At 45.0% G+C, this 72,089-nt stretch overlaps 2 long non-coding RNA genes across 2 annotated transcripts; both read left to right on the top strand.

Moving 5' to 3' along the window:
• Positions 1-36,807: 36,807 nt before the first annotated feature.
• LOC125540909 lies at positions 36,808-38,783 on the top strand. The gene is made up of 5 exons (XR_007297407.1): positions 36,808-37,393; positions 37,745-37,799; positions 38,321-38,421; positions 38,516-38,571; positions 38,724-38,783. It is a non-coding gene; the product is annotated as an uncharacterized LOC125540909 (long non-coding RNA).
• A 413-nt stretch (positions 38,784-39,196) lies between these two features.
• LOC125540908 lies at positions 39,197-40,704 on the top strand. The gene is made up of 3 exons (XR_007297406.1): positions 39,197-39,566; positions 39,675-40,107; positions 40,478-40,704. It is a non-coding gene; the product is annotated as an uncharacterized LOC125540908 (long non-coding RNA).
• The last annotated feature ends 31,385 nt before the right edge of the window (positions 40,705-72,089 follow it).

Genomic DNA, 72,089 nt, shown 5'->3' with positions numbered 1-72,089 from the left:
TTCAACTCCATTCGTGAAAATGTTCAAGATGGAGACATAGATATTTGTAAAGTACATACGGACCTGAATATAGCAGATCCGTTGACTAAACCTCTCCCTAGGGCAAAACATGATCAACACCAAAATTCCATGGGTGTTCGATTCATCACAATGTAACTAGATTATTGACTCTAGTGCAAGTTTGGAAATATGCCCTAGAGGCAATAATAAAAGTATTATTATTATATTTCTTTGTTCATGATAATTGTCTTTATTCATGCTATAACTGTATTATCCGGAAATCGTAATACACGTGTGAATACATAGACCATAATATGTCCCTAGTAAGCCTCCAGTTGACTAGCTCGTTGATCAACAGATAGTCATGGTTTCCTGGCTATGGACATTGGATGTCATTGATAACGGGATCACATCATTAGGAGAATGATGTGATGGACAAGACCTAATCCTAAGCATAGCACAAGATCGTGTAGTTCGTTTGCTAGAGCTTTTCCAATATCAAGTATCTTTTCCTTTGACCATGAGATCGTGTAACTCCCGGATACCGTAAGAGTGCTTTGGGTGTATCAAACGTCACAACGTAACTGGGTGACTATAAAGGTGCACTACAGGTATTTCCGAAAGTGTCTGTTGGGTTGACACGGATCGAGACTGGGATTTGTCACTCCATATAACGGAGAGGTATCACTGGGCCCACTCGGTAATGCATCATCATTATGAGCTCAAGGTGACCAAGTGGTTGATCACGGGATCATGCATTACGGTACGAGTAAAGTGACTTGCCGGTAACGAGACTGAACAAGGTATTGGGATACCGACGATCGAGTCTCGGGCAAGTAACATACCGATTGACAAAGGGAATTGTATACGGGATTGATTTAATCCTCGACATCGTGGTTCATCCGATGAGATCATCGTGGATAATGTGGGAGCCAACATGGGTATCTAGATCCCGCTGTTGGTTATTGACCGGAGAGGCATCTCGGTCATGTCTTCATGTCTCCCGAACCCGTAGGGTCTACACACTTATGGTTCGGTGACGCTAGGGTTGTAGAGATATTAGTATGTAGTAACCCGAAAGTTGTTCGGAGTCCCGGATGAGATCCCGGACGTCACGAGGAGTTCCGGAATGGTCCGGAGGTAAGAATTATATATAGGAAGTGCAGTTTCGGCCATCGGGACAAGTTTCGGGGTCATCGGTATTGTACCGGGACCACCGGAAGGGTCCCGGGGGCCCCGGGTGGGGCCACCTGCCCGGGGGGGGGGCGCACATGGGCTATAGGGGGTGCGCCTTGGCCTATATGGGCCAAGGGCACCAGCCCCTATAGGCCCATGCGCCTAGGGTTCCATAGGGGAGGAGTCCCAACTAGGTGGAAGGCACCCCTAGGTGCCTTGGGGGGGAGGGAAACCTCCCCTTGGCCGCCGCCCCTAGGAGATTGGATCTCCTAGGCTGGCGCACCCCCCCTTGGCCCTCCTATATATAGTGGGGGAGAGGAGAGGACTTCATACCACAGCCTTTGGCACCTCCCTCTCCCCGTTACATCTCTCCTCTCGCAGTATAGCGCGAAGCCCTGCTACTGTGACGCCCTGCATCCACCACCACGCCGTCGTGCTGCTGGATCTTCATCAACCTCTCCTTCCCCCCTTTGCTGGATCAAGAAGGAGGAGACGTCTCCCGTCCCGTACGTGTGTTGAACGCGGAGGTGCCGTCCGTTCAGGTCATCGGTGATTTGGATCACGTCGTGTTCGACTACTTCATCCCCGTTCTTTGAACGCTTCCGCTCGCGATCTACAAAGGTATGTAGATGCATCCGATGACTCGTTGCTAGATGAATTCATAGATGGATCTTGGTGAAACCGTAGGAAAATTTTTGTTTTCTGCAACGTTCCCCAACATGACATATGGAATGGGGATATTAGGAAGATCAAATACCCTGAGCTTCACTCTTTCAATCTAAAGGAAAGCATATCAATCAAAGAAGCCAAGGAACTGGATAATATTTATAGTCTGTTCCAACTTCCACTCTCCATTCAAGCTCATCAGCAACTCCACTCTCTATCAGGGGAATTAAACAATATCAGAAATACAGATGACAAAGACATATGGACTTTAATTTGGGGTAACAATAAGAATATTACAAAAAAGATCTATGGATACCTTATGAATGGTGAAGATGCTGCTGACACATTTAAATGGATATGGAAATCATGTTGTCTTCCAAGACATAAATTTTTCTGTTGGCTCATGCTAAATGACAGGATAAATACATGTGACCTTTTGACCAGAAAAGTCATGCACCTAGATTCCAATGTATGTGTTCTATGCAACAGTCAAGACAATGAAGACAGGACCCATCTACTATTCTCTTGTCCATTTAGTCAAGGATTCTGGTGGAACATTGGATTTGAATGAAATTCAGATATGCAGATCAACAATATGATTATTGATGCTAAACACAGATATAAAATTGATCACTTCATGGAAATCATGATACTTGGTTGTTGGAGCATATGGAACCAAAGGAATGGGATGATCTTTGAAGGGATTCCTTGCTCAATAAATGACTGCAAGATTGACTTTGTCAGATATTTCAAAATGACCATGCTGAGGGCTAAAGCCACTCTAAAAGAGGGCATGTCCTCTTGGATAGATAATATTTAATTTTCCAATAATCTTTTTGTCCCCTAGAGTGTATTCTCTTGGTTGTCCCCTCAACAACCTTTTTGATTATGTAATTTGGACAATTTCTTTATAAATGAAAATGACTCACGGTAGGGGATTTACCCTACTATTCTTTGGTCAAAAAAAAGAATCTTTGAAAAAACTATTTGAAGCCGATGTTTCCTCCATGCAACTGCGTATCGGACGCCGCGTGGAGGAGGAGTTGGTGTCGCCACTGCGCCGCATCTAGCGTGGCAAGGTAGAAGGACTAGGTGCCCCTGGCGATCTGTGGAGGAGAAAGCAGCCAGGGAGGTAGCGTGTAGGGAGTGGTGCACCGAGCAGCATTCACGAAGTCCGTTGTCATGCTGGCCTCGGTCCTCACGGAGGCCTGGGTCCACGATTAATCAGGACCACCACGGAGCCGTCTCCGCGGTGACAGTGCCGCCTGGACAGAGAGCTCGCCGGGATCGAAGGAGTTGTCGCTCAACGACACCTCTGCTGACACCGGCAGGGGCAAGGGCATGGCTCCCTGGCCAGAGTCGGCGTTGACCGAGGCAGCCCTCCGCACGGTGCAAAACGTAGCAAAGCGGCTCCTCCACGAGCGTCTCGCAGCGGCTGGGACCACTCCGATGACAACAACGACGACACGGCCGACGACGGAGGTGCCACCGGCCATCCCAGCCAGACGTACAAGGCCACCGTCCGCTACACGTTAATTTAGCCTCTTTTAGGTTTTATAATTGAAAGGACGAAATATTGTCTGATTTGTATGAAATATATCAGACTTTTGTCGTGTTTGCATGAATTATGTTTGAATATATTTTTATTGTAGATGGATGTTTACTGTAAGTGTTGAATAGCTGGACGTGTCAGACAGAAGTGTTGAAATGTCTCAACAACAAAAAAAGCAGAAGTGTTGAATAGCCGGACGTGTCAGCAGACAAATATTATTATGTCCGTTTTGGGGCCGTGACTAAGGATGACAATTTTAACCATGGACATGGATATCCATGGATACCCGACCCGAATGGATAGGGTTTGGATATACTTTTGTGTCCATGGTCGTCGCCCAAACCCGATCCGATTGCTTGTGGGTAGGCCATGGATATAATCTTATACCCGTGGGTATACCCAAACCCGGCCCAATAGTAAGACTTAATGGGCAAAAATCTGCTATCCCTACCCCACAGTCACATGTCCGATTGCAAATTTACACTTTGTTATCTAAAACATGCAAAAGAAATTACACAATCCCCATCATAACTTTTATTAGTTGACATTTATTTCCTTGTTAATGACTCGTCATTCTCATTTGTTAGAAAAATACTAAATGATCTTAGGTCGTTAGTGGACGTTGATTTACCATAAGTAAAGCCAAGCCTGCCACGAGGTGAAGAATGGAAGAGCTTTTGTTAACATTGTGTTATTTCTTATTTATATGTCTTGAGAGGACCCAATGAATATCCAGTGGGTATGGATATCCATCGGGTTTGGATATAGATACAAGTTTTCACCCACGGATATTTTCATGGGCGGGCAAAGATTGTCTTCATGGATATGGATGTGGATTTGATATTGTTCAACCCGATCCAAACCCGACCCATTGCCATCCTTAGCCGTGACTGAGTAGGGGCCGCGACCCACGATGTAGCAATTGGAGTCTATATATCCAATTCTACCCAGAGGCGGAGCCATACATACAACCCGGTTCCGATTCTACCTAGAGGCAGGGTCGATCATACCCCAGAGGTCTCAGCGCATATTTAAATCTTCCAAACCCAGAGCCTCCTCGCACCGATCGCACAGAAGATACATTCGCCGCCGTCGAGTGCGTCTCCATCATCAATCTAGCCGGAGAGATGACGTCGTGTCCGCCCTACTACGCGCCCATGTCCTCTGATGAACCTGAGGAGTCCTCCGTGTCCACCGTCGTCGCCACGGCGGTCGGCACCGGGCACCACACGCTCAGGATCCAGGGCTACTCGCGACTCGAGACCATGCACGGCGGCAACGGCAGCTACGTGGAGTCCAACGCGTTCAAGGCAGCGGGCCACACCTGGAGGATCCGTTGCTACCTCGACGGGGAGCGCCCGGAGGACGCCGGCTTCGTCTCGCTGTTCCTCAGGCGCGACCCCGCCACCGGCAATGCCGCCGGCGCCGCTGAGAGCGTCGTCCACGCCGAGTGCGAATTCGCCCTGGTGCACCACCAAGGGACGCTGGTGAAGTGGCCGTCGCACTGCCAACGCTTGAGCGCCTCGGCCTTTTCCTCCAGCCACATGTGGGGCATCCCGCAGTTCATCAGCAAGGAGGACCTGGAGGGCTCCAGGTTCCTCAAGGACGACTGCTTCGCCGTCCGGTGCAAGGTCACCGTCATCAAGCAGCTCTCCGCCAAAGAGGAAGAGGACGCGAGCCCCCCGGCCCTGGGAAGGCGTTTGCTAGGTTTCTGCAGTTCCATCTGTGGATAGATGCGCTTGTCGCAATAGTTTTTGGCTCTTGCATGTTGGGACAAAATTGTTACGCGTTTACTGGAGTATTGTACCTGTTTATGTATATATATAATGTATTACTTGTTTCATGTGTACCAGTGTTCCGGAGAAAAATATTACAGTATGCTTTTACTTTAAATTATGGCTTCCAGAAATATCTAGATTAAATAGAGTAAGGAAACAAACCCAGCCTCTGAGTCACTTGGTCCGACCAGTGGTTTACAAGAAAAAGGACCCTTCTTGTTGTGGCCAGGCGCGCGGATCCGGCACCCCTACAAAGTTCTGTACCATCTTTTATATGGTGTATCTTTTTAAAAAATCTGCCGCCTAGCGAGTCGTTGATCTGGTGATTGAGCAGCCCGGGGTCACCTTCCACCATTGCTACACATGTCGCGTTGCGAAAATTTTCTGTAACATGGGTTATGTTGCGGAAATTTTTGTAACATATGTGAAGTTGCAAATTATTTTTGTAATGGATGTTTTGTTGTGGTTTTTTTGTAATAGAGGTCTTGTTGTAATTTTTTGCAGCAGGGGTCTATTACAGTTTTTCTGCGACAGGGACCTTGTTGCAGAAACTCGCTGAGCAACGACCACGTCGACCGAAATAAAGGCCGGTGCTCCCTCGGGGTGGTGGGCGACGGTGTATGCAGCTCCTCGCGGTGGACACGGATGCCGGTGCTCCCCCGGGACGGCGGGGTGCAGCATGAGTTTAGGCACACCGCGGCGGCCGGCGCTCATGGTGAAGGTGGGCTGCAGCGGCGGCGCCCATGCCCACGACCTTGTCGGCATGCTGCCGGTGGCCGCTGTCGAAGTAGTGCGAGAAGGAGTTGGTTTGACGGGGAGCTTGGGAGGAGCACGAGTGGTGGCTGCCCTCGTGGGGGTCTAGATCCAGATCCCGCAACATACCAGTTGTCATGGTGGGAGAGATTGCAACAACGATTCAGTTGCGAAAACTAGTCTAGATAATATGTTGCTTCTAGCCATTTGATTAAAATTTGATCTAACGGTCACGAAGACGGCGGACGCACGTGTGATCATCCGTTGGGTGATCTCAATCATTTCCCAAAAGATATTATCAAAAGTACAAAGCACCTTAAATATACTCCCTCTGTTCCGAAATAATTGTCGTTGGGCAACCCCAGTGCAAATTCCGTCACGTTATATATATTTTTTCACTTTCCTATTTTGCCCTCCCACTCGCTCCCACTAGCTTGCTCGCTCGCCGCTTTCCCAATCCTCCCCGTCGCTGCTCTCCCAATCCCTCTCCCCTCTATCGCCGGCCTCTCCCTCTCCTCGTCGCCGCCCTCTTCCTCTCCTCGTCGCCGGCCTCTCCCTCTCCCCATCGCCGGCCTGTTCCATCACCCCTTTCTCCCCACCACCCCGCCTCCACTCATACCCCGAAGGTCAACAAAAAAGTGAATCTTTTTGTGCCGGCGACAAGCTTCTAGGTGACGGATGTGTGGATGTGTAGCGGCGCCAGAGCGGGATTTGGGCAACGGAGGCGTGGACGTGGAGCCGCGGCCGAGCGGCGGATCTGGAGAGGCGCCGGAGCAGCGGAGCGGCAGGCCTGGAGCGGGGCCAGAGCAGCGGTGGGAGATGGAGTTCCCTCTCGACCCAGTCGACAGGTACGGATGCGATGGAGGACCAGCTAACTGGCGGCGGCGATGGGACGAGCAGCTGGAGCATTTGTTGGCGGGATGAGCAGTTGGAGTCAGTGGCGGGGCAAGCAGCTGGAGTAGGAGGGCGACGCCGAGCTCAACGGCGACTCCTACGACAACTGCAGCAAGAGAGCGCCTACAACCGTTGTGGCAGGAGTACCTCGGTGAGCCCGTCACTCAGTCTGCAACTCTGATTCAGTAGAGTAGTTCTTGCAATAGTCAGATTCAGAAACAAATCAAAATCGTGAGCGAGGTGGGACTAATCAGGCAACAAGTCCTTCCTTGTTTCCCCAAAATCCGTTGGCATGGAGTACTTGTTTGATTTAGCCAGGGCGTCTATTTTGTTTCTGTTACATTGCGACTGTGGTATGTTTACTTATCAAGTTGCACCCATTGGTGCTCTGCTATGGACTTGTGAGAAAGAAGATTTTCCTATGTGGAGTAGCCATTGAACAACGAGTAGGAGTAGTTCTTTGATTCAGTATTTGCACATTCAAATACAGAAGCTCATATTCTTGCAATACTGTACAAGTAGTTTGTCAATGTTAACCTCGACGTATCTGCAGTTTCAGTCACTTCTTGCTACTCCTCATTACTTTGACGTGTCTGGGGTATTTTGAGTAGTTAAATAAGTGCAGTTCAGTTGCTTCAGTCGCTGCTTATTTCTTCAGTAGCTAAATAAGTTTAGTTTAGTTTAGTTGAAGTGAGCTACGTTCTCGTTGCGGCCTTGCGTATTTCAGAGATCGAGAGTGTAGATCAAAACATAGTTGAGCATTACGCAAATCAAAATCTACTTCGGCCCCGCTCGCTGCGGCCCGGTTTCAGAGATCGAGAGTAAGAGTTTGTACTGGTAAACTCCATTTTCTAAATCAAGCATGGCAAGTTTTGTACTCATGGAGTACTTGTTGGGGATCGTAGCAGAAATTTAAAATTTTCTATGCATCACCAAGATCAATCTATGGAGTAATCTAGCAATGAGGGGAAGGGGAGTGCATCTACATACCCTTGTAGATCGCTAAGCGGAAGCATTGCAAGAACGCAGATGAGGTAGTCGTACTCGTGGTGATTCAGATCGCGGTCGATTCCGATCTAAGCGCCGAACAACGGCGCCTCCGCGTTCAACACACGTGCAGTCCGGTGACGTCTCCCATGCCTTGATCCAGCAAGGAGAGAGGGAGAGTGTCGGTGTCAAAACCGGCGGATCTCGGGTAGGGGGTCCCGAACTGTGTGTCTAGGCCGGATGGTAACAGGAGGCAAGGGACACGAAGTTTTACCCAGGTTCGGGCCCTCTTGATGGAGGTAAAACCCTACGTCCTGCTTGATTAATATTGATGATATGGGTAGTGCAAGAGTAGATCTACCGCAAGATCGGAGAGGCTAAACCCTAGAAGCTAGCCTATGGTATGATTGTTGTTCTATATGTTGTCCTACGGACCTAAACCCTCCGGTTTATATAGACACCGGAGAGGGTTAGGGTTACACAAAGTCGGTTACAATGGTAGGAGATCTACATATCTGTATCGCCAAGCTTGCCTTCCACGCCAAGGAAAGTCCCTTCCGGACACGGGACGAAGTCTTCAATCTTGTATCTTCATAGTCCAGGAGTCCTGCTGAAGGTATAGTCGAGCCATCCGGACACCCCCTAATCCAGGACTCCCTCAGTAGCCCCTGAACCAGGCTTCAATGACGACGAGTCCGGCGCGCAGATTGTCTTCGGTGTTGCAAGGCGGGTTCCTCCTCCAAGTACTTCATAGAAGATTTTGAACACAAAGATAGTGTCCGGCTCTGCAAAATAAGTTTCCACATATTGCCATAGAGAGAATAATATTTACACAAATCTAATCTGCTGACATATTTCGTAGTGTGACGCACCATGGCCAAGCCTTTATTCGAATCGTTTTATTATCCCACCTCAGCGTGTCATGCAAGGCGGTTTCCTTGGCACGTCTTGTTAAAGCAGAGATCGTGTCCCCTTATTCCAGGATTCTCATCAATACGGGCGTGGGTAACCCAACCGCTTCTAGGACTCCTATACTATAGGAAAGTCCAAACGGCCACGGAGAGGACGCTTGATATTCACCCTCTTTATAAAGGGACAAGGCTTTTATTTTTTCCCTCCCGTGCTCAATCGAATCCTTCCCCCACCTCAAGCTCAAACACCCAAAGTTCAGGTCAGGTGCTCCGTACCTTCAATCATGTCCGGATCTAGCCTTCAAGGCCGATGGGTGCCTTCCTCCGTCACGGAAGAAGACATCAAAAAGTTGAGGGAGGCCAGATATCTGACCGCCGAGGTTTTGCATCGGCTGCCTGCCCGAGGGCAGGCCGTCCCCTCCCCCGAACCCAACGAGAACATCGTGTTCGTGTCCCACTTCCTCCGAGGTCTAGGCCTTGCTCTGGATCCTTTCATCAGGGGTTTGATGTTTTATTACGGGCTAGATTTCCATGATCTAGCTCCGGACTCCTTTCTTCATATTACGACATTTATTGTCGTGTGTGAGGCCTTCCTCCGGGTTACCCCTCACTTTGGCCTGTGGCTCAAGACCTTTAAAGTAAAGCCGAAGATGATCGAGGGGCAACATGCAGCGTGTGGAGGTGCCTCAATATGCAAGATGACGGGAGCTCCATGGCCCAAAGGTTCCATTCCAGAGGTGTCTGAATTGTGGCAACAGGAGTGGTTCTACATCACGGCTCCTAGAAGTGCCAAGTGGGCGGCCGCCCCTGTTTTCCGCTCGGGCCCTCCAGCACAACGGATGTCATGGATCAGCAGAGGTCTGAGCTGGGGTCCAGCCAAGGACGTTCCTATACTGCAAAGCCACATTCGAGATCTCTTCAATGGAGATTTTAGTTTGGTTGCGGTAATACAAGTTATGCTGGTTCGTCAAGTCCAGCCTTGCAAACGCCGGCCCCTTCGCTTGTGGGAGTTCAATCCCGAGGGACCGCGTGTCACTCAAAATTTCCTCGGCCTGACGCATGAGGAGATGTACAAGTCATTCTTCAGACCTCAGGTAGAGTGTCCGGAAATCACCGAGGACGTGGGCCTGAGCAGTAACCGCGCCGCCGAACAGGTAAGGAATCTTCCGGCCGAACATACTATCTCTCATTTGTTACGAAGTTATTTCTGAGAGTTTGCTTTTTGACCAGGACTGGCTAACAAAGGATAAGTTGATTCGGTGTTCGGCCCCCCTCCCTGAGGGTTTGGACAATCTGGTATTGGAAAAGATGCTCCAGGTCGCACCTTGCCCAGAGCCCTTGAAGGAAGATACCGGGGAGGATAATACGGGCGGACGCGGGCCCCCAACGCTGCCCATTCTAACCGAGCGAGCGAGCGTCCCCATGAAGGAAGACGATCGGGGGAGGAAAAGGACTGCGCCCGGGGATTCGGAAGCCGAAGCTTCCAAACAGGAGAAGAAGTCTCCCACGGAGGGTCCTACCTTGGGTGGTGCTTTTTCCGCACAAAGTCCGCAGGGGGATCAATTCTCCAGCGAGTCGTAATTGACCCGAAATACTTTAATAGTACAGGTATACCATCTTTTTCTTTTGAGAAAATAACCACCGCATATATCTTTGCAGTCCGGGCCTTAGCCCCTCTCAAATGAGCTCGTCTTCGTGGGATCTTCTTCCAGAGATGATGGAGAGCGAAAAGCCTCCTCCGGACTCCTCCGCTCCGGAAGCGGGCGACCCCGAAGTGTCGTCGCGGAGGGCCTCTCCGAGTCCGGTGAGGCCAGAAGATAATCCCATTGACCCCCGAAGCTCCCAATGTCCGGCTCCCGAAGAGAGCGGACGAAAGAGTCCGGCACCGTCTGGTCTGCGAACGGATGTTCTGAGGGAGTTGGTGGGGCGAGCGGCCATCTCAGATGAACACCATGTGCTGATGAATACGGTGATGGAGAGAATCTCGTCCGCCGAAAGCGGATTGCATGAAGCTTTTATGAGTCTACTGACAGGCTTTGAGGTACGTAAAATAATGTATGATAGTCCTGCACATGCTAGGTGTGCCCTGTGTAGATAGTAGCCCCTGAGACTCTGGTTGTCGTCAGAAACGATGACGAACAGAGGATCATATTCCCAGGTAAGAACCATATTGCCTCTATGTGCAGGTGATGGAAGCTCCGGTGGCTAGCCGGACTAGAGAGTTTGCCCATTTAAAACGGCAGTTGGATGCGGCAAACGCCGACATCGAGCTTGTTAACAAAAGGCTTGATGAGGCACAGGTTAAGTGTCATTATCTAGTAAACGCCACATAGTAAGAGCAGCATGATGCCAGCATCTTTAATATGTTGTGACTTCAGATGGAGCTGCCGGTATTGAAGCCTTGCGGGCAGAACTTGCCTGAGCCAAGGAACAAGCGAGGTTTAGTAATGCGGCTGCTTTGAAGGCGGCTGAAGAGTTGAAGGCCGAGAAGGCCGCGCATGGCGAGAGCCAAGATAAGATGGCCAAGATGGCCATAGAATTAAAAGCCGCCGCCGACCGTTGCCGGGTTCTTGAAAAGGAAAACCTAGCGAAGGCATCGGACCTTGAGAAGGCTGCTGCGACGAGAAAAGACATCTGCTCTGCTATGAGGGCGAAGAAGGAGGAGCTGCGGGAAGCCGGGGATATTGTAGCTGGGAAATCCTTTATGTTGCGGAGAAAGTTCGGAGATCCACGGTATGCCTCTCTGAATCGGCTGTGGAGTTCGGAGGATGTGTATATGGATTTGGCAGCGAGCGCTGCCGATGCGGCCAAGTACTTCCAGGGTCAGACGGACCGTGAAGTGGACCAGCTGTTTTGGGCACAATTCCATTCTCCCGAGCGTCCGCTTTCATTGATGGGCCAATTAGCCGAATGGGCCGAACTGAATAGGTTGTCCGGACTCGCCATGAGGTCTGTTGTGGATCAGCTATGGCCGGAAAGGCCAAAACCGAACAGCTATTTCAGCTTGGTGTAGCAGTTCCTTGATGCGGTGCCGCGCATTAATGCGGTGAAGAGGTCGGCGTGGATAGAGGGCTCACGGATGGCCTTTGCCTGTGTTAAAGCATACTGGGCGGAGATGGATGCTACCACTGTTGCAGCGTGGGATTCGGCCATAGGCCGAATGGCTGCTGAGCACTATTTTGAAGAAGTTCTTGAGGGTGCTCTTTTGATAGAGACTCAGTGCTCAAAAAATATTATGTTTGAGTGACATGTAATCTCATTGTAAGCGAAATGCTTTTATAAATTTTTATAAGGCTATTTTTATACTTTTGCCTGAAAGTAATATGATGCCTCCTGGGCGGCCGTTTTATGTATACATGTGTATAACCTGAAAGATTGCAGCCATCGGCTTCAACCCCCACGCATACAATGCGGAGGTGCTCGCAAAAAACACGCGTTCACACTTAACCCAACGTCTTGGTCCTATTAAGGAGGTGATAGAGGAGCGAGCGAGGCAACCGGACTATAATGCTTTAGCACTTTCACTTAGCCATAGGAGTTTGACAGTGGGGCTACTAGATAGCCCCTGGTGGCTCCGCACTCTCCCGATCCCGGGGTGCGTACATGCCTGGCCGGAAAACGGCCCTTCATTAAGGCGGAGGAATTCTAACATTCCAACAGGTCATCGAGTGGTTGACCAGTCTCACACTATATCATGACAGTCAGTTTTCGGCTTTCTCTACTGAGGTGCTCGTCCGGATGAACCAGGGCACAATCGCAGTAGTTCTCCTGGTGCTACCTTAGCCGGTAAAGCGGAACATAAGGTACCAAAACACAGGAGCTGGGAAAACCCAACATTTGACCAAAGACAATGATTCGGAGCTGATGCATATAGGGCCAAACTCGCAACGCCGAACACTCCCTAAGGTATTCGGTCTTTGTGGTATAAACCGGGCCTAAATAATGGCCTTTGTAAGAAGCCCCTTGTGTCCAGGTACGTGCATTGTTCTGGCGTGGCCACATGCCAAGACGTCAGCATCCTTCTCAACGGTGGATATGTATCAACAAGAGACAGTAAAAAAGGTTTACGCAGGGTCTTAATCTAAAAAGAATCCTTGGAGCGGGTCCCTGTTGCACGTCTGCGCCTGTGTCTCCGTTGTGCCGTATCCTGGACGGGTGTAGCACGATGATCGTCTGTAAAAGAGAGGAATTTAGGTGAAAAAGTTGTCGTGCCAAAAAGAAACTGTGTATAATTCAAGATGAGAAAAAATTGCCACTTGTCTGTGCGCGTTGAGCCCCTTGTATGGACAAATAGGGGTGTGACCATTTGTTCGGTATAAATAGCGGCGCCGGACTCGATTAGTTGTGTCTGAGGTCTTGACGACCTATTGGATGCTTACGCTGGTCCGGGCGCCTTTAGTGTGCGGCTGCCAAGGCAGCCGCACTCTCTTCGGCGCGCAGAGATCGCTTGTTATTTCCGTTCACTGAAATGATGCCACGTGGACCGGGCATCTTGAGTGTGAGGGAGGCTTAGTGTGGTATTGCATTAAAGCGAGCGAAAGCTTCGCGTCCGAGCAGTGCTTGATAGCCACTTTGGAACGGAGCGATGTGGAAGGTTAAATGCTCGCGACGGAAGTTATCGGGGGAGCCGAATATAACTTGTAGTAGGAGGGAGCCCATACAATGAGCCCCTGGGCCTGGCGTTACTCCTTTAAAGGTAGTATTGCTATGGCGAATGTTTGTTGGGTCTAACCCCATCCCGCGGATTGTATCCTGATATATTAGGTTTAGATTGCTGCCACCGTCCATCAAGACTCGTGTGAAGTGATATCCGCCAATTACTGGGTCTAATACCAGGGCAGCCCATCCCTGCGTGTCGGATACTTGTTGAGTAATCGCGATGGTCGAAAGTGATCGGTTGAGACGACCAGTGGCAGGACTTCGCGGTGACTGGCACTTGGGTATATTTTCCTGGGAGTGCCGCGTTGTTTTTTCCCTTGATCACGTGTAACACGTTTACTGTCTTGACTTCTGGTGGAAATTTCTTTTGTTCCCCAGTGTCTTGCTTGGGAGGCTCGTCCTCGTCTTCACTTGGTGTATCCTCCCCCTTGTGTACGGCGTTGAGCTTGCCGGACTGCTTGAAGACCCAACATTCTCTGTGGGTATGATTAGCAGGTTTACCAGTGGTACTATGGATCTGACATACTTGGTCCAGAATTTTGTTAAGGCTGGACAGTTCATTCCTGGTGCCTTTAGAGGGCGGCTTTTGCTGACCTGGCTGAGAGCTTTTGAATCCGGCGTTTACTACCGTGCCCTTCATGCTGTCTTCTTTATTCCGGCGTTTGTTATTGCTGTTGCACCGTGATTTCCCGTTTCCATCTCTAACTTTAGATGTACTGGGGTCGCTAGTGCTGCATCTGGCTAGCCAGCTATCCTCACCCGCGCAAAAGTGGGTCATGAGGCTTGTTAATGCGGCCATCGTTCTCGGCTTATTTTGGCCGAGGTGGCTGGCGAGCCATTCGTCACGGACGCTATGCTTAAAAGCTGCCAAGGCTTCGGCGTCCGGACAGTCGACAATCTGGTTATTTTTAGTAAGAAACCTGTTCCAAAGCTTTCGGGCTGACTCTCCGGGCTGTTGAGTTATATGACTCAAATCGTTCGCATCCGGAGGTCGGACATAAGTCCCTTGAATATTTGCCCGAAAGGCATCTTCGAGCTCTTCCCAACTTCCAATGGAGCTTTCGAGGAGGCCTTTAAGCCAGTGATGAGCTGGCCCTTTGAGCTTGAGGGGTAAGTACTTGATGGCGTGGAGATCATCTCCTCGAGCCATATGGATATGAAGGATGTAGTCCTCAATCCAGACCCCAGGGTCTGTTGTTCCGTCGTATGTCTCTATGTTTACGGGTTTGAATCCGTTCATGGTCCAGCACCTCATCGGTGAAACATAAGGGGTGTGCGGCACCCCTGTAGCTGGGTGTACCGCGTTGTTCGGATGTTTGTTGTGTTGCATTGTATGCTGGGGCGCGCTTGCGTGGTCCATAGATGGATCTTGCTGCACCGTCTTTTGGGTGCGAGCCCTCGCATGGGTCGCGTGTTGTACTGTGAGTGGCGTTGTATTCCGCTCTGTGTTGGTAGAGGGGTCGTTTATCCGGACAGGTGGCTGCTTTGATATTTGGTTGTGGGGGGTCTGAGGCCTTCTCATCGAATTCAGGTAGCAGCTTCCGCTTTGGGTAGCTCTTGGAGGGGCGATTGTCGCCGTACCTCGCTGCTGTGTTGAGTATTTTACTCCATCTGATTTGGAGTGTGTCTTGCGCAGCCTTGAGCCTTTGCTTCTGCTTTTTAAGACTCCTTGCGGTAGCAACAAGCCTTTTACGGGCATTCTGCTGCTCCGGGTGCCTGTCCGGCGTTATGTCATCCGGACCATTATCCTTGATAGAATTTGTTTGTTCGGTTTGATTATCCGGATTGCCGATGTCCGGCAGCGGTTCGCCCTGCTCTAGCGCTGGGTCTGTGTGATCGTTATTTCTGTCGAGGCGGGATTTGGGCGGCGCTTGCGTCGCCGCTTTGACTGCTTCTCAAGGGAACAAGCCTTCGGTGCGTCCTTCCGCTCCTCGTCGTCATCTTTTGGTGCGTCCACCATGTATACGTCATATGATGAGGTGGCTTTCCAGGGACCAATAGGCGTTGGTTCTTCATCGGCGTCCATACCGTCGATGTCTTCAGAGTCGAAGTCGAGCATGTCGGTTAAATCGTCGACAGTGGCTACAAAGTGGGTGGTGGGTGGGCTTTGAATTTCTTCATCGTTCGTATCCCAACCTTGCTGACCGTAGTCCGGCCAGGGCTCTCCTGATAAAGAGAGAGACTTTAGTGTCTTCAGAATATCGCCGAAAGGCGAGTGCTGAAAGATATCCGCGGCAGTAAACTCCATGATCGGCGCCCAATCGGATTCGATCGGCAGGGGCGTGGAGGGTTTGGAGTCCGAAGAGGAGTCCGGCTCCTTGGAGTCACGAGTCCCGTGGAGTGCGGGGCTGGTGTTCGGCTCGATCGCCATTGGGATCGCAGCCCCCAACGCGGCGTCCAACCACCCATCCTCGATCGGCGTAGTTGGCTCTGAATTAAGGGTCGAAGCCGATGCGGGTGCGGCCTCCAGGGCACTGTTCGGCGGCAGAGCTAGATCATGCTTGTCGTGACAGTGCCAGGCGCTCGGCAGTGGCTCGAATCCATCGAGGATCAAGTCCCCGCGGATGTCAGCCATGTAGTTTAAACTTCCAAATCTGACCTGACGGCCAGGGGCATAGCTTTCGATCTGCTCCAGATGGCCAAGTGAATTGGCCCGCAGTGCGAAGCCGCCGAAGACGAAGATCTGTCCGGGGAGGAAGGTCTCACCCTGGACTGCATCGCTATTGATGATCGTAGGAGTCATCAAGCCTAACGGAGACGACACGGAGGAACTCTCAATGAAAGCACCAATGTCGGTGTCAAAACCGGCGGATCTCGGGTAGGGGCTCCCAAACTGTGCGTCTAGGCCGGATGGTAACAGGAGGCAAGGGACACGAAGTTTTACCCAGGTTCAGGCCCTCTTGATGGAGGTAAAACCCTACGTCCTGCTTGATTAATATTTATGATATGGGTAGTACAAGAGTAGATCTACCGCGAGATCGGAGAGGCTAAACCCTAGAAGCTAGCCTATGGTATGATTGTTGTTCTGTATGTTGTCCTACGGACCTAAACCCTCCGGTTTATATAGACACCGGAGAGGGTTAGGGTTACACAAAGTCGGTTACAATGGTAGGAGATCTACATATCTGTATCTCCAAGCTTGCCTTCCACGCCAAGGAAAGTCCCTTCCGGACACGGGACGAAGTCTTCAATCTTGTATCTTCATAGTCCAGGAGTCCGGCTGAAGGTATAGTCCGGCCATCCGGACACCCCCTAATCCAGGACTCCCTCAGAGAGGTTGGGGAAGACTCCATCCAGCAGCAGCACAACGGCGTGGTGGTGGTGGAGGAGCGCGGGACTCTAGCAAGGCTTCGCCAAGCACTACGAGAGACGAGGAGGGAAAGAGGTAGGGCTGTGCCAAGAGGGAGATGATCTCCTATGTCTGGCAGCCCCAAAAACCCCCAATATACATAGGGGAAGGGGAGGGGCTGTGCCTCCATCTAGGGTTCCATCCCTAGGGGTGGCGGCAGCCCCCAAAACCCATCTAGGGTGCGGCCAAGGGGGGAGAGAGGGGGGCGCCCTAGGGTGGGCCTTAAGGCCCATCTGGACCTAGGGTTTGCCCCCTTCCCACTCTCCACGCGCCTTGGGCCTTGGTGGGGGGTGCACCAGCCTACCTGGGGCTGGTCCCCTCCCACACTTGGCCCACGCAGCCTTCTGGGGCTGGTGGCCCCACCTGGTGGACCCCCGGGACCCTCCCGGTGGTCCCGTTATGTTACCGATAGCACCCGAAACCTTTCCGGTGACCAAAACAGGACTTCCCATATATAAATCTTTACCTCTGGACCATTTTGGAACTCCTCGTGACGTCTGGGATCTCATCTGGGACTCTGAACAACATTCAGTAACCGCGTACATACTTTCCCTATAACCCTAGCGTCATCGAACCTTAAGTGTGTAGACCCTACGGGCTTGGGAACCATGCAGACATAACCGAGACAACTCTCCGGCCAATAACCAACAGCGGGATCTGGATACCCATGTTGGCTTCCACATGTTCCACGGTGATCTCATCAGATGAACCACAATATCGGGGATTCAATCTATCCCGTATACAATTCCCTTTGTCAATCGGTACGTTACTTGCCCGAGATTCGGTCATCGGTATTTCAATACCTCGTTCAATCTCGTTACCGGCAAGTCACTTTTACTCGTTCCATAAACACATCATCCCGTGATCAACTCTTTGGTCACATTGAGCTCATTATGATGATGTCCTATCGAGTGGGCCCAGAGATACCTCTCCATCACACGGAGTGACAAATTCCAGTCTCGATTCGTGCCAACTCAACAGACACTTTTGGAGATACCCGCAGTGCACCTTTATAGCCACCCAGTTACGTTGTGACGTTTGGTACACCCAAAGCATTCCTACGGTATCCGGGAGTTGCACAATCTCATGGTCTAAGGAAATGATACTTGACATTAGAAAAAGCTTTAGCAGACGAACTACACGATCTTGCGCTATGCTTAGGATTGGGTCTTGTCCATCACATCATTCTCCTAATGATGTGATCCCGTTATCAATGACATCCAATGTCCATGGTCAGGAAACCATGACCATCTATTGATCAACGAGCTAGTCAACTAGAGGCTTACTAGGGACATGTTGTGGTCTATGTATTCACACATGTATTACGGTTTCCGGATAATACAATTATAGCATGAATAATAGACAATTATCATGAACAAGGAAATACAATAATAATCATTTCATTATTACCTCTAGGGCATATTTCCAACAGTCTCCCACTTGCACTAGAGTCAATAATCTAGTTCACATCACTATGTGATTGTAATGAATCCAACACCCATAGTGTTTGTTCATATCTTGCTTGTGAGAGGGGTTTATTAGTCAATGGGTCTGAACCTTTCAGATCCATGTGTGCTTTGCAAATCTCTATGTCATCTTGTAGATGCAGCTACCACGTGCTACTTTGAGCTATTCCAAATAACTGTTCTACTATACGAATCCGGTTTACTACTCAGAGTCATCCGGATTAGTGTCAAAGTTTGTATCGACGTAACCCTTTACGACGAACTCTTTTACCACCTCCATAATCGGAAAAATTCCTTAGTGCACTAGTTACTAAGGATAAGTTCGACCGCTATCATGTGATCCATTCCTGGATCACTCTTGTACCCCTTGACTAACTCATGGCAAGGCACACTTCAGGTGCGGTACACAGCATAGCATACTATAGAGCCTACATCTAAATCATAGGGGACGACATTCGTCCTTTCTCTCTCTTCTGTCGTGGTCAGGTCTTGAGCCTTACTCAATACTCACACCTTGTAACACAGCCAAGAACTCCTTCTTTGCTGATCTATTTTGAACTCCTTCAAAATCTCGTCATGGTATGTATTCATTTGAAAGTAATATTAAGCGTTTTTGATCAATCCTTATAGATCTTGATGCTCAATGTTCAAGTAGCTTAATCCAGGTTTTCCATTGAAAAACACTTTTCAAATAACCCTGCATGCTATCCAGAAATTCTACATCATTTCTGATCAACAATATGTTAACAACTTATACTCATCAAAAATTCTATAGTGCTCCCACTCACTTCTTTGGAAATAAAAGTTTCTCAGAAACTTTGTATAAACCCAAAATCTTTGATCATCTCATCAAACCGTACATTCCAATTCCGAGATGCTTACTCCAGTCCTTAGAAGGATTGCTGGAGCTTTGCATACTTGTTAGCGTCTTTCAGGATTGACAAAACCTTCTGGATGTATCACATACAACCTTTCCTCGATAAAATCGTCGAGGAAACAATGTTTTGACATCCTATCTGCAAGATTTCATAAATAATGCAGTAACTGCTAACATAATTCCAACAGACTCTTAGTCGCTACGAGTGAGAAAGTCTCATCGTAGTCAATTCCTTGAACTTGTCGGGAAACATCTTAACGACAAGTCGAGCTTTCTTAATTGTGACACTTACCATCATTGTCCGTCTTCCTTTTAAAATCCATCTCCACCCAACAACCTTACGGCCATCATGTAGTTCTTTCAAAGTCTATACTTTGTTTTATACATGGATCCTTTCTCGGATTTTATGGCCTCGAGCCATTCGTTGGAATCTGGGCCCACCATCACTTCTCCATAGCTCGTAGGTTCATTGTTGTCTAGCAACATGACTTCCAAGACAGGATTACGTACCACTCTCAAGTAGTACACATCCTTGTCGACCTATGAGGTTTGGTAGTGACTTGATCCGAAGTTTCATGATCACTATCATAAGCTTCCACTTCAATTGGTGTAAGTGCCACGGGAACAACTTCCTGTGCCCTGCTACACACTAGTTGAAGTGATGGTTCAATAACCTCATCAAGTCTCCACCATCCTCCCACTCAATTCTTTCGAGAGAAATGTTTCCTCGAGAAAGGACCCGTTTCTAGAAACAATCACTTTTGCTTCCGGATCTGAAATAGGAGGTATACCCAACTATTTTTGGGTATTCTATGAAGATGCATTTATCCGCTTTGGGTTCGAGCTTATCAGCCTGAAACTTTTTCACAAAAACGCCGTATCCCCAAACTTTTAAGAAATGACAGCTTAGGTTTTTCTAAACCATAGTTCATACGGTGTCGTCTCAACGGAATTGTGTGGTGCCCCTATTTAAAGTGAATGTGGTTGTCTCTAATGCTTAACCCATAAACGATAGTGGTAATTCGATAAGAGACATCATGGTATGCACCATATCCAATAGGGTGCAGTTATGATGTTCGGACACACCATCACACTATGGTGTTCCAGGCGGTATTAGTTGTGAAACAATTTCCACAATGTCTTAATTATGTGCCAAACTCGTAACTCAGATATTCATCTCTATGATCATATCATAGACATTTTATCATCTTGTCACGACGATCTTCAACTTCACTCTGAAATTACTTGAACCTTTCAATAATTCAGACTTGTGTTTCATCAAGTAAATATACTCAGCATCTACTCAAATTATCTGTGAAGTAAGAACATAACGATATCCACTGCGTGCCTCAGCACTCATTGGACTACACACATCAAAATGTATTACTTCTAACAAGTTGCTTTCTTGTTCCATCTTAATGAAAACGAGGCCTTTCAGTCATCTTGCCCATGTGGTATGATTTGCAATGTCTCAAGTGATTCAAAATCAAGTGAGTCCAAACGATCCATTTGTATGGAGTTTCTTCATGCATATCTACCAATAGACATGGTTCGCATGTCTCAATCTTTTCAAAAACGAGTGAGTCCAAAGATCCATCAACGTGGAGCTTCTTCATGCGTTTTACACCAACATGACTCAAATGGTAGTGCCACAAGTATGTGGTACTATCATTACTATCTTATATCTTTTGGCATGAACATGTGTATGCACTACGATCGAGATTCAATAAACCATTCATTTTAGGTGTAAGACCATTGAAGGTATTATTCAAATAAACAGAGTAACCATTATTCTCCTTAAATGAATAACCGTATTGCGATAGACATAATCCAATCATGTCTATGCTCAACGCAAACACCAATCTCGATGGTAGAGGGAGCGTACGATATTTGATCATATCAACATTGGAAACACTTCCAACACATATCGTCAGCTCACCTTTAGCTAGTCTCCGTTTATTCCGCAGCCTTTTATTTCGAGTTTACTAACATTTAGCAACCGAACCGGTATCTAATACCATGGTGCTACTAGGAGTACTAGTAAAGTACACATTAACACAATGTATATCCAATATACTTCTATCGACCTTGCCAGCCTTCTCATCTACCAAGTATCTAGGGTAATTCTGCTCCAGTGGCTGTTCCCCTTATTACAGAAGCACTTAGTCTCGGGTTTGGGTTCAACCTTGGGTTTCTTCACTAGAGCAGCAGCTATTGCCGTTTCATGAAGTATCCCTTCTGCCCTTGCCCTTCTTGAAACTAGTGGTTTCACCAACCATCAACAATTGATGCTCCTTCTTGATTTCTACTTTTGTGGTGTCAAACATCGCGAATATCTCAAGGATCATCATATATGTCCCTGATATATTATAGTTCATCACGAAGCTCTAGGAGCTTGGTGTATGGACTTCGGAGAAACTATCACTTATCTCATCTGGGAAGATCAACTCCCACTTGATTCAAATGATTTGTTGTTACTCAGACAATCCTGAGCACAAGCTCAACATTGAGCTTTTCTCCTTAGTTTGCAGGCTAAGAAAATTGTCGGAGGTCTTATACCTCTTGACGTGGGCACGAGCCTGAAATCCCAATTTCAGCCCTCGAAACATCTCATATGTTTTGCGACGTTTCAAAACGTCTTCGGTGCCTCAACTCTAAACCGTTTAACTGAACTATCACGTAGTTATCAAAATGTGTATGTCAGATGTTCGCAACATCCACAGACGACGTTCGAGGTTCAGCACACTGAGCGGTGCATTAAGGACATAAGCCTTCTATGAAGCAATGAGGACAATCCTCAGTTTACGGACCTAGTCCGCATAATTGCTACTATCAACTTTCAACTAAATTTTCTCTAGGAACATATCTAAACAGTAGAACTGAAGCGCGAGCTATGACATAATTTGCGAAGACCTTTTGACTATGTTCAGGATAATTAAGTTCATCTTATGAACTCCCACTCAGATAGACATCCCTCTAGTCATCTAAGTGATTACATGATCCGAGTCAACTAGGCCGTGTCCGATCATCACGTGAGACAGACTAGTCATCATCGGTGAACATCTTCATGTTGATCGTATCTACCATACGACTCATGCTCGACCTTTCGGTCTCTTGTGTTCCGAGGCCATGTCTGTACATGCTAGGCTCGTCAAGTCAACCTAAGTGTTTCGCGTGTGTAAATCTGTCTTACACCCGTTGTATGTGAACATTAGAATCTATCACACCCAATCATCACGTGGTGCTTCGAAACAATGAACTATCGCAATGGTGCACAGTTAGGGGGAACACTTTCTTGAAATTGTATGAGGGATCATCTTATTTACTACCGTCGTTCTAAGCAAATAAGATGTATAAACATGATAAACATCACATGCAATCAAATAGTGACATGATATGGCCAATATCATTTGCTCCTTTTGATCTCCATCTTCGGGGCTCCATGATCATCATCGTCACCGGCATGACACCATGATCTCCATCATCATGATCTCCATCATCGTGTCTTCCTTGAAGTTGTCACGTCAACTATTACTTCTACTACTACAGCTAACGGTTAGCAATAAAGTAAAGTAATTACATGACGTTTATGTTGACACGCAGGTCATAAATAAATTAAGACAACTCCTATGGCTCCTGCCGGTTGTCATACTCATCGACAACTGCAAGTCGTGATTCCTATTACAAGAACATGATCAATCTCATACATCACATATATCATTCATCACATCCTTTTGGCCATATCACATCACATAGCATACCCTGCAAAAACAAGTTAGACGTCCTCTAATTGTTGTTTGCATGTTTTACGTGGCTGCTATGGGTTTCTAGCAAGAACGTTTCTTACCTACGCAAAGACCACAACGTGATATGCCAATTGCTATTTACCCTTCATAAGGACCCTTTTCATCGAATCCGATCCGACTAAAGTGGGAGAGACAGACACCCGCTAGCCACCTTATGCAACTAGTGCATGTTTGTCGGTGGAACCGGTCTCACGTAAGAGTACGTGTAAGGTTGGTCCGGGCCGCTTCATCCCACGATGCGTCGAAACAAGATTGGACTAGTAACGGTAAGCATATTGAACAAAATCAATGCCCACAACTACATTGTGTTCTACTCGTGCATAGAATCTACGCAATAGACCTGGCTCATGATGCCATTGTTGGGGAACGTAGCAGAAATTCAAAATTTTCCTACGTGTCACCAAGATCTATCTATGGAGAGACCAGCAACGAGAGGAAGGAGAGTGCATCTACATACCCTTGTAGATCGCTAAGCGGAAGCGTTCAAGTGAACGGGCTTGATGGAGTCGTACTCGTCGTGATTCTAATCACCGATGACCAAGTGCCGAACGCACGGCACCTCCGCGTTCAACACACGTACAGCCCGGTGACGTCTCCCAGCCTTGATCCAGCAAGGAGAGAGGGAGAGGTTGAGGAAGACTCCATCCAGCAGCAGCACAACGGCGTGGTGGTGATGGAGGAGCGTGGCAATCCTGCAGGGCTTCGCCAAGCACCACAGAAGAGGAGGGAGAGAGAGATGCAGGGCTGCACCAACGAGAGATCGAATCGCATGTGTGGGCAGCCCTCAATATATATAGGGAAGGGGAGGGGCTGCGCCCCCTCTAGGGTTCCCACCCCTAGGGGGGCGGCAGCCCTAGATGGGGACAAGGGTGGCGGCCAAGAGGGGAGGGAGAGGGAGGCGCACCAATATGGGCCCTAAGGCCCATATCCCCTTAGGGTTTGCCCCCTTTCCACTCTTAGGCGCCTTGGGCCCTTGTGGGAGGCGCACCAGCCCACTAGGGGCTGGTCCCTCCCACACTTGGCCCATGCAAGCCCTCCGGGGCGGGCCCCACTTGGTGGACCCCCGGGACCCTCCCGTGGTCCCGGTACGTTACCGATAAACCCCGAAACCTCTTCCGGTGACCAAAACAGGACTTCCCATATATAAATCTTTACCTCCGGACCATTCCGGAACTCCTCGTGACGTCCGGGATCTCATCCGGGACTCCGAACAACATTCGGTAACCACATACAAACTTCCTTTATAACCCTAGCGTCATCGAACCTTAAGTGTGTAGACCCTACGGGTTCGGGAGACATGCAGACATGACCGAGACGTTCTCGGTCAATAACCAACAGCGGGATCTGGATACCCATGTTGGCTCCCACATGTTCCACGAGATCTCATCGGATGAACCACGATGTCAAGGACTTCAATCAATCCCGTATACAATTCCCTTTGTCTAGCGGTATTGTACTTGCCCGAGATTCGATCGTCGGTATCCGATACCTTGTTCAATCTCGTTACCGGCAAGTCTCTTTACTCGTTCCGTAACACATCATCCCGTGATCAACTCCTTGATCACATTGTGCACATTATGATGATGTCCTACCGAGTGGGCCCAGAGATACCTCTCCGTTTACACGGAGTGACAAATCCCAGTCTCGATTCGTGCCAACCCAACAGACACTTTCGGAGATACCTGTAGTGTACCTTTATAGCACCCAGTTACGTTGTGACGTTTGGTACACCCAAAGCATCCTACGGTATCCGGGAGTTGCACAATCTCATGGTCTAAGGAAATGATACTTGACATTAGAAAAGCTTTAGCATACGAAATACACGATCTTTGTGCTAGGCTTAGGATTGGGTCTTGTCCATCACATCATTCTCCTAATGATGTGATCCCGTTATCAACGACATCCAATGTCCATGGTCAGGAAACCGTAACCATCTATTGATCAACGAGCTAGTAACTAGAGGCTTACTAGGGACATGGTGTTGTCTATGTATCCACACATGTATCTGAGTTTCCTATCAATACAATTATAGCATGATAATAAACGATTATCATGAACAAGGAAATATAATAATAACTAATTTATTATTGCCTCTAGGGCATATTTCCAACAGCCACCACACACCCCGCATGTATGAGGGGCCGGTGCCACGCTCCGGTGGCATTGCTACCCCCCCCCAGCGGCCCCCGTCCCGCCTAACCCTGGAGCGGTTGACCATGAGATCTAGCCCTTTGACTTTCCACGGAAGGGCTTTGAACAGTGGACCTCTCCACCCGGTTGTGTCAGGTCAGCTCAGAAGGGACACCTGGGAGCAACATCCGGGCCAAACCGACAGCTACATCCCCTCTGTGTAGACCCGATGCGTCCGTTTTCCCCCTCCAGGTGCCGGCGGCGGCGCCGTTTGTTAGGGGGGCACACCCCGGAGATGCGTGCCGCCTCTTCTAACATGCCACAACACCACCCGGTTGTGGTAGGTCATCCCATAGAAACACTTGGGAGCAACGTCTCCTCCGTATAGACCCGATGCGGCTCATTCCGCCCTCCAGATGCTGGCGGCGGCGCCGTCCGTGAGGGGAGGGGCGCACCCCGCGGACGTCAGGGGGTCACACTCCGGAGACGGGTGCCGGGCGTTTGCATCCGCCACTGAACTTCTGTCGCATAGCTGTTTTTGATTTTAATAAAATATAAGGACCTATATTCAAAAGAACATGACGACACAGTATTAATGTGCTCGAAAAAAATACAAACTATATATATTCATAATCTATGGAAAAATTACAAACTACATATATATTCATATAATACATAAAAAGCATAAAAACATATTAAAAAGCATAAAAACATATGAAAAAAACGCGTGTAAAAAAATATATAGCTATGGCCGACGGCATTGCCGTCGGCATAGAAACGGCAGGGTTTTGGGAGGCGCCGTGCCGCAGATCGGTGACGTGGCATGTGGAGATATGCCGACGGCCGCCCGTCCCGACCGTCGGCATAGGGTTGACGGCGTTAGCCGCCAGTCACGGGCGGGGTCGCCGGGCCCACAGGTATGCCGACGGCTGGTTTATGCCGACGGCTGCTGTCGGCATGTCTGAATCTACGGCGACGGCCGTTCTGTGCCGACGGCATAGCTCCGTGTAACCCGACGGCCAGGGTAGGCCGACGGCCAGGACTAGGCTGTCGGCATATCTCAAACTAGGCCGACGGCAGCCGTAGACATAGTTTTGGCCGTCGGGGTAGGACCGTTTTCCGGTAGTGTGTAAAGGAGCTCATGTTGACATGGAAGGCTCTGAGAAAGGCAAGAGAAAGACACACTGGAAAAAAGTATGGCGTAGGCTTCTGCGACTTCAGGTTATTCAACAAGGGCTTGCTTGCTCGGCAAGCATGGCGTCTGCTCACAATTCCTGACAGCTTGTGTGCACGACTGTTACGAGCAAAATATTACCCTCATGGCAGACTTGAGGACACGGTATTTTCTGCAAATCCGTCTGCCTCCTGACAAGGTGTTTCGCATGGTCTAGAACTTCTGAAAAAAGGCCTTATATGGAGGATTGGCAATGGCACACAAGTCCGTATTTGGCGTGACAGATGGGTACCGAAACCTGAGTACAAGGCAATATCTCAGAAAGGTCGATGCCGGTTGAGGTGGGTCTCCGAATTGTTTGATATTCATGGCAACTGGGATGTTAACTTGATCCAACAGTACCTTCCGCTTGATGCTTCACTCATCTTAAAGATTAAAACTACTACCCGTAACCTGGAGGATTTTCTTGCTTGGGCCGGTGAGAAATCAGGTGTTTTCTTAGTTAGAAGTGCCTATAAGCTTGCCTTTGATGAGTTGAACCAATCTGCACAGACTTCTCCAGCATTTCCCCCCAGTGGTGAACAATCTATGTGGTCAGCGATTTGGAAAAGTACTGCACCTCCTAAAGTGCGCATTTTTGCTTGGCGGGCTGCAACAAACTCTATGCCTACATGGGAACGTAAGCGATCTCGGACGCTTGAGATTTCGTCTCTTTGTCCAATTTGTGGCACTGAAACTGAAGATACTTTTCATGCCCTTTGTCGCTGCACTTTCGCCAGAGACTTATGGCACACTATGTCGACCTGTTGGGATTTACCAAAACTAAATGACTTGACCAATACATCAACAGACTGAATCCTTCAAGCTGCAAGTAATATGTCTGTCAATCAGTCCCTGTGCTTCTTGATGTTGCTGTGGAGAATCTGGTATGTGCGGAATGAGGTTGTACATTCGAAACCTGCACCCCCTGTTGAAGTGTCGAAGCGTGACCCCACGTCCCCTACGCTCCTCGCCTAGGGTTTGTCTCCTCTATGGCGATCTGACCGCCTAGAGTCCCACCACCCAACCTACACCGATCGGCACCCCGTTGATCCCTGCAGTCTTCCCGCCGTGTCCCGATGGCCTCCTCGGACGCCAACTCGGCCACAAGCGGCAGCGCCTCGGCGCCCGCGAACTCCGTCCTGGAAGACTTCTTCGACCAACTAGATCTGAACGATGAGGATTTCAACGATGTGGAAATTGATGAGGAGGATCCGGTGATCCAAGAAAGCGTGCGGTGGTTAGCCCTTGCTAGGGTTCATACCGAGAAGAATTTCTCCCCGGCCGCATTCTATAAGGATATGAGAGCGTCCTGGAATCCGGCACAAAGGGTGAGATTTCGCCCCGTTGGTCCCAATAGATTCGTAGTCCAGGCCTCATGCCTGGGTGATTGGGAGCGGATGATGATGCATGGGCCATGGCTATTTCGAAACATGGCGGTCCTGTTGTGCCCGTATGACGGGTTTACCAAAGCTGATGAGGTAGTCTTCGATCATATGCATATTTGGTTACAGATTCATAAGCTGCCGGATCCCTATTGCAAGCAGGAGATTGTGGGCAAGCTGTTGAAAGGCGCGGGCAAAATCCTGGAGATGAGATTGAACGGCAACACCCACGGCGACTACATTAGGGTTAGGGTGGAGCATGACATAAAACTCCCCCTAACCAAGTTTGTGAGCATAGTTCGATCTCAAGCAAGACAAGTTTTTCTGGTTCGCTATGAGAAGTTGGCCAGATTCTGCAAGTTCTGTGGCCTCATTGGACATGAACACAAGGAGTGCGGCTCTGGGGTTCATGATCAACAGAAGCTCAAGTTCGGTGACTGGCTATACGCCAACGGCCCTAGCCGTTCTCGTCCCGAACCAAACCCTAGCAGGGCGAAGGCCCCGCAGCAGACGGGAGATAATGGCGGCTCCAAAGCTCCGTTGGATCCTCGGATACATGGGACTGATCCGGATCTACTGGATACGGCGACCAGCCCGCCTAAGTTACGTCGTGAACATATGGAGCTGGAACGTGAGGCAAGAAAAAGACTCAACATGGATATTGCTGGGGATGAGGGCATGCACACATCCAACAAGCCCAAAACCCTACTTGCCATCACGGATTGTAAGGGAAAAGATGGAGAGGAGGCTACGTCGCCTTCGAGCAGTACATCTAGTAGCAAACACGCCAGAATGTCACAGGAGCTTATTACAAATGAGATATCGGCGGCCTCCCGCGAGGAGGACCGCCGGACGCAATGAATATACTGTTCTGGAACTGCGCGGGGGGGGGGGGGGCCCCCCGGGGGGGGGGGGGGGGGGGGGGGGGGGACCCGCCGGACAGTTCGTGAGGTTTTGGCCCTCTCAAAAGCCAACTTCCCCAAACTAGTCTTCCTCTATGAGACTAGACAGGATTCTGTTAAAGTGGAAAAGCTGCGTTGGAGACTCGGGTTGAAAGGCTTTCATGGTGTGAGTAGTGATGGAAGAAGTGGTGGTTTGGCTCTGTTCTGGGATGAGTCGTTGACAGTGACGGTGATAGATTCTTGCGGCCGTTTTATTGACGTCAAGGTAGTAGATGGCGGTTCGGGCACTTCTTGGCGAGGAACTTTTATTTATGGGCAGCCACGTGTTGAGAATCGTCATCGGATGTGGGAGCAACTGTGTGGGCTTAGGGCCAGCTCACGGGAGCCATGGGTGGTGTGCAGAGATTTTAACGAGGCACGTTGGCAACATGAGCACCTCTCTGGTACGCCGCGGTCTGAAGCTCAAATGGCGGCGTTTAGAGATTGCTTGGAAAGATGCGAGTTGGAAGACCTGGGCTTTTCAGGTTATCCTTTCACCTACAACAATGGTCAGTAGGCGGATCGGAATGTTCAGGTCTGACTGGACCGTGCTTGCGCTAATGAATCATGGCGGGACTCTTTTCCCCCCGTGAAGGTGACCCATCTGGCCACTCCCTGTTCGGATCACTGCCCCATCTTGATCCAGATGGAGGGTCAGCAAGATGAGAGACGTCGGGTACCCACTCTACGCTATGAGATAATGTGGGAACGGGACCATACTTTACCTGACATGCTAGCCAGGGCGTGGAACAGACACAAACAACCTGACAGCTTGGGTTTGGTAGCAAAATCCCTGAAGGAGGTGCTTAAGGATTTAAAAGAGTGGAATAAAATTAAGTTTGGTAACGTGTTGAAGGAGATCGAGAAGCTGCGATCACAACTTGACGAGTTACAGATGACGGGTTCTGACTATGCTGTCATTCGTGCAAAGATGAACGAATTGGATGAGCTGTTATACCGTGAGCGGATGCTTTGGCTCCAACGGTCTCGTATTGATTGGTTAAAGGAAGGGGAACGGAACACCAAGTTTCTGCACAGAAGAGCTGTCTGGCGAGCTCGTAGAAACCTCATACGCCGGTTGCAGAAGCAAGATGGTTCTTGGTGTCACGTTCCATCAGATATGGAGAGAATGACATCCTCCTACTTCAAGGAGATCTTTACTAAGGACCCAACCCTTTCACCGGATGGGGTTCTTGATTGTATACAGCCTAAAGTTTCAGTGGAGATGAATGAATCACTGTGTAGACCTTATACCGAGGAGGAAATCTCGGATGCTTTGTTCCAGATCAGGCCCCTCAAAGCCCCGGGCTGCGATGGCCTCCCGGCCAGGTTTTACCAGCGCAACTGGGGTTTAGTAAAAACTGAGATTGTTGCTGCAGTTCAACAGTTTTTCTTATCTGGTGTGATGCCTGATGGTCTAAACGACACAGCTATAGTGCTTATTCCTAAAGTTCCCCACCCGTAGGAACTGAAAGATTTCCATCCTATTAGCCTGTGTAATGTGCTTTATAAGGTGGTCTCCAAGTGTACTAGATCATGATTGCGCGCGTTTCTGCGCTCCGTATATTTTTAAAATTTTTAGAATATTGTGTAAACATTTGAAAATATATATATCAAGAAAACAAAGTTACATAAAGGATAATTTAATCATTCACATAATGGGAGACTTTCTGCCCCGTTATATTGTTTCTTAATTTATATATATGAGATAGGCATCCCAACCTCACCAACTGAGAGACACAAAAACAAAGAAATTGACTATGTCAACGCCACCTCCAAAGAAGCATACATATAGGATTAACGAATCATCCACCGTTTATTTACAGATAATCTATATACGGATACTTCTTACCATGCCTGACTTAACCCCAAAAGGCTAGGAATGTCCGCATGTGCAGCACACATTAACCTCAAAATTTTCCATAGTGATCAAGAATATCACAATTTAGCTCAACGGGTGGGTATAGAAGTTTTTCCCAGGACAAATAAGTAATAGGCTTGTATCCAAAAAAAGTTTAGAGACTAAAGCACGAGCAATGCTCACGGGGGCTGGGATGGACGCGTACACCTTTTGGGCTAGAATCATGTTTCAAACTTCATCAGTTGGGTTAAACGCACGCAACCGCCGGCCCAATAAGCACACGTGGCCCGAACAATCACAGCCGGCCTAGATAGCTCCACCGAGCAGCGGCCCAAGAGAAACATCAGGACATCCAAGATCGACCTGATCGGACGGTTAACGATGGCAAGCGCCGTGGAGGCTCGTAGCTCGTTCCGTTATACTGTTTCTCAATGGTGAACAGACTCCGGCCTCTTCTGATAGAACTTATATCTGAAAACCAGAGTGCTTTCATCCCATGACGGTTGATCTCTGATAATTCGATGATTGCCTTCGAATGCATCAATCATATACAATCTGTAAGGCACTCGGGCCCCGGGCTGTGTGCGTACAAACTAGACCTGTCGAAGGCCTACGATCGTGTGGACTGGGATTTCTTGGAGCGGGCTTTGGCAAAATGGGGTTTCTCTCCTGTGTGGATCTCCCGTGTCATGGCGTGTGTTTCATCTGTGAAGTATGCGGTGAAGTTTAATGGGAAGCTGTTGGATTCTTTTCTCCCTCAAGAGGGCTCCGTCAAGGTGACCCGTCATCTCCCTTCCTCTTCTTGTCTGTTGCTGATACTCTATCCTCCTTGATTCATAAGGCGACGCAACAAGATGGCCTTGAAGGGATAAGATATGCAGGGGGGGCACCGGAAATCTCCCACCTTCTGTTTGCAGATGACTCGCTACTATTCTTCCAGGCAACAGAACAGCAGGCACTGTTAGTGAAAGGTTTGTTGAACACGTTTGCGACGGCGACTGATCAGCTGATAAAACCGTCCAAATGTTCCATCCTCTTCTCAAACCAGTGCCAACAAGTTGTTGCTACGCAAGTTAAAAATATTCTGGAAGTTACCCAGGAAGCTTTTGAGCCCAAATATTTGGGCTTGCCGATACCTGAAGGCAGGATGCACAAGGGGAAGTTTGTGTCATTACAGGAATGGCTAAGGAAAGTTCTTGTCGACTGGAGTGAGCAATACATGTCTTCTGGCAACAAAGAGGTTCTGATCAAGGCGGTAGCTCAGGCCATTCCGACCTATCTTATGAGTATTTTCAAAATCCCCTACTCAGTGTGTGATGACCTGACTCGTATGATTCGCCAATACTGGTGGGGGGTGGAGAACAGCAAAAGGAAAATGGTTTGGATGAGCTGGGACAGACTACGGTTACCGAAATCCATGGGTGGCATGGGTTTCTGAGACATGAGGGCTTTTAACCAGGCTTTGCTCGCCAAACAGGCCTGGAGGCTTATCGACAATCCGGATAGCTTATGTGCGTGTCTGCTGAAAGCTAAATATTACCCCTCTGGTCAGCTACTTGATATAGTCTTCCCGAACTCCAGTTCAGAGGTGTGGAAAGGAGTTTTGCATGGCCTTGCGCTTATCAAGAAGGGGGTCTTATGGCGTGTTGGTAATGGTACAATGATCCGGACATGGCGTGATCCGTGGATCCCGCGCCCTCACTCATTCCGTCCGATCACTCCAAAACGGAACTGTCGTTTCAACTGGGTTTCTGATTTCCTTGATGACAATGGGGCTTGGAGGTATGATCGGCTGAGGGAGTTTTTCTGGGATATGGATATTGAGCACATTCTAAAAATCCGACCCTCGCCGCGCCAACGTGATGATTTTTTGTCTTGGCACCCGGAAAAGAGTGGACAATTTACTGTAAGAAGTGCCTACAAGCTGGCCACTTACGAACACAACGATACCTTTGCAAATGGTGCATCTAGCACCAACCCGGAGGGGAACCGATCAAGCTGGAACTATATATGTAAGTCCAAGGTTCCTCAGAAGATGAAGATTACGGCTTGGAGGTGTGCAACGGGTACACTAGCTACACAGCTGTGTAAATCCTATAGACACCTGTCTACGACGTCCACCTGCCCGCTGTGTGGTTTTGAGGTGGAGGACTCTTTCCATGCATTAGTAACCTGCACCCATGCAAGAATTTTATGAATAAATATGCGACGAAGATGGCCACTACCTGGAGATGAGGCTATCATCTCTGATGGGAAAGAATGGCTGGTTTCCTTGCTGGCCAGATGCTCGGAAGATGTCTGTGATTTGCTCATCCTGCTTGTTTGGAGGATTTGGCAGTTGTGGAATAATATGACCCATGGGAAGGCAGCCCCCCCCCCCCCCCCCCCCCCCCCCCCCCCCGCCCCCGGTGCCGTCTACCGTCGAGTACCTGGATAGCTACTACAAATCGATCAAGTTAGCTGGCCGCTACTCTACTGAAGATATCCTAAAGGGGAAGATGACTACTGTGGATATGGACAGACCGAGGCACACGATGGAGCGTCTTGCAGCTCCATGGCCGGCCCCGGCGCAGGGCACCGTGGCGCTCTCGGTTGATGGGTCGTTTCTCCAAGAGGATGGCTCTGCTGCAGCAGGGATGGTGCTTAGGAACGAGAAAGGGGAGATTCTGATGGCCGCGTATCGATATATCTTTCATTGCAACTATCCACTCGAAGCTGAGCTACATGCGATCATGCAGGGTATGGCCTTGGCCATGCAGCACTCCGATCTCCCAGTGGTTGTGCAAACGGACTCCTCGGAAGCCCTGTCTAGCTTGACTAACGGTGCGTTGGTTCACTCGAGATACGGTCATACAGTTCTGGAAATCAAAGATCTGCTTGGTAGTAGGGAGGTTTTTCCACAAAAGATTAGTAGACTTCAAAATAGAGTTGCCGATCGTCTGGCGAAATATAGCCGGTCCGAACGAGCTACGGCTGTGTGGCTTGGTTCGGTTCCACCATGTATCGAGGACATTTGGCCCCTCGACTGTAACTCTATTCATATGTGATAAAACTCCCTTTACCCCCGCAAAAAAAAGAAGAAGTGTCGAAGCGTTTTTTGAGCAGCTATGTCCAACCCATTTTATCGCTTTCACATTCATTGGATGCAGATTCAGTCAAAGGTAAAGCAGTTTTACCTGAGTATATGCTTCTTTGCACAAAATCGAACAAGAGAAAGAAGACAGTAACAGATAGCTTACAATGGGAGAGGCCAAATATAAACACCGTGAAGCTTAATACAGATGGCTCTTATATGGAATCTGATGGAAATGCAGGAAGCGGTATGATTCTACGAGATCATAATGGCGACATAATCTTCAGTTCATGCCGTCACTTGTTGCATTGTTATGATTCTCTGGAGGCAGAATTACTTGCAATCAGAGAAGGATCGTCTCTCTCACTTCAGTGGAGTCAACGTGCTGTTTTAGTCGAAACAGACTGCTTGGAGGCTTTGAACATGATTAAAAAGGAACAAATGAACAGATCACAATATACTCACTCAGTTTCCAAATATTTGTCTTTCTAGAGATTTTAACAAGTGACTACATAGAAAGGAAAATGAGTGAATCTACACTCTAAATATGTCTACATACATCCGTACGTTGTACTTCATTTGAAATGTCTAGAAAGACAAACATTTGGGAACGGAGGGAGTAGTTTTCTAGTTCGTGAGATTAAGCTTTTTATGTCTCAGCGAAACTCTTGTATACTCACATAAAGCGATCTCCAAATTCTGTAAGCCATGCATTGGCAGCTTTTGGTAGGACGAGGGTCGAACTGTGGTGTGGCTTTGTTCAGGCCCGGATGAGATTGTTAAACTCTGTGAAACTAGTTGTAGCATTGCTATGTGAATAATATATGTGCTTTTCCGCAAAAAAAAAGATTCTGAAAGTGAATGATTTTTTAAAATGCATTTGCACCTCACTAGTTGAGTCTGATTGCCTTGAGATCATTGATGCCTGCAACGAGGAGAACGAGATCTGAGCACTATATTCAGCAATCCTGGCGGACTGTTTTCAGATTGCTCATGCAGTACCAAGTCTCAGCTTTATACATTGCCCTAGGGAAGCAAATAATTTGGCACACATCCTTGCCAGACATGTGTATGATTCAAAGCTATTTCTGCTATGGGAGGATGAACCTCCAGATTTCCTCTTATCGCATGTAATCAAAGATGTAAACCTTTCTATATTGCAATTAAGTGCCAATAGGCTCTCCCTTAAAAAAGTACAGGATTATGCAGGGGTGACGGATACGCGCTCCACTGATGAGTCAACCGCTGACACTCCCGATGACCGGTCGACCGTGAATGAGAGAGAGGGAACATGATCCCTGGCACCTTTGGTGCTGGGACTGTCAGCACGTGGCGAAGACCAACGGCAGCGGCCGCATTAGGGTTTTCGGTTTCCCCTTGGTGTCACCTGGGAGGAGCAATGATGAGAGGGGGATCATTTTCTTGTAAACTATTGGTGTGACCAAGTGACTCCGCGGTTGTTAACATCTGTCCCTTTTGCAGATGTAATGGGGTTATTTCCTTACCATATTTAATCTAGACATATTTTTCAGTAAAAAACAAGAAGAACTAGTAAGCATATAGTAATAATTTTCTCTGAATACGAGCAAAAAATATTGCAAGAAACAGTGGTAAACATGATGAAACAAGAAGAAGGTAACGCATTACAATTTTTTCCAAACATGCAGGAGCCAAAAACATTGCAACAAGCACATCTATCTAGCCACAGATGGAACCACAGAACCTAGCAAACGCCTTCCAAGCGGTGGTCTCAGCAGGCCTCGCGTCCTCTTGGACGGCCCACTCCTGGACCTGGACGACGGTGACCTTGCACCGGACGGCGAAGCAGTCGTCCTTGAGGAACCTGGAGCGATTCAGGTCCTCCGCGGCGATGAACGACGGGCAGCCCCAGGAGTTCCCCTTGTCGAAGGCGGAGGCGGTCCCGCGTTCGCGGTGCGACGGCCACTTTACCAGCGTCCCTTGGTGGTGCACCAGAGCGAACTCGTACTCGGCGTGGATGACGTTCTCTTCGGCATCGGCGTCAGCGTCGTCGTCGTCGCGCCTGAGAAACACCGAAACGAAGCCGGCGGGCGCGCCCCGTTGAGGTAGCAGCAGACCCGCCAGGCGTGGCCCGCCGCCATGAACACGGCGGACTCCAGGTAGCCGCCGTCGCTGCCGTGCATGGTCTTGAGCCGCGAGCAGCCCTCGACCCTGAGGATGTGCTCCCCGGCGCCGACGGCCGTGGCGGCGACGGTGGACACGGGGGCATCCGCGTGTTGCAGTGGTTGGTCATCCGAGGGCACGGGCGCGTAGCACGGCGGAGACGACGACAACATCTCTCTAGATCGATGGGAACGCTGCGTACGTATTCTAGTAGGATCGATGCGATGCGATGGGACTTCATATCAGGTTTGGAGGATTTATATAGGCAGAAGATCGGTAAGAGACATGGACGGATTCAGTCAGCCTCGGTCCTTTCCTTTTGAAAAGTGACGCGCTTTGCGTCTTCGCTTCCGGGGAACCTTTGAGTCGTAGCCGTAGCTTCTGCAGTCTTTCGTATCTCTACTTTTAATGAAGCAGTTGGCAGCGTTTTTGGTACCGAGCGAAATTTCGCGATCTCGCGCGGTTACCGCGTTTACCGTCGCCCCTCGAGGAACACACATAACGAGCAAAATATCTCGAATATTTTGAAATTTTTGAATTCAAACGTTCACTGCATAGTTAAATAAGTAGCATCTCTTGTATATCGACAGAACAGGTAGTGGCCTGTTGGCAAAGGTATCGTTTCCTTAGCAGCAAGTCGCGGGTTCGAGTCTGGCCTCGTGCAGTTTTATTTTTTTCGAAAAAAAGCAAAAGTTAAAAAATGCTGCAGTGACCAGCGGTGGAACTCGCGACGTACGCGCAAGCTGTAGTTGCGCTCCACTAACCACTACGCCAGGGAATGGTCCATGATATGTATGAGTAAAATACTTAGTATATCGACGTCAAAAATATTTGAATTCAAATTTTGATTTTAAATTTCGCCCGAGTTTTTTTCGGAATTTCGCGGTTACCGTGGTAACCGCGAATTCCGGTGACCCTCGAGAAAAAAGGACGGCTTAGGATCCAAAACCTTGGCAGTTGGTAGTCTCCATCGGTCAATTTTCGTCTCACCAGAGATGGTTAATTTTCGTCCTCCATCTCACCTCCCGCTACCCAGCGATCCCCCCTTCCTCCCTCGAGACCGACCAAAAAAATGGCAGGCTACCACGAGGCCCGTTCTGAAACAATATGGTTCAGCGACAGAAAATCGTTTTAAAAAAAATCTATGACGGTTAACCTACGAAAAGCCAGCCCCTTGTGCTCTCGCATCCCCTCGCACGCACGAAAAAAAAACAGCAAAAATAATCCCGAGAGAAAGTCCAATCGCGTCCCGCAAACCCTAGCCGCCGCTGGCCTCCCCCTACCCGTGCCGCAGACGCACACCATCCTCTTCTCCTCCCTCCCGTCAGCGACCTGCCTCCACTCCGCGAGGCAGATCGATCGAGACCCATGGCTGGGGTCGCTACCGTGCCTCGCCGTGCAGCGCATCGGGTATCCACCTCCCATCCCCCATCTTCCTCCTTCAAATTTTGGCAGCAACGACCGTGAGTGTGGCTGCTCCTCGTCCGTGCTCCGGCAGACGTCCCCTACCCACCCCCCTCCGCTGACGGTGGCCAGAACGAGGTGGGTTCAACCGGGAGAGCCCCGGGTGAGATCGCGTGCGAGTGGACGGAGCAGGCGCTCGTGGTCGAGGTGAACCATGGGCGCAGTCGGAGCAGAGAGTCGGGGCGTAGGAGATGAGGAGAACGGCGTAGGCTTCATGATGGAAGGAGATACGGCGGCGGACAAGGAGGAGGTCGGGGGTTACACGGAGGTACAGGTGGATGTCAGCAACCTGCCCCCTATGACGTCGATGGTGAGCACCCAATATGTGAGCACCACGCGCAGATGTTCCTCTTAACTTGCGACCTTTCCCTGCTGCCTTAATTTCCCCCTACAACTCAGTCAGGCCTCAAGCTACTCCCTAATTTTTGTAATTTGCATTATGTATATTCTGAATTCTTGTTTGATTATAATGAAAGAAGTGGCATAGGATCTGCAATTGTGTTGGGGTAAAGTTTAGTGATATTGGTGTTTCTTTTCAAGATTCTCTTTTTTTGGCAGTACAAACTTCTCAAGCAAAGACGTGTGATCCATTTATTTGAGTTGTAGGTTGTAATCTATCTATTTGATCTATTTAGTGATATTTCACGTCGACTGATTGTAGGTACTTTGACGTTAGAAGGGATACTTGCCCCTTTGGCGAATGATGTTTTTACAAGGTATACATGATCTCGTTTCAGATTCAAATCTATCATCACATATATTTCTTATATAATGTGTGAATTCTCAACTGAAACTTGACCGGTGCCTAGAGTGATATTTTGCCTGCTGTTACCTTCTCATACTTAATGTGCAGCAGTAGTTCTGAATGAAGCCTAATTAAAATACTAAAGGCAGTAAAAACATAACTGCTGATGATAAGCCATGCAAATAATTCGTTAAGAGTAGGTGATGATAAGCACCTCTAAGTAATATTGTAAGTTTTCTGCAATCGGTGCTAGCTTAGGTGATGTGGAACGTTAAGAGTAGCTGATTGGTATGTTCATCAAAGCCATGCTTTGTAAAATAGGGACTATCAGATGGCCTTGGAATATAACCATTGTAATTTGACTCATGTAATGAACTGTGCAAAATAACATATATGGTGGTTATCTTCTCCTTTCTTTCAGTATTCAATTGCCTATTTTCCTACGCTCTTTGCTTCTTCGGTTTGACTCGTGCAGTACTGTATGTTCTCCAGCATGCCTACACCGATGGGCATTTGGAGGAGCCGGCAACGGTGGCAGTGCTTCATTTTCATGCCGACAATGGAAGTATGGACCAGCAAGAAATATCGAGTTGGTACTCTCTATTAGTCTTCTCTATATAATGTATAACCTCTGCTTGCTTCTCATAGACGATTCTGATGTATAAACCTCTGCTTACTCTCCGATAGAAAATTCCGTTCGAACATGCAGATTGGCATACTTGCTCAGAAGGTTACAACTGTAGGTAAGGCATCAAACTATATGTCTCAAATTAAGGTTTGTTTTTGGTTGGATGCAATTCTTTCAATAACATTCTTCTATAAATAAACTGAGGTTGCAATTATCTGACCATGTATTTTTGAATTGTGTTTTCCATTGAACATTCAAAACATCCAGAAGGAAGCAGTTGAGAAGAGAAGCACTTAGGGGATGATGTCGATCTTGCACATTCAGCTTCATTAGAGAAGCACTTAGGGGATGATGTCGATCTTGCACTTAAGGAAGCAGTTGATAATTTTTTTATTTTACAGTACATTTGGATGTCGGAGTTCGTTGCAATACCACATAAGCATCATTTGAAAGCTTGATTTTGTCATTGAATTTAATGTATTTGTCCTTATAATATTTTCACCCACACTGGCCTTTTACCTACTCCTATTAATATACAGCAGCAAACAAGTCCTTGACTCCTTCAGGAGTATTCAGTAAGACTAAAAAGCTGAAAAAGATATTAATGCCTTCAGGTAAATGCTTCTTCGTGTACCATATATGGCAGTTTGCTAAAAAAGAAAAAGAAAACAACGGAGCAAATTAAAACATAATATGTTTATCAAAAAGGCAGAAGCTAATCGATGAGCAAACATATTTACATTCTAATATTTTTTTTCTTTTCTTTTCTTGATATGTTATTTCCTTTGCTGATCCTTCTCTTCTTCATATGAACAGGCCCCCAGCTAGATTGACGAGAAAGTTTATTTTGCACATGGTCTTTTCTGGTTTTGTCCTTGTAGCAAGAAGTACATTTTTATAACAATATCAACTTTGCTCTGGTGTGTGCAATGATTTCATTCAGATACAGACCTTTTGGAAATTGTGGTTTTCTTTTGTATTTTTGTCCTAATATGGAATGTTCTATTGCTGGATTGAATTACTCTCTCAGCATTTTTATTTTGACATATTATAATGCTCAGTTTGTTTACAGGCTGCTGAATACTGTCGGGGGAAGGAATCAGTGCTGAGGTAACTTCTTTTCTAAAATATATTCTCAGTGTAACTATCAATATGATTTTACTCTACATGGTACATGCCATGAATACTAACTTATTTTCTACTGATATGTTTTAACAGGTGATCAGCATTCGATCAGTTAGGCCACTGGATAGAGCTGCGATAAAAGCATATGTTACGAAAATAAATAGGTTGGTGATTCTTGAAGAAGGCTCCCCCCAACATCGTGTTGGTGCTGAGATATGGTTTTCTCTCTCTCTCTCTCCACACACATCCCAACCCTCTTCCAATTATTCATTCAAATTATTGTACAGAATCTACAATTATAAGAAAGAAGAATTTGATAAATTAGAGAGAGATATGCTTTCATAAATTGCTCACCCCTGAAGGTTACAAATTCAAGTGCTGGGTTCGAAGGATGAAGCAAATCCCAAGTCACATGTTAATATATCTTGATGCACATTTGTATTTACTTTGCTTCAGGTTCGCATGCAGTGACGGAGATTCATCGGCTCGCCTCCATTTTCTTGGTGAACCCACATTTCCCTCTAAGGTTTGTGTTTTCCCCTTTTTATAGTATTTTTTTATTTTCTTGCTCGAGCCACAGATTCTACTTCTGCATATTGTTTACTTTATCCTCGCTGCATCGGCCTTGCATATGGCCATTGGGTACTGATCGCCTCCATGTATTTGGTGAGCCCCCATAGCTCTAGGTCTTTTGATTTTGTTTAGTTTGTTAGATTTATGAAGAGCTCTTCTATTCCAAATTGAGAAACCTATGCTTCTTTCCTATGTTGGTCCAAAAGGCCACTTGTTTGATAGCAGTTTGATATCAGCAAAGTTTTTAGCCAAAACTGCTTTTGATTCGGTTCAGTTTGTGTTGTAGATATTTGATCGGTAATTTTGTATCTTTACGTACCCAGGTACATTCTGAAGGAGAAGATTGCTGGTTGAGAAGGCCATTTATCTGATATTAGTTTATTGAAGAAATTGCCCATGATGTATTTTCAGTACATTAGGATTTTTGTAGTCGCATGGTTCTGATAGGAAGATACCGTTTCTACTAGGTCAACAATCTCCCCTTCAATAATATTTGATTTACATTTTGTATGCCATTCATCGAATCAATGTGGATTACAATGACCACTCATATGTTTTGATTGCAGTACTTCTCTATGCTATTTCACTATTTTGGACTCATGTTCTTTTCATTGTGATGTAGTAATAAGTGAAATAAATTGAGTCTAATTCTTTGTGTGGACATAGGCGTTTCAAAGAAATATATGGCTTGTTTTATTTTTGGCACTTTCTTCCCGGCCACTGGATATGCACTTAAGTTCCCCAACTAGAAGCATCTCCCTGTCCATGTAACCAATAATATTTTGGAAGTAGAATGTACTCAGGATCATAATGGAAAATTTTGTTTTTCTCAAAACCATGTCCCACTGTACATGGCACGAGAGTTTGAGCAGAAACCTGGGGTTAGCTCCTTGCCTACTCCAGGAATTATGCACTCGAACTATTTGAGCAGGGTTTTTTCTGTCTTTTGGATAGCATCTTGCAGCCAACATTTCTGAATTCCAGCATTGGTATCATTAAGCATTTTAGTTCTACCCCATATGGATATTAGTTAACTTTATGTTCTTATGACGTAAGTACATGCGAATTGTTCCGTTCCTTCTGGAATCAAATCTTTTTGGATGTCCGAAAGCACTTCTGGTGGATCAGAAAATTGTGTTTTTCTCAGCATCTTAGTTTTTCTCTATGGAAGTATTTAAAACAGTCATCATTCTTTCAAGAATGTTACCAATACAACACTGTTTTTGTGTTCCGAATTATGCGTAAATGCCCAAGGGCAGTGGACCAAAGTCAACAACATAAGTCGTTTGGCAAATGTGTCTTAGTTCCCTTTCAGTCTCTTCTGTAACATCATCTCTTTTAAAAAAGATCTTTTCTATATCAGTGCACTGTAAATATAGAAATGTTGGTTTAATCGAGTGTGTGATTGTCGGTTACCATGAAGGAAATCACTGTAAGATTTGAGAGATGCAAGGCTAACGTAAAAGCAGTAAGAGTCTTTGAGATGCCAAAACTTCTCTCATACATGTATTTTGTGTACATGTAAATCTTGATCTTCCAGCAACATTGACAGCAGGATAATTCTCTTTCTTTTAGTTGACCACAACATGTGATCAGGGCCCATTTGGAATGCAACTAGTGTCAAGTGCACCATCATCTTAAGCATTATTTACTCATGTTGTCACTGATTGCATATACAATACCATCAGAAGCATCCATTAAAAATGTGTCCTTAGAAGCATCCATTCAAAAAAGTGTTGAAGAACTATAGAAGGCTGGGTGTTGGCTGATGTTGTTTCGGTTACTATTCCTTGTGATTCTAAGTTATTTGCAACATAGTAAATACTTAGTATACCAGTCATATTTTCTTGTCAACATGCACCTATTTGGAGGCTTATCCGGTATTATTGCAATCTGGTAGAACTGTGTTACTACTAAGAATTGAATATTTTTAGTCAGAATACTATTTTAATGATCAATCACAATGTTGGACGTGACCACCTACTTATTCCCGAGACTTTAAGTCTTTGGTGGCTTAAGCACAATATGCCCGGCATATGTTCTACATCTGCGGCATGTAGTGATCCTACTGGCATTTCAAGAGGTCTTGTAAATACAACACTCTTCCAAAGTATTTCCAAGTAAGTGTTCACCTCGTGAGATTTATTAAATGTTTTAGATATGTCGCTTGTGAATGCTCATCGGTAGCTAATATCCTGAGTATTTTGATAATGGGTTTAGGTCTGGACGGTTATTGAGCCTGCATTGATGAAATAGTTGACAAAGAAGGAACTGAAATGAGGTTACTGAGCCTGCATTGAAGAATTTTGGTTGATGAGCTGATATCTGACCAAAAACTCAAGAACTAGAAGCAAGCCTGACATCCTTTTTCTATAGTCGGTATGTTCTCGGTAGCAAGCCTGTCATCCTTTTCTATCCACATGAGGCTTACTGTTTTTTGTACTTATTGTCACCAATCAATAAAACATTGTGTATTCATTGCATATGGTGAATGGCCTTCTAGATTTGTGAGTTCATAGGTAGTTATACAACAGCAGAGCCATGTTCTAAAAACAGATTCGAGCCTTTCCATGGTTTGGAGTTGGGTCCCGGCGAAACGTTCAAGCGCATGAAATCAGTTCTTTTCAAGAATGCAACTGCCTTTTCTCTCTCATAGATTCCACTCGTAACATATCACAAGTATCTTCAGTCTAAGAAACTAAGAAAAGTGAACTTACATGATTTATTTAAATTACTAAATAACTTACTAGATAATGTATATTTCCATTCGAGCATTCCAAAAACTGAATGACACTCCATTAAGCTGTAGGATGCATAAGGTAAGCAAAATATAGGAAGTCTAGACATCTGTAGTAATGCCAGAAGTGGAAGAACAAGGGAAAGAAAACATTTAAAAGGGCCAATTATAGGCGGAAAAGATTCACGTGGTTAATAGTTCATGTTTTGCACCAAGGAAGAACAGAGGAATGGAACCAAAGAGAAATGAGTGAGCATACACCTTTGCTAGATTTTATGAACTGAACTAATATACAAAAGCACATGTTGTTATCTTGGTGCATGTAGTTATTTAATTTAACAACTTGAATTCCACATGAAGCGTACTGTACTGGACTTCTCTGGGTTGTACATCTGCTCATATTCCATAATTTGGATCAGAAATGAAGCCTATGTGTATGTATAAAGCATTTGCATTATACTAATATTGTGTGTGTGTGTTGTTTTTAATGCCAAAGGTAAATCTGAACCTGCTCAGACCACGGGGAGGATTTCTCTGGTGGACTATCTCTGGCAAGGTTGGCATGGGAGTAGGCCCGTACCATGGGTTCGTGTGGCTGGAGAACCGTGGCCAGTGCTGCGATTGCCTGGTGTCCATGTGGGGCATAGCTCAGCATTAGGTGATATCCTTCTATGATAACCTAGCTGTACACAATTTCTTCAAAGAAAATTAAGATTGATATCAAAGTTGAGATTTGCAATGTATTTAAATTAGTTCTTAAATTTCTCCCAAAGCTACTGAAATTTCCCTTATTATATTTTTCTGTAGATACTGGTTGTTCTAAATTAAACCCACTACTTAAATTCCATACAAATGAGAGGCTCAAGGAAGCAACAAGTAGGATGAATGAGTTAGCGGGCAGAAGCATAGATCACGGAAAAACAAGAATATGTTTGCTCCCCATGCTTTGCATTGATGTATAGGTTCGGAAGTTTAAAAGCTTCATGCGCTCCCCATGCTTTGTATTGATGTATAGGTACGGAATTTAGAAGCTTCATGCTTTGTATCTCAGTATGTTCACAGTGGCTTCATTCTACAATTTAAAAAGGTGAATATTGGCTGGATAATGACACAAGTGATGCGGCTTCAGTCATGTTTCTTAAGCTACCGTGGTTATATCATCACTAGGCCATATAGTTTACCACTAACCTTCTTAAGTTCTTCCACTTAACCATCATGATTGCCGACTAATTTTTGTGTTCATGGTTATATTTCAGAGAACCGGTTTAGATAAATGCGAACACTGGTTGGGGGTTCTAAGAAGGATAACCCAAAATGGGAGCATGACAGACACCATGGTCCAGGAAATAAGGGGGAATCCCGTGGTGTCTACTATGCTTTCAGAAATCCTATGCAGTCAGGGAGATTCCTTCAGATTTTTGCATGATGAGCAGGTAGATGTAAAGGGTCGTGGTGTCTACTATGCTTTTCAGAAAGGTGAGTGCATTTGTGAAGCTTCCTGCAGAGTTTCACATGATGAGTAGGTAAATGTGCTGCTTGTGCATTTACCAAGTAGTTATATTGGAGAGCACACAAGCAACAGACTACATAGCTTGTGCTAATTTCCATGATAAGTTTTATCGCATATGAACAATTTATATTGCGAGTTAAGTTATTAATAGAAATTGAGTTGCTTATCATTGAGTAAAAAACGTTCCTTTATAGTATTTATAGTTTTATACTAATACTTTATCAAGGTGATATGCCGAAGATTTGTGATTATCACTGTATGGCCTTTACATTGCTTTGTTCATGTCTATACATGTACTTAACTTGGATGAGCTATTAACTGCAAAATATATTTCATGAACTCCGTAGCAGATATCTCGTTTCAAAGTAACATAGCCAGAGATGTTAACATTTGTTGTTGGAAACACAAGCACTAAATTTTTTATTGCATTTGAACTAGATATGGTTGTATCTTAGAGATTGTTGCTTTGGACAGGATTTACTATATTTTTGCAGCAGGCTACATGCTTCTCTGAATGACCATTTAAGGAGTGAACATGAACTGCTAATGTATATGTTCCATGCTCCATGGGGAGGGAACAAGGATTGATTTTCGCGGGGAGTAGGGAGAGTATGGTGAGTTACTTCTATAGTGCTATGGTTCACAAACTGTAAGTTGGTGATCTATGAAATATCTTTGTTGTTGCTTTAAGGGGCTTCTAGAACTACTTGATTGTGAAACAAGTCACTAGGTACTGCTCAGATGAATTATATGGATGGTACCACCGTCCAACCTGTAGAAACTCCTATCCCTGAATTTCTATTTATTGGAACCATTAGATTTATAAGTATTTTAGTCATTATGTTTCTACAGAGGCTATGTGAAGCAAAGAAACTCCTATCCCTTTTAAATTTTAATACATGTAAAGTACTACATGTCAGTAAGGAGCTGACACTCTTGGACTGTGAGAAATTATTGACGTCTGGTAATGAAAATATTATTCTACAAGGAATACTATCGACAAGGATTCAAAAAGGACCAAATGCCACGGCAGTGGTTGTAATATTAGTCGAGATGAATCTGAAAAAAATGAGTCGAGATGTGGAGATATGATGGATTTTGCAATACGTTTATCCTGCTATGAAAAATGTATTATTTTTTAGGGTTTTTATCAGTTATGCCACCGGTTGTGTCCCACTACTCAGTTTTGCCACTAGAAATTTCAACTGCTCAAAAATGCCATCGCTTCATTAGACACATGCTCAAAAATGCCACTAAACATCATTATTGTGATCTCAAATCTTTGTTGCCATGTTATAATGACATAAATACCTATGAACCAACATGCCAGCTCTCCCTCTATCTCACTACAATAAAGTATGGGGCCCACTTGATCCCAACAGCGTTCTTATTTTCCCGTAAAATTATTTGCTTGGTTACTCCTGACAAGTGGGGCCACACATATCATTGTGAGATAGAGAGAACTGACATGTGGGTCTAGGCTTATTTTTGTCATAGAACATGGTCAACGGGTTTGACGTAAAAATAACTATGTCTAATGGCATTTTTGAGCAAACATCTAACAGAACGATGGCATTTTTGAGATATCTAATGGCATTTTTGAGCAAGCATCTCATGGATTGATGGCATTTTTGAGCAGTTGTAACTTCTAATGGCAAAACTGAGTAGTAGGACATAATTAGTGGCATAAATGATAAAAACCCTATTTTTTATTAGAGAAGGGCGGTTCCAAGGCAGAGATAGTGAGTAGAAGAAAAGTTATCTACCATAAAAGACGACAAGGTCACATGACATGCACTGATTGCATTTGCTTTATGGCGCAATATGTTTATCCTTCTATTAAAAATATACTATTTTTTATTGGAGAAGTAGGAAGAAGAAAAGTTATCTACCATAAAAAGGGTCACATGACATGCACGATGATCCTAACGTTACATGTTAGACATGTTTTTAAAGGTGAGGGCTTCAACAAAAAAAGAGATGTCTCGCTATGGCAGGAAAACGAATAGTAAGGGGACGGTCTGGCAGAAAAAAGAGAGTGCATCTTGTGGTGGGGTTTTTTGGGTTGAGACCACGTGTTGGTGATAACAGTCGGATAGTCTGGATAACCATATTTCCCCTTCAGAGTGATGCTACTACATCTACGGGAAGTTCTTTTACGGGTTCAACGGATTATCGACTGTGGACCAATAGGATTTAAGATCAGGAAAGGATGGGGCCAACCCCGGCTGGAAATCAGGGGGAGAAAGATTAGTTAAAATGAGATTTTCTAAAACTCTTGTAAGTGCGTCTAGGATTATTGTCTCCTTCATATATAGGATGTATTTAAGGTAGTCCAGATGGATAAATTTTATGAAGACAAATTCATTCTTATGCATTGTGGCCCGTAGCAACGCACGGGCGTTCTACTAGTACTTGTAATCGGTGTGAGATATACTGTAAACTGGAAGATCTTTGCGATGTGGTTGAATGATTAGGAGAATAGTGGTATTCCAGTTCATCAGCGTTTAAGTCATGGTGCTCGCATTTCTTCGTAAAATCTCTAGATGATACTCCCTCCGGTCCTTTTTACTCTGCACATTGGATTTGCCGAAAGTCAAACTTTACTAAGTTTGACCAAATTTATATTAGAAACTATTAGCATCTATAATATCTAGTAAATATAATATAAAAATATATTCCAAGATGAATCTAATGATATTGGTGTTGTTATGTGAATGTCTATAATTTTTTATATAAACTTGGTCAAAGTTGGATGAGATTGATTTCAGACAAACCTAATATGCAGAGTAAAAAGGACCGGAGGGAGTATGTCGACTCAGTCTCTCGGAGATGCTCATAGAGGTAGGGTGTGTAGGCGTCTCGTCGTCGATGTGAACGTCTCCTTGCACTGAAAGCGCATCGCCGGAAATTCTAAAATAAATTCAGGAATAATGCGAGCACCAGGACTTTTGAACCCTGGTGGGCTGGGGATACCCTGTCCCTCTAACCATCCAACCACAGATTGATTCGATTTATTTTGTTTGGTTTGATGAGATTGTTTCCGTTGTATAACACCGTGGACCATGTGTCTGGTCATTTTTGTTGTAAGGAACGCTTCCCACCTTTTTAAATAATTAGCACATATGCCCGTGCGTTGCAACGGAGAAAATTTGATTTAGTTATATAGAAAAACATGTTATGAAACAAGTTAACAAAATGATTTATGAGTCCAAGGTTAATTAATTCAACATATAAGAAGATAACACGAAGTGCTTAGAAAATAAAGACAGGCATGTAAGAAGTATGATCCTCGGATCTCACCAACCCCCGCTCCCGTGTGGCTCCAAGGGGCTGCACCGGGGCGCCCAGCCAGCCGCCGGGGAGTCTACCTTCGGCCTGATCTTCCCCTCGCCGCCGCCACAGGGGGGCCGCCGGGCAAAGCCCACGCGGTGACGGCGGCGGTGAGGCCTTCTCTTCAGGGCTAAGGCACAAGATGGCATGGTGGCTAAGTCGGTGCGGTGCTCGTTTTCGAGCAACGGCTAGGCGGAGCAGCGCCCTAGGCGTGCATGGATGCATGGCAGTGTAGCAGCATGCGTCAGCGGCAAGTCCTCCCCGACTGGATGGCAGCGGCTTCGGATCCCGGCGCGGCATCAGGCATTCTCTGCGAAGGCTCCCTGGCGATGGAGTCCGGTTTGTCGCATGGCTGTACTCAATGGGTATCCTCGGAAGGTGCCGTCTTGTCTGCCTTCCAGGCTCCAGTTCGGCCATGTACGTCCTGCGACCACGACTGCCGATGTGGCCGCGAGGGCGGCATGACGTCTGGTTTGGGGGGCTCGGTGCGGCTGAGCTACTCATCTCCGTGTGGTGCGGGTGGTGGCGGTGGTGCCCGCCGAGATCTCCGGCCTACTGTTGGGAGCGGGCGGGTGGCGCGGTCTTTCGGTTCTTTTTGCTCTAAGATGGTGTTCTGCCGGTTGCCGATCCTCATGGATCTGGCCATTGACGAGTTCCAGAATGCTCCGTTGGAGATTTTCATTGGGTGCTTGACGCCTGTAGATTTCTAGATCGGATTGGATTCGGTCATGTGCGCCCCTATTTCAGCCCAAGTGGCTTTAGAAGAGTGTCACACGAAGCTTCGTTATCTGTTGACAGTATGGGACATGTTGGTATTTCGATTTCCATGGTGAAGACAGTGACAGAGAACGTCATGGTGGCTGAGATCAGAGGTCTTTTAATAGCGGATCGAGTCTTCGCGGCGATAAGGACTTTGCTTGGTGATTTGTGACTCATGACAGCGGCATCGGCAAGTGGGGGCGGCAACACAGGCGGAGTACAGAGTCTTAGCTTTCGGGTGAAAGCCCAAGGTTTGGCTTTAATTGGTTGTGACTGGCGGCGACCTTGTTGAAGGCATTGTTTTGAGAGCGCAAATCTTCTCCAGGGTGAAAACCTAAGATCTAGGATCGGGCGATGACGGTGGTTCTACACCATTTCCTTTTTGGAGGCGTCGTTTTTGGAGAATTAGGACTTTGGGTGTTGTCTAGGTGGTGGTTCGTGCTGTAGCTACGAGGAATTGATCATTGTTGCAAGAACACTTTTTTCTTTTTCTTTTTTATTGTCTTTTGGTTGCGTGCATCCATAATGTCTTTATGATATTGCGTTGTTGCAGAGGCCGGATGTAATTGGTATCTCCGTGATATTAATATATTCCTTTTATCAAAAAAAAAGAAGTATGATATTTAGTAACTCTCCTTTATATTTTTAGCTAAAATGTCCAAAACTGAAAGCATGCGATTGAATTTAATCAGAACACGATACTAATTACTAAGCATTGCACTCTTCTCAATATCAGCTTAGGCAGACTACAGTGATAAGCATGAGACTAATAGTTTCACCAACCATATTAGTTTTCATATTGTATTTCAGAACTGGAAGCTTCCAACAATAAACAGTAATAGTTTAAAATAAAACTAACGGTTGAATCATAAGTGACAACCTACAAGAAACAAATTCATTGTCAACCTTATGTCTATTTCAAAGGTTAAAAACTATTGTTAATAGAGAAGATTTCTAATGAATCGCATGCCAAAGAGAATCTCATTGCTACCAGTTATGCTATCAACTTATTAGTATTGAAATACATTTTACATTTAGCTACCATATTGAAATACAAATATTACGGTACAGAGGGAGTAGAAGACAACGAACCGAAGTAATAGAAATTGAAGGCCAATTACCGGGGACATGGAAGGCGAGCTGTATCAGTACTGCGTTGTAGCATCGCAGGGCGGCAGAATCGTAGCATGGTACACCAAGGGAGATGAATGCGGACGGCTCCTGGGGGATGGCCGTTCAGCTGCCGTGGCGGACACCCCGAGGTCATACTTAGGGTGATCGGACACACGTAGAGCCGGGTGACCACAACCAAAAAATCCTAAGAGCTAGCTAATCTTAAATCACCTTCCTCTGATCATGCATCGTTCGCCTTTATTTCTTTGTTTGCTTGTAAAGACTTGGTGGTTTCTATTAAAGCAAATCGGAGAGGTGACTCTCTTTATCAGATAATAATAGTAATAATAATCCAAAATCACCTACCCTGGCTCGCGCTGCGAGATACGCGGTCCCACTCCCTGTTGGAGTAAGCTAAGCTAAGTTCATAGCCGTACAGTTTTGTTTTGTTTTCTATTTAAATAATGTATATGCATGGCTGTTGATGTGATCTGCAAATGCACGTAGCTTGTGGAGGAGTGTCCCATGCACGTACTCCTTCTCTCGTTGTTTTTCTCCTGGTTCGTACTTGCGCTGTGTGATGAAGTCGTGGGATGGCGCTGCTGTTACGGATCAAAGCGAGCTGCCCGGCCAGGAGGTAGTTCAGCAAGCTGGCCGCGAGGTAAAAACGCTGCGATTTAGGCAGCACAAAACTTCCTGCACCTCGCGTGTATCTCTTTCCTCAGCTCCACACTCTCTCTCTCACGAGCGTTCGGCAAAACACTCCCAGCCCCAGGTCGAGCTGCCGTCGGCCGAGAGTTTCAAGGCTTTAGTGCAAGACGCCGGCTTCCCGGTGCGGTTGAGCACGCTGAGGTCGAACCGTGTTGCGGCGTTGCTGTCGCTGACGTTGACGCCGAAGAGGGACATGGATCCGTCACTCTTCTCGTTGTTTGGGCAGCACTCGATTCTTCAGCAGTGGCCGCCAACGTCAAACCTGGGTGGTTGGACCGTCTGCCTTGTTGCAGTGAAGGTCGGGAGTGGGTCAGCACTCAGCAGTAGGCATGCGCGTTCACGGCGTGCAGGTTGACGGCTGCAAAAACTAAAGAAGGGAGGCGATGGAGGGCACACAAAAAGATGCAAATCTCGTTGTTGAAGACGGCGGCGTCTAGATGGACGCATCTACAATTCTACACCCGCGTGAGGGGCAGCGGATCTTGGCGTTGAAGGCGATGGCGGCATTGAGACCAATACGTTTGATCATGATAATAGGGTTGTGTCGGTTCCGGTATATTTATAGTATTTGGGAGTGTCTATTTAGCATTTGACTGTTTTACAATTGAAGAACATTCAAATTTTCTGACTAATAAGCAGATGTCACTTATATGTCCAAAATCTACCCCACCAACGTTGTATGTAGCTCTATTTCAAAAATAAAACGGGTCAGGAAATAAACCCGATTCAACTAAACCTGGACCACAACCCAGTTTCACAAAAACAGAAAAGGAGGGTCCACAAAACACACCGAACAGCTGCCATTCACCAATTCTTGACCCCCTTCACCAGTTTCACCACTTCTTCACCCCCTTCAGGCCTTCACCACGCTTGACCTATTACATGAGAAAAACAACTTTAAAAAGAACCATCAGAGAAACTAGTTACAAAGAAATTCCAGAGACAGCAGGAGACTCCGGAATGTGTGATAGCTAGCGATTGTAAAACTCTAGAAATACAAAAATTTTGCTGTCTTATGTCAAAAATTACAATAGCAAAGGCATGGAAATTACACTACAACCCTGAAAAAAACATATAGTGGATTTACACTGTAAAATACAAAGGAACTCACAAGGATTTACAATCGTATTACTCATAAAGTTACACTGTAAACACCCACGAATTATAGTCATATATCCCACGAATTACACTGGAAATCCCCTAGAATTGCACTGTTATTATCAGGTATTTGCACTTGTAAAAACTGGTGAACTTACACTGTAAGTACTAAGTACCCATGTCATACTACAAGGTAAATCGGTAGTAAAATCCACTGTAATATATTTGACATAAACCTACAATAATTACAGTGCTAAAGCATTGAAATTACAGTGTAAATCTGCAGTAAAATTCACTGTAATCCATCTGACATAAACCTACAAACATTATAGTGCCGAGGCATTCAAATTACAGTGTAAATCTGTAGTAAAATACAGTGTAAGCCATACAACAATTCATTACTGAAGCTAACTGAAGAATACCAAGAATCTGCTGTAAATCACTGTAATATATATGAAACATATAACAATTACAGACTTGTAGCGTATAAATTACAGAGAAAATCTTTGATAAATTACAGTGATGAAGCAACTGAAAGTAATCTATAAAACAAAAAAACCAAAAGCCCTACAACAATTACAGCACTTAACCATGCAAATTACAGTATAAAACTACTAAATAATAAAGTGTAACCATGCAACAATTACAGTCCTAAAGCATAAAAACAGTGAAAATCTGGGGTAAATTACACTGTAAATTTGGAGTCGGAAAATTACAGTGCAATTTTACGCATATTACAGTGCAGATCTGAGCTAAATTACACTATAACTCTAGGGTATATTGCGCTGTAATTACAATAAAGAAGCATATGCATTACACTCAAATTCTGATAAGATTACACTGTGATTCTTGCTAATACTGGAACAACACTACAGGCCTACATCAGCACTACAGACCTAGTACACACAAATTCAGAGAAATTCTGGGGTATATTAGCATGAAACCATGGAAACTAAACACCTACATCTGACAACAAAAATCAAGAGGGATTCAGGGACTACAAGAGCTAACATGAGCAGGAAAATGAAACAAATAACACCTACATCTACATAGCAAAGGGTCAGCCAAAATCAAACTACAAATGACAAACTACATCTACATTGCATAAGCCAGCAGGATCCTAAGCCAGACCATGTACAACTACATCTACATACAAAAAATGCATGCGGATTAGACACCCTGGCCACCAGAAAACAGGGGAATCCAGCGCTACAACTACAAAATCGCCTACCTCTACGGCTCTTCATCTACAGTAGAACAAACAAATTAGCAGGGAGGAGCGACCACAACCATCAGATGACCTAGAACACCCACCTACCAGTGGCTACACCAATGACTAACAACACAAAACACACATCTTAGGCGGGCAGGAGGGGAGCAAAATGGCGGACTACAACAACACGGCAGCATGCACCTATAATAGAAATCACATAGCACACAAAACCAACAACAACGCATAAAAAACGACTACCAACAATCGACAGCCCTAGATCTAGAAGCTACACGAACAGAGACAGGGCAAATCGAATGCGAGAAAGAGGGAGAGAGAGGAAGACCCAACCGGGGGAGACGAGAATCAAAGGGAAAATCAAATTCGAGCAGAGAGGCGGCTGGAAACGCCATGAACCCGACGGAATGGCCTCCTGTCCTCCGCCGCTCAAGCGCCTCCTCTCTGCCCCTCTGCCTCATCGAAACAATGCCACCTAAAATGAAATAGGGAAAAATTGGGGGGAAATGAAAAGGAACCGAGAGACCCCGAGGGCGCTAACGGGCTAGCCCAAAATAATAACGCACCCTACAAAGAAACCCACCCTGAAAATCAGAGTTCTCAGCGTGAATCTTAGTGCGAGATCAGACGGACAAGAAATTGAATGACAACAAATTGAAAAACAGTCGACTGTAAAATAGCAAAACCGTATTTATAAACGTAGATCCTGAATCGTTTCGTATCTAACCCGGAGAAAACGTTCTGATTTATATTCCATGTACGTGAGGACGTAAAAAAAGGATGGCGATGGGAGATGTGTGTGAGAGGGTAACTTACTTTTTTTTGAGGATCAACATTGCTGCATTTATTTAATCGAGAACACTCGGAATCTCATCTGATTTTTTGAGGATCAACATTGCTGCATTTATTTAATCGAGAACACTCGGAATCTCATATGAGATTACTTCAAATACATAGTCTCGGGTAACCCCAATCAAACCTTACAAAGCTCATCACCTACACCTACTTTAGCTAATCTATGCGCGACAACATTAGCTGAACAACCAACCCATGATACCTTAAAACTAGTGAATGAATGCAACAACGTCTTGATTTCCTGGAGTATTTAACGAAAAACTACCACATTTCATCGAACCGTGCCTACAAATTACCACTTACAAATTTATGCTGAAAATTACCATGTTTTCACTAATCTTTGACTAAAAACTACCATGTCAGGAAAATGCCCGATTCACCTCTTATAAACGTCTTTCTGACAGGATGGGCCCACTAGTCAGGTTGACCGTTAACTTTGACCGTTATTACAAATGGGGCCCACACGCCAACCCTCTTCTTCCTCCTCTCTCTTGAATTTTAACAAACACCTTGTGCTGGAGCTCGTCCGGCCGTTCCTGGTGATGGCTGCTCGTGCGGCTAGGCTGGTTGGAGAGCTCGCGGTGCGCGGGTCTAAAGGTGGCAGCGGCTGGTGCTGGGGCGGCCTGTAGCGGCGGTGGCAAGCTCAAACGGTGGCGGAGCTCGGCTGTGCACGGGCGTGAGGTTGTGGCTGGCTGGTGAGCAAACTAAGCGGCACTACTGGTTTATGGGAACGCTAGGAGCGCACGTGTGCAACGGGTTCGAGCAGAGGAACTCTGGAGCATCGAGCTCGTTGGCCATGGCGGCGGCCGGAGCTCGGAGCTCGTGGAACGATGACTACGGAACCCAACACAACAGCTAGAGCAAAGGGAAAAGATGTGGAAGCTCACAACGCATCGTATGGCGTTGGCTTCGAGGCCGAGGAGGCTCTGTAGACGACGAATCGACGGTTTTGGTCTTCGGGTGCCGGCGAGGAAGACGACTTCATTCGGTTGGTGCAGTGCAGCCGCGGACAAGTTCTTCCGTGGAGATGACCGGCGCGAGGTGGCGGATCTTCTGGACATGACGGATGGACGGGGGATGGCCGGTGGCCTCGTCGGCGCGAGGAGGAGAGTTATGGCGCGGCCGCATCTGGAGAGGCGAGCCATAGGGGCGGCGGCCTGGGCCTCCCCGCGGCGCGACCTGCAGGCACCATGTGCCACAGGGCAGTGGCCTGGGCCTCCCCACGGCGCGTCTCGGCCGGCAGTACTCCGGCGGCGCGGCCACTGATGGCCTGGGCAGAGCGGCGCGAGCGGTAAGATTTTGTTAGGTGATGGGTTAATGGGTAGGTTAGGGATAGGTTAGTGATTTGTTAGGATTAGATGGGCCACTTACCACTTTGCCCGCGTGGTTAGATTAGCCTAACTAGTTGTATTTAGTACTTGTTTCTCAGAAAAAAAAGTAATTAGTATGTTCATTAAAAACTTGAGAAATTTTACTAACACTAACATACGGACCCCACATGTCATAACGGTGAACATAACGGTCAATCTAACGGAGTTGACTACTGTGCCATGTCAGCGCCTACATGTGGGCTAACCCTGTCATAATCATGTTTAATTTCGGCCGAAGCAGTCACTAGTGTTTTTTGAAAAAAAACTAATCAAAAAGTGGTAGTTTTCGGCATAAATTTATAAAATGGTAGTTTGTAGGCACAGTTCGACGAAATGTGGTAGTTTTTTGTTAAATACTCTGATTTCCTGTATCCACGGCCCTGCACATGACATCTCCATCTGTGGATGATTTAGCATCTGTACCATCCTTTGAGAGTCCAGCTCGACATGTATCTTCCCTGTATTGATTTCCTGAGCTACTTGTAAGGCGCGTCTGCAGGCCAAGATCTCCAACTTACTTTATCTACGTGTCAGTTCATTCCTTATCATGGCTCGATTCCTAGGTGCGCTACAAACCGTTCTGACGGATGGACGAAGGCACCAACAACGGAAGAAAGGTGGATGAAATTACGGTGGTAAGAAAAAATATCCCTTTTATTATTAGGCAGAGATAGGGATACATTCTAAAAAAACTTTTTTCCAATAATATAACTCACCTAACGCGCACACACACCCTATCCCTATGAGTATCTTCGAAAAACTGAGCCGGCATATCATCTTAATATTTTACGAAGAAAGACCTGTGACGTCGGCGGGGCCTTCTCCCTCGTGCAGTGGTGGCGAGATCTCCTGGCGGCGGCGCATGGTATGGCGGTGATCTGGCGGCAAGGAGCGGTGGGATCCCGGCGACATGTGTGACGGCAGCGACAGCAGAGGCGCTCCTGTGGCGGCAACCGGGATCACGGCAACTTGTGTGACTAAAGAAGGATGGACGGATGTCGTCGTGGTGAAGCCCAAGGCCATGATGATGGATGAAGCCGTTCGTCGTCGTCAAGATTTGTTAGTTTGTCTTTGTTGTTTTCAGAATTGCCAATTGTGTTGGTAGGATGGATAGTAGGTATAGTAGCTCTTAAAAATCATCGATCCTGATATTGATGTATAGGAGGCAAAACACACAAGTTGTATTTCTACTCTCATACGTGATATCTCAGTTATATATCATTGTTGATTTGTATTCTCCCAAACGCGTTATGCTACTGAAATTTCTAGCGAAAATTTGGCACTGACTTGTCAAAATTTTAGCCTTGTTTGTAACAAAATCACAACTTTAGGGTCTTGGCTACAAAGTTCGGCATTTCTTCGCGACATCAAATGAGTGGTAATGCATTATAATAGGGTTACAATCGAGAGCCAGAAGTACCTCTATACATGGTGGTCCTCTATGTAGCCATACAGTAGTGCTACTTTCCATGTGACTACGACATCAACTGATCTGCTACCCTTGTCGATAGACTTAGTCTATCAGTAGAACGCCTTGCCTGAACCAACTTTCATCTTGTTTCTCCTTATTGTTTTTTGAGAAACAAACAATATAAATATGTTTTTAAGGATAAGAATATAAATATATGACCTAGCGCCAATGAACGCCGCCACCTCGAGACAACAGTCGAGTGCCTGTTTGCCCACCATGGCGTCCAGTGGGCCAGCAAGGAGGTTGTTGCTTGCCGACCAGGCCATTCATGACCCCGGTGATGTTGAAAGATGGCCCAATCACCGACAGATTCCGAGATGTGCCTTTTAGTTATCCCGTCCTTGCCCCTGGTGTCCAGTGGCGGAGCTATGTTGGGGGCAGGGGGTGCTGCAGAATTTTTTCAGGGGGCTTAGATTAGAGATTTTGTAGCATTTGCCCCCCCCCCCCCCCACACACACACACTGATGATTTGCGTTTTTTTGCTCACCACTTTTAGGTTCATCACAAACTTATTACAGTAAGCTATTAGACGGCCAGCTTGGTGGCGAGCAGAAACTGCGTGGCGAGGGCCACGCCGCAAGCGATGACAACGACTACGCCCGCAGAAGTAGATTGGGTGGCCGGCACATGTTGCATGATGGGCCTTTCCTAAGAATTTCATTTTATTTTACTTATTTGTACGTGTTTTCAGGATTTATATGATTTTTTTCGAATTCTTTTGGCTTTTCAGTTTTTGCCGGTTTTTCCTAGGTGTTTGGGCAATTGTTTTCTGGTTTTCTTTTTCTTTTCTCTTTCACGAGAGGATGCATTTGCTTCTCCTGTAGGCACAAGTTTGCTCTTGGGAGGGGCACAACTGTGCTCCCCAAAAAAGGAAAAAAAACATTTTTTTTCTTTACTTTCGCGAGTGTCACAGTTTTACTAGACATGAAGGCACATATTTGCTTCCGCGAGTGTGCAATGATTAATGTAATGCTAGTTATGTGATGTAAAATAATATTTATACTTCGTGGTGGTTGGGACCTCCCGTTTTAGATGTTATGCTATCGTGTGAGGTCTGTTTGGTATTCAACTCGGACTATCCGCACCCTTTCATCAAGTGGATAGGAGTAGCGATAGAAGTTGCCAAGATGATGTCTTCAGATGTACTGATGTATTACTGTGTAAGTTCTTTGTGAATAATTAACAAAGTGGTTGCATGCATGCCTAGATGCAGAGGCAGGAGGTCTTCCTCCTTTTCTAAAGAACTAGAACATATGCTCGTGCATTGTAACGGGAGAAAACAGAGAGCATGGACATGGATTGATCAACTACATCCCATGCTCGGAGACAAGGTCACCAACCATCTTCGTCTTTGATGGCGTGAAACTACAATTTCTATTGTCAATTTTGTTGGATGTCAGTCGCATATAATTAGAATTTATTTTCTCAGTGGAGGAGGAAGCAGCAGCTGCAGAGCACCGAGGTCGCCGGTGGCAGGTATTATCTTATCTATCTTAGGGTGCAGGGGGGAACACCGGCCTCCTTGTCTATCTTATGGTGCACGGGAAGCACAACCTCCTTGCCTATCTTAGGGTGCAGGGGGTGCAAGTTAGCCAAACAAACTGGATAGTTCGCCGGCTTTGGAGGGATGGGTGGGGGCGGTGGCCAACATGGTGGTGTGGGAGGTCGATGGGAGGGCGGGGCAATCACTAGAGCATTGCCGGCTACGGTGGTGGAGGCAGGTGGTTCAGACTGAGATCATGAGGAGGAAGACGATGAACGTTTTTAAGGAGGTAGAAGAAGAAGATCTGACGCTTCCTTTTGCATCCAATTGCCGGGAACAAATCAACTGATGATCTAAAAAACAAATTCAGCCGACTGTTCCCTAGCCATTCTTTTCTATTATTAAAAAAACCTTACATATACTCTATTATTTGTAACCTGCAGACTACTCGAAAAAAGGATAACTTTTTAGTCAAATTAAGGGCTGATCATGGTGAGAATCAAGGTAGATATTCTTGGCGAAGTTGTAGAGGATTGTTTCGTTGTACTATTTAAATTTTTAAAAAATATATATGTCTACCGTTTGTATTTGCTAGCCTCTTCTCTTCATGTCCGTCTTGCAAACTTACCAGCTACTGTCACGGTACGCCGAGCTGGGCTGACCACGTGGTCACATGGATGCAATAGTGCGTGAAGTGGTGAAGGGCGTACGCATCGTTGTGCCCTATGTTTGCTTGCTCCCGTCCACCGTCGTCCGGCTGGCCGTCTGCCTAGACTCTGTCAATGGTGCGTTGCACTCGAGGCTCGACTCGATTGGTTAGTTATCTTTTTTTGAGCAACAACTCGATCAGGTTAGTTTTGTTTTTTGAGGCAAACCCACAAAGTTTTTTATTCATCCATCACAATGTTTACAGGGACGAACACAAGGTTTCCGGGTTGACCTAACCAAGCATGACGGCCAATACCCAAAGTTAACACATGCTTTGCAAGTTTGTGAATCTCTACATGAGAGATTCTAAATTCATGGCTAATCCGACAGGAAGAAAAAAACCCAAAACACTCTTTTATTTCATGTACAATTGCGCCGCATGCTGCCGAGGTGCCTGTCTTGATAGCTTCCACCACTTTCTTACAATCCGACGCGATTGCAATCTTCTGCACATACAAATCTTCCGAAAGGGCCATCGTTTCTCATATGCTGCTTTTAAAATCATAGAGCTAAGCGTATCAGGGTTGTTCAAAAGTCTCCATGCTTGCCTGGACAGGAGTGCAAGGTTAAAAATCTCTAGGTCTCGAAAACCCAAACGTCCCATATATTTTGGTCTTGTCATTGTTTTCCATGAAACCCATGCAGGTTTTCGACGTCCTTGTTTGCTACCCCACCAGAATTGCCTGATAATGGATGTAACACTGTCGCATAAACCTCCGGGCAGTCTAAAGCAGGCCATTGAGTAGACTGGAATCGCCTGGGCAACAGATTTGATAAGTACTTCTTTTCCTGCAGCTGAGAGTAACTTCTCCATCCACCCTTTAATTTTTTTCCCATACGCGATCTCGCAAGTATCTGAACGTACCATTCTTTGAGTGTCCCACGTCAGTAGGCATACCCAAGTATTTATCGCTCAAAGACTCCTTATGAACATTCACATCGTGTTTCACACTATCCCGCACCGCCTGAGGGCACCCTCTGCTAAAGAAGATAGAAGACTTCTCATTGTTTACCCTCTGTCCCGAAGCTCCACAATAAATATTCAGCAGGTTTGATACCGCATCTGCACCCTCAACACTTGCTTTGAAAAACAGCAGGCTGTCATCTGCAAACAAAAGGTGGTTAACAGCTGGAGCTGTAGGTGCCACCTTGATTTCGCCAAGTACCGATGACTGAGAACTGGATTTTAAAAGGCACGAAAGGCCCTCCGCTGCAATCAAGAACAAATAAGGGGAAATAGGATCTTCCTGTCGAATACCTCTTGAAGGTTTGAACTGGTCTAATTTCTCACCATTAAACAGAACTAAGAAGGATACTGAAGAGATCATATTCATCACAATGTCAACCCAGGCAGAAGCAAAACCAAGTTTTATCATTATAGCCTTCAGATACAACCACTCCACACGGTCATATGCCTTCATCATATCCAGTTTTAGCGCACGAGAGCTATTTGTTTTTGCCTTGGACCTCTTCATAAAGTGCAAACACTCATAAACACAAATAATATTGTCAGTTATGAGCCTCCCAGGATAGTGATCCAGTTACTAAGTTGATGATGTTAAGATCCCGAGCCAGGACCAGCCCTTCCCGACATGCAATTGTTTCCAGAATAGTGGTCTCATGCGTCTCGTCGCTGGCTTAGTTGGCCCAGTTAGCATGATTGCATCATGTGTGGCCCATATAAACAGATGCCGCCATTGAAAGTAACCAGACATCCATCAGTTTCTCCAAAAAAAAAAAACCCAATCCTGCTGAAGATCGTTCGGTCGAATATGTGTATGTGCTTCTCGCAAAAAAAATGTGTATGTGCGCTAGGCGCCTGCTGCGAGATCGATCCTGGTGAACCATGAAAAAAAAGATTGATCGTTATTTTTTGCCGGAACTGATTCGTGGAATACGTCTACGTGCGCTAGGAAACGATGGGCATTTTCTCTTTCGGGAACGCAGCGATCGATTTGGATTTTTTAAGCCATCGATCAGAAACGGTCGGCGTTTTTTGGGGATGGATCGATCTATTGGGACTTTTTTTTAAAGCGATCGATGGGAAACGATCAACGTTTTTTTTCTGGGAACGCATTGATCGATTGGGAATGTTCTTTTAAAAAGTGATCGACTGGGACTTGGAATATGTGTTCGGATCGATCCTTTCATGCGCTAGGCGATCGATACATGCGGTAGGAGATCGATCCTGGTCAGCTCGTGCTTACCAAAGAAAGGTTCTATCTGGGAACATTGCCCTTTCTATCGGGAAACATTGCCCTTTTGTACATAGGCAAAAAAGTCTATGCAAACTACTTTTAAATCTTAGCCGTCAATCTTTATAATTAATATAAAATTAATGGATATAAAGAGGATGATGTATGAAGAACTATGAAAGCCTTCGTCTTTTAATAATAATAATAATATTTTATTTATTATTATTAGGTAAAGAAACAACTCACGCTATGTGGTACTCCCTGGTCCCAAAATATAGCCAGCGGCCCCCACCCCCCACGAAAAATGACACCATCCTATAATGAAGGTTGCAGCCCTTTATTATCTGAAAAAGTGCCTGCAAAAGAGATTGATGTCAGGTAGGTCAACAGCAAGATAGCATTAAGGAGAGGCCAACCCCGAGATATGGAGTGTGACTAGTGGCTGGGGTGTGCCATTGCACGCCTCCTAAGCGCTCATGTGCGCACATATCTAGCTTATGCACCTTCGTGGGTCTAGGATCATCCTTGAAGGTAGTTATGTACAACAAAACTGTTTTAACACATGCGAACATGCTATCTTTGCTGACTTTAACCTCCCGAGGAGTTCCATAATTTATTACATACTTGCTATTATGAGGATCACATGTGCTCAGACAAGTGTTTTCGTCATTCCAATTTCAATTGGACTAATGCTTGATTCTAGTGCAAACTTATACTAAGAAATAACACATTTATGTATGTTTCATCAAGTATATGCCGGAAATGCGGTTTGACCTCAAGTTCCACCATCCTAGAAATGCCTGAATAATCATCCTTGTGGTTGTGTATGGAATGCTTCTCATCTTTGCTCTAGAAACATATTTTTATATGTGAATTCGCTAGGCCCAATCATATGTGTAGAGACGAGGGTAAACATGAATCGGCTATATGAGTTTATTGCAGCATACTGGCCCTTGACATGCTTTGCTTATGCAGAAATGCTTTCAAAAACATCATAAGTAAAAGAAGATAGTACCCATATAAACATACGTGACTAGGTTCATCTAAACACATCAGGGAACGTAAATAAAACACATATATTGGTAAAATTTAGATCTTAAACTAAATATCTGAAACAAATAACAATAGCAACTCATGAAGGAAACCACTAAGCAAGAGAATATGTAGGCACACTGTTAGTCGTTACACTTACCAGTGGGATAAAGCATGGGATAACAACTGAAATAAAACAAACCTGGTATAATCCTACTATTCTTGCCATGCAAATCGGGCAAATACTTGAATTGCCAAGGGAAAAAATTATACAAGGAGTCCAGCTCTGTCTTGGTGACTTTACATTATGAACCTCTCAGCTTGGTTACAGGAGATGAGTAAATGTTTAGTAATAACAAATGCCAATACTTCACACTTGTTAAGTCCACGTTGTATGCAAGATGGATACATGTGTAAATAACCCCCCCCCCCCCCCCCCCCCCCCGCCCCCCCTTCCTTCACAATGAGAAAACGCTGGGGAAGGGGTGCTTCCCACAGAAGGCCACTTAAAACCGAAGGGATATGTATATCTTTTTGCCACTGAAGTTCACGCATATTACGTTGAAACTATTACAACATGAGTAGTTTTTTGTGAGCTTCTGCAGGAACACCGTGTTTAGAGGTACAAAAGAGAGTACATATTGAACCAATTAGCTAACAGAGTAAAAGACCCAGCATAAAAATACCTGACTATACTTCCACTGAAACTATTACAAATAAGTAGTTTTTTGTTCTTGATTTGCATCAATAGACCAAAAGTATCATGCTGTTGTGTTAGACAATACCATGTTTTCTTTTTTACTTTTTGTTATCTTGCCTTGTGAAATGCAATATGCCACTTTGTACACATACATGTTTTGTCCATAAACCAGAAGCATCAGATGACTAACATGAAAAAGGGGGTTGCAATGAATTAAAAAAAGACGATATTCTAATGAATTAAAAGTTAACACGCAGAAATATCCATAATGGTAAACCTAAGGCATAGCCTTTCCTCTAGTCAGTACAGGCATATTAAATTGCATGCCAAAAAACTAACAAGAGGTAGGAACTGGTTACTACCGACCAAAATCAATCAACATCCCAACACTGCAGATGCCTAAAAGCTAATCTACCAATGAATCCGATCTATCTGATCTAAAACAGGAAGAGTGGAGAATGAAAAGAGCAAAAGAATCCGTCGTGGATCTTCCTAGAGGCCTTGCGCAGACGGTATGACACATGGATCACCACGACCTTCATGTTCAAACAACATCCATCTGGATTATCTCGTACACTGATGCCAAATAGATAGGCAGGCACAATAGATCAAGAGGATGTGGATGTAGCGAAAGGCAGCATACATTGCACTATTGATGTACAAGTCCTCAAGGTCACTCTTGACCTCCTGATTGACTTTTTCCAGGTCAAGTAAAGCCTACACAGATATTAAGCACCACAGGGATGTCAAATCTTGACAAACCCAAACAAAAGAGCAGTTCTAGATATAGAAACGAAACACATGAATGGCACAAAGCCAACGACGAGAGGGACGCAAGATAGACGCTCACCTGCGTGATGGTATCCTCGAATTCGGAGGCTTAACGCCCTTGTCCTTCTAGATCTGGACTAGTGTCGTTACACCAGGTGAAATCAAACCCTTCTCTGCATCTTCAATCATCTTGCAAATAGAAGAAGTGCATGCAATCTGGTAAACAGACTACTTTCACTATTTGGTTGTCCTTGCAAAAATGTTTGTTCTTTGACATGCATAAAACTGACAATTTTGTATGCCAAAATTTCTTTTGCAAACGAAAAGGTGGTCCAATAGTATGCTCTGCAATTTTCAGTGATATCCTGCACCTGTTACTCGTGCCATGCTAAAAACTTGTCTCATACTTGACCAAATTATCCATTTAGGATCCATATAAGAGCTCATTACCTTTACTAATTTCCTATTGTTATGGTCATTTAGGTGGTTAAATTCAAGAGACACAAGTGTCTGTAGCTATGCTTAGAGGGTAATGCATCTTGTAAGCAGGTAGATAGCTTGCTACTATTCCTCTTGGTTTAATCTACATTCAGCCCTGATGGATTTGGTTGTCATTCATTCAAAAAATTCTAAGCTATGCATGCATGTGTGATATCAAATAGAGCCACACCTACCACGGCATCAAAGTCGTAGAGATAAAAGACATTAGTATTCCACTTGTACAGATACATTAACTATGAATGGTGTAGATTTAAGATAGTAAACTTGCATTCATGAGAATATTGTTGATAAGCTCTGGATAGCTTGGATTCTGACTACCATTCCCAAACGGAATAAACTTAAATGGAACTGGATATTGTAACAAGTTTGTTGCAGCAACAAACACATCAGTACAAAGAAACATATTATGGACAAAGTTGACATAAGTGATGGATTCAACAGAATTACATTAGAGTAACTCTATCATAACAAAAAGGGGAAGCAAGATTCTTCAGTGACTTCTAAAGTCTTATGGCGCTGCAGCTATTGATCCGCAATCCTACTGGTCATTGGCCTGGTTGTTGTTACGCGCCTCACCAAACAATGCTCTCTTGGTAGTGGCTTGTCCATAGATCCTACTATACAAATTATTGTTGCTCGTTAGATTAACAGTAGAAGGACAACATGCATGCAAAGGTAATGTCATTGCTTGCTTGCTTCCGTAAGGTCATGACCAGCTCCTCCAACCTAGTGATGCCTTCTCAGGGGAGTTATGTTTCTAAGTCATGACCAACTCCTCCAAAATTGTCCTAAAATCAAAGTGAGCAAATTGTATTATTGCACATATGAGATAACCAAAGGCACCAGACAGAGATTACCATAGGTGGTGGTGCCCATAGAATAAAGGCTAAACCTTGTAAAACTCTACTTAAAGCCACTCATACAGATAACTACATAGACATGCATCGGAAAACCACAGAGATAGACACCCGACACAACAATCATACACACACACGGTTTATCTATTGGATTAAACCACCATGAGAACAAAAAGAAGAAAAGCATTTTTTTTGACAAATCTAAACAAATATTCTTCACACAGGCAGGCTGATCGCATTAATGCATCAGCTCATAGATTTTTCAGCACAAATCACCACAAGAACCGTAAGCAAGAAATCATTATTTTTTTAAAAAAATAAGCATAGATTCTGGACACAGGCAGGCTGGCCGCACAAATGCATTGTCCCATAGATGTTTCAGCAAATACTAAACAAGCAAGGCAACTTAATAGGATGGAGAAACCTAATTTTCTTGGTCCTATCTCTTCTTTCTCAGATATGCAAATATCATGTTCCCTTCCATTCCATTTGGAATATGCTCTCTCTCCCTCTCCACATCCCACTCCCACTACCAAATATGCATCAGAAAACACATAAATAAGAATGAAGTAGTTTTTGACACGATATGAGAACATGTTTGTTGTATTCAGTGTAGTTGTGAACCTGTGATCCTTCATAGGAAAAAGGATAATAGCTTCAGGTTTTAACCGTTGCAAATCAGGGTTTAACTACTGCAAATTCTTAGGAAACTGTCGGTTTTGAGCACAACTTTTCAGGTTTTTAACTTCTGCAGAATATAATATTAACTGTTACAGAAACCAATTTGGAACTTCCTATTTCAATGCATAACTTCTGAGACTAACCGAGTCACAAAAAATGTGGATTGAAGAGAAGGGGGGCCAAATCATGGCAGTTAACAAGGTCAATTTAGCAGTTAAGAGATGATTATCGAGGAGCGCCAATAGAGACAATACACTCAAATTTCGTACGCGGTTCGTAGTAGTACAAACTTAATTTTCATGAGCGAGTAAAAATGGTTCCTCGTCTCAACTGAATTTAACTGAAGAACAGAGGCGGCACTACATGTTCCTCATTTTAAACTAAATTTAACTGAAGAACAAAGGCGGCACTACATGTCCTCATTTGAACTGAATTTAACTATCGACAGATACGCTCAAAGTTCGTACATTGTCTTGTAGTAGTACTAACTTAATTTTCACTAGTAGAGTGCCCGTGCGTTGCCACGGGCTCTTGAAATAGTTTACAAAAATTACATGTTAAATTTCACACGTACAAACAAATATAACCCAAACACAATTATTGAATAATTGAAGTCCATTTTTGCAATATAAATTGATAACAAAAAGAAAGATTAACGACATGTCCATGTAACAAACTGAGCGATGTTCGACCATAACATCTATTACAAAATTATCAATATCTAGATGATGTGCTTAAAAAATTCTTTCGCAATATCAGAAAAGTTGTCTTTAGCTTTATTCGCACGATGTTTTAGCAAGTATAATAAAAATTATTTCCTCAACTCATACCCATCCTGCACAAACAATATATGTAGTTAGTATAAAATTTTTACGCTGAAGGTCCTAAAACATGTAACGGACAATACTCACCCCGCAAACCGGCTTGACCAATTCTTTACCATTCCACCGGAGCATAAAATAAAAAACAAAATAGCCAGACACATTCCTGCAATTTTTTAAATTAATAATATAAAGAATATAGTGATAACAAAAATAAATGTTTTTATTATGAATTCATTACCCATCTATACTCGTTGAAATACCAAACGAAAATAAATGTTGTCATTTAGATATATCGGAATTCCAACCAGGTCGCTTTATTTCATGTGCTTCTTTGAAATCCCTTGCAAAACTTCTAAATTTCAGTGCATGCCTTAAAATTTTATCCTCTAACGATTGTGATGTTTGAATAGGGTCCATAATATATAGACGACGTGCCTCTTTGTCGATGACGTATAAGATGTATCGGCCGATAGATGCATATGGAAGATAAATCTACAAGTGGAGCTGTTAGAAACAATAATAAACCATGATCCCCGCAAAAAAAACAATAAACCATGATAACAATAGACAAAATACTTTACTTATTATGTTGCAGGATGAGATGTCGTTGTCTATCCCAGGCCAGCTATCAAATAATGGTGCCAACGTTTGGATAGTTTCCTTCTCGCAAAACTTCTGACCTCGTGTTGACTCTAGCATCATGGACTAAGTAAAAAAAGAAATATTCTTTCAACATGTTGATACTAATGCTACATAGAATAAAGAGTTGCGATAACTTACACAAAATCTTAGATCCATGTAGTGTATAGGAGGGTCTTTGAACAATACTCCCTCGTCACATGCCAGTATACACACGGCGGTGTTGAAGCAATCATTGCCTATAGGCTGCTCCATGTTAAGTATGCACTGTGAAGTTTCTTAAGACTTAAGCCCATTGGATGGGGTGTCGAGCTCCGGACCCATTACTTCCTAAAAATTGGATGGTAAGAAGAATAATAATGTACATGCGCACATTAAATATTGATACATGAAACTTACTCCAAACACCCGGCATCATCGATCGACATGATGTAGAGGCCGGCAAGTAATTCACGTTGGTCTGTGGGTATGATAGTGATTGGGGCAAGACGTTTGTCTTTGACTACGTCAGATGGATTCTCGAGGATCTCAAGATCATCATTAGCTAAAGTTTCTTCATCGTCCGGTTGATGGTATATGGGACCTCCTTTTAGCTTATTCAGCTAAATGACAACTAATTTTCGTCGAAAGTGTTTCATATCTTCCTACAAAATATATATATATATATATATATATTGATATAATATTTTGAGATAAAACAATGAGATAATGTATAAAAATGAAATACCTGGATGAACTGGTCTGATAGTGCATCTGATGTCCAATATTCCATATAATTTAGCATAAACAGTCCACATGATACGCTATAATATTATAAAATAATGCTTTAGAATATCACCCAGACGAATCAAATAACCAAACCGTTGTAACAAGTGCTTACCCATCCGTTTGTATTGCCTCATAAAACTGCTCTACGACCGTCCATTTTGTAACATTGAGATCGGGCCACTTATGATCTTTGTTAAACTTCGGACTATGCTCTAGTAACTATTTTATATATGAGAAATATTAGGGATTAAGGTCAAACAAAACATATGTTAAGATGAGAAAAAACAATAGATGGTTACCGTAGTAGAAGGTTATTGTGTTTGACCCAAGAACCAAGTGAGTCAAATACTTGAATCTCACGTTTTTCGCATGGGCGACTGCTATTATCCAATGGTAGCCCAGAATGTTAATCGGAAGGAATAACCGTTGTAAATATCATACAAGTCGGAGTCACAATTAGATATAAATATTAATAAATCATTATACATATGAATTAAATAAAAACAATCTATAGTTATATGCATGGATAACGAGACAAGACTAACCATAAGTTGCGGTAGATAAGTATTAACATGATGTACGATGTAACGATATTTTTGATGGGTCTATGTTTTTTTCGTATTCTTTTATCTGGCCAGATACAAACATGCTAATAATGTGTACCTTTTCACTCGCTACAATGCATATAAATAAATCAAACACAGATATCAAACGGGGCGCCCGGCAGGCTTCCTAAAATTCATCCATATGGATAGTCCGAACTCCCTCGAATAGTGGCAGCAACAATACCATAGAGTAAAGAATCTTATATCTCTCTCTCACACACTTTTTTTTGTCAAACATCTCTCTTCCATTGGGATCTCTCTCTCTCACACACACACACTCCCTTCTCTATGTATCAGTAGCAGCGGCATGAACATTAACAGTAGTGTAGCAGCAGCGGCACGAATATCAGCAGTAGTGTAGTAGCAGTGCCGCCCCTATGCACGGGCCGTCTCCCTGCCCTTCCCCGCTTGAGCGACGCTATCCCCTACCTTTCCCGCCACATTTGCTTGGCATTGTGCTCCCTCTGCTTTCCCTTCTATCTGGCTCATAAATAATAGCAAAGGATATAGGATTTAGAATGCTTAAGGTCTAAAATACTTTAATCTCTACCAACTGGAGGCACAGATAACTACATTTAAAAGCAGGAACATATGCTATCTTCATCAGTAAGTAAAGAGTAAAAAAGCAGAGGACCAAAACCAAATAATTAGGCATGAATGTTATAGGTCATTTAAAGGCACAATGAAAATGTTGCAAACCATTGTACTGCTACCACTTACAAAATTTTAACAACAATTCTCAACTCCGCCAGCATGCAGTACATTTATTACTATAGGAGACTGGATACAAATTTCTTTGTAAAGGGTTTCATACACTCTTGTTAATGTGTAAGTACATCAAACATGTTTGAACAAGCAGGAATGATGAGGTAAAATTAAACCATGGATATCAGACTACCAACTCCCCTTTAATAGTAGAGATAATTCTGGTGCACATGAGACAGTGTCATTATTTGTTTACCTGTTAAATCTCTTTTCCTGTTGTTCCTCCTCTATCCACTATCTCCCCCTCTCTTATCCAAACTTATCACCACTATCAATGGTGCAACCAGCTCTGACCACACCGGCAGTATACATTAAACAGATTCACTTAAGCAAACAAAAAAATTTGGTTTCTAAATAACACTACTTATTGGGAATGTTGTCCGTATGTTCCATTTTAACCAGGAAGAAGTGATATGTTGTTGTCTTAAATCCACATTACCCTACAAGCACTAACCACATAATTTGTGGGTTCCTTTCCCATAGGATCATTACTTTCTCAGAGGATCATTAGATATATGTAGTATCTTACAACTAAGAATGAAAAAGTTAGGGTAAGGACAACATAACAAGTTGAAACACGGACGCATCAAGAGTTTGGTAAAGCAAGACACCATTTTATTTCAGATTGAGCCTCATAATGGAATTTAAAAACTTCCATGAAACTTGAAGCATTGTATGCTCTTGTCCACGAAGAGAGATATAGCCTTATAGCACCAGCATGCCTGTCTATGTTACTCCTCAAGCCAAACTATAGAACTTTTATCTGTCGACAACCTGTCCAAAGACACTGGCTAATTACCCACAAACTGTCCATTCCGCCACAAATATGCACAGGCATGCATCACCTTCCTCTTTGGTCTCCTCATTCGCGTGAACATCGTCGACATTGCCCACCATGCTTGCTCGCATCTACTTGCTCCTTGTCAAGTACATCCACGCTTCCAACTCTCACCTCATCACCATGCTCGTTGATGCATATGTCAAGTCCAGCCTCGTCACACATGTGGGTGTACAATTTTCGTCTGACACATGAATGGCCATTGCCACGCCCGCCCTTCTCGTTTGTTACGCCCCTACTAACCTCACCGCCGTGTGTGTCCTTATCATGAGAAAAATACATTCAGAACATTATAAAAATCATAATATTTAAACATTTTTTTGAGTCAATGGAAGATGCGGTTCTGCACCTTCACTTCATTATCAGAGGAGTCAAAAGTTAGGATTTAATATAGCTTTCAACAGGAATAATGTGTATTATAATCAAGCATGGGCTAGGTTATCAATGAGAAGCATAATACAGAAGCAAGCTGAAGCTACCCACTCTTAGGTTTATAGTGTATACTACACTACATACTACAGAAGCATAATTTTGAGATTAACGCTACAACTTTGTCGTGTATCAGGGTATCTTTGTTTTGAAAAGAACACATCATGTGTGGAATGTGGCTGGTAACATGTGCTCATTGTTCAGGGTGTGTCGAGATCTGCAAGTATTAGCACAAGAAACTCTTCAGTTGTAACACAATCTACCAATGCCTGAAACAAATAGAATTATTGAAATGGCCTACCGTCAAATTATTACCCAGAGTATATAACTTATTTTTCAAGTAAATAAGATCGCGTGTGAAAAGAGATATGTCCAAGCTATGATGAGAAGTTCATACCAATCATGTACATGAAAGCATTGACTATAGCCACTCCTGAAATGTAGATTAGAAAAATAATGCAGACCAAAAAAACATGGTGAGCGAGTGAAAGACTGAACTTACCTTTACCAAGATTTCCGCATATGCCAAACAAATTCCAGCACTAACTTTTATCCAAGCGGCGCTCTGGCTCTTTTCCTTCATACGTATCACCCTACAATGAAACATATCACATTAAAAATAATTAGAGGTATCCTGAAAAATAAAATGATAGCAATTAGTATTATTCGGTAAATGAACAATGAGATTTCTGGAAAATACATTGTACTAACATATTAACATTTTTGTAGTACCATAAGAACATATTAAATTAGGCCAAGCTCTGGAAAACGTCCATTCTTTTCATGTTATTATTCATATAATGGGATTTCAAAAGAAGAGCGAGAGAGAAGGGAGCATGATGGAATTATTAGTATGCCCATGTTACAAGCACATGCTTATAGAAGAACACGTTTATGCATCTATCATAGATTTATAGTATGTCCTAGCTCTGTCGCCACAAAACGTGGGTGCATTATAGTTAGCATGGAAGAACACTGTCCGGTAACATCACCATGCCAAAATGTGGGATAACTGTCCTCTGTAATCTTTTGGTGATAAGATTCATTGCTCTATCTATTATATCTCGTATTCTTCATGTTCTTTGCGCCATCAGTAGAGAAGGAAAAATAATTTCAATAGTTCCAAACATAAAATCCTGATGTTGCTCTCTTATCAAGTTCATCTGGAATTTCTACCAAAAAAATGTTCCCTGTTCATAGAGATGCTTGACACAAATTGGTTTGATTTAATATAACCATAAGCGAGTGAGTGACGAAACTACATGCTCTCAGCTCTCAGGTCCATGTCAGAACTTGCATGTTCCTACACAAAGTTGGGGCAGCAACACCTTCCCAATGAGGAGTCGAGGCAAATCTGTGACTGATTGCGCCTCACAGACTCAAGGTTTCTGTAAACTGCTTAAATTATTCAGAGCATGATGACGGGGATGATATCCCATATATCTTTTGCGTACTGGTGTATCATACGGTCACTGCTGAACTTGGGGGAACCAGCTGTATTGAGCATGGACGTTTTTGTCCAAAGCCGCAGGTAGAGACGGATATGATGTGATTAGGAGGATCAAACACTCTGAGTCTGTTTATGTGGAGTTAGTAATGAAATAGCAAACTAAAAATGTTAATCACACATGAAACAGAGTGGAAATATCCACGATAACGGAATAATGTTCAGAAATGAAAATCAGTTTTCTGAAGTTATTTTTGGATTGGAATGCATAGAACGACTTTCCTGAAGCTAGGTTCATCAAAGCTCATATATCAACAGCCAACATATGAGTAATTATAGCACATCTAGCACCTGCATTCTCTGATTGGCTATGATGTTCTTCCAACATACTGATAAACACTTCAGTGTGAAATAAGAAATATTCCTAACAATCAGTGAAGTCGTTCATAGTGAAACACTAATGTACCATTGGGTAAAACTTGCACAGAGGCATAGGCATATAACTGT

The sequence above is a fragment of the Triticum urartu genome, chromosome 2 (assembly GCF_003073215.2).
Source record: "Triticum urartu cultivar G1812 chromosome 2, Tu2.1, whole genome shotgun sequence".
NCBI lineage: Eukaryota > Viridiplantae > Streptophyta > Magnoliopsida > Poales > Poaceae > Triticum > Triticum urartu.
This window is presented reverse-complemented; position numbering and strand designations above follow the sequence as displayed.